We start from the raw sequence: 62,880 nt of genomic DNA on the forward strand, positions 1-62,880 counted from the left end.
AATTGCCATAAAGGAGAAGAAAAAGTGTTGAATTTTAAGAAATTCGGTTTTTCGAATTTTTCATAATTTTTGAAAATTTAAATTTTTTATCAAAGGGTTGAGATTATTAAATAAGTAAAGTATTTTTGAAGAGCACAAAAATAGTGAAGCTAAATGCCATAAAATAGAAGAAAAAGTGTTGAATTTTAAGAAATTCGGGTTTTTGAATTTTTCATAATTTTTGAAAATTTAAAATATTTAACTAAATGGTTGAGATTATTTAATAAGTAAAGTATTTTTAAAGAGCACAAAAATAGTGAAGCTAAATGCCATAAAGGAGAAGAAAAAGTGTTGAATTTTAAGAAATTTGGTTTTTCGATTTTTTCGAATTTTCGAAAATTAAAAATTTAACTAAAGGGTGGAGACTATTAAATAAGTAAAGTGTTTTTGAAGAGCACAAAAATAGTGAAGCTATTTGCCATAAAATAGAAGAAAAAGTGTTGAATTTTAAAAAATTCGGTTTTTCGAATTTTTCATAATTTTTGAAAATTTAAAATTTTTAACCAAAGGGTTGAGATTATTTAATAAGTAAATTAGTTTTGAAGAGCACAAAAATAATGAAGCTAATTGCCATAAAGGAGAAGAAAAAGTGTTGAATTTTAAGAAATTCGGTTTTTCGAATTTTTCATAATTTTTGAAATTTTTAAATTTTTTACCATATGGTGGAGACTAATTAATAAGTAAAGTGTTTTTGAAGAACCCAAGAATAATGAAGCTATAAATGCCATAAAAGAGAAAAAAAATGTTGAAAGTATTTTTTAAAGAATTTTTTCATTTTGCAATTTTTCCAGTCCATTCCAGTAAAATCTATTAGAATTTTTTTAATAATTAAACTTAAATAAATTGCATTAACACTTCTACTTGATAGTTTTAAGGGACCCAATAAAGAACCACCTTTAGAAAACAGTCAGGAATTTTTTAATTTAGGATTATCGTATACTGAAGAAGGAATAAAGTAAGTATTAAAACAAATTGACGTCAATTTGATGAAAATCAAAATTGATCAGTGTAATGATAGAATATGATAGAAAAAGTGTATAAATTAATAATATATTCTAATATTTGTTGGAACAAACAATTTTTACTTAAAATTAAACTACATAAACTGACAAATTTTATATTTTTATAAATTAATATTAATTATTTTCTTTCCTAGACATTACAAGCAATTGGATAACTGCTCATATACAATAATTGAAAAGGAATGTAATAAAAATGCAGCGAAGAAATATAAGAGAATAGTTACAAAACTATACAAAATTTTAGAAGTAAATCTTATAAAGTCGAAAGTGTAGAAATATTCACACACATTTTTCAATTTAATAGTTTTCTTCAGACTGCGAATATAAACTTGAAAATCAATAAGAATATTGACTGGGACCCAAAACTAAATTAATAATGAACATTTTTTGAAAAGAATAATTTCAATTTTATTTTTAAAATATTTGTTTGTGAAAACCATATAATTATTGAATAAATAATTTTGATTAATGGGTTTATGGTTCAGAATAATATAAATTTAATATCATTTAACTTTGAAACGTTTTATGTTGTTTTAATAACTGAAAGTTTATTATTTTAAACACAATTCTTAAATAAAAATTTGAACAAAACTCATAAAATAAATTTTCTGTGCAAGATAATATTTATATTATGTTGATATATAATTATCTGCAAAACTACAATCATTGAAAAGAAAAATTAAAAGAATCTTATAGGTTTAAATTTCTAATGTTTAAAAATTAAGCTTAAGAAATTATTTTTAAGTAAATACATTTTTAAATATTGAAATATCTAAAAAATTTTGTTAATCAGTTTAATTATTGTTAAATTTGACATTTTTTGAACACTTTTTGAAATTTTGCGTTTTTCACGAGTTAAACGCAGAAAACCTTAATTTTATGATTTTCGCCATTAAATTAAAATTTACGCCAATTTTTACTATGATTTTCGTAATCAGTGCATAAAAATAAATGAGTATACCAAATTTCATTAAAATTGGTTGGGGTTTTTTTTGGAAGTACATCCAGAAATTGTTTCACTTTCATACAATGTGTATAGCAAATTATCTAGATTTATTATTAAAGGTCAAACCATTGTCAAAATAGAATTTTATAATATATTTCATTATAATTGAGTAGCTAAAACTGTTTTATTTATTTGTATCTAAAATTCTAAATACATACACATAAATTTATACCTATTGAATTTGATTACTCTAGTGCAAATTACATCATATTTATCATCATTGCTCACTTTTATTAAAATTTATCGATTTTCCATAATAATCCTAAAATAATCGAGACCAATTGTAATAAATATATTTTTTGTAAATCGCAGGAATAATAAAAATAAATTTTTTTATAGTTTGCAGCTGTTTATCTTATTTTTAAAAAATAATAATACTAAATATTTTCGAAAAGTTTCTAAGGTAATAAAAGTTTACAACTTGGTCACAATTTCTTGATATAATTTTACTATTTTTGTATGAAAATGTATTAATACTAGGATGGGTTTTCAAAAGACGCATATTTTACAGTAGTTGACTTTTTGTTATTAGAAGAAGCAGAATAAAGTGTCCGAAGGTAAGAAATTAATTTCTTTAATAATATAACCAAAAGTATCATGTAAAATTATATTTATATTTAATATAAATATAATTTTTTGTTGATTAAATAATTTCTTCTGTACATGTCACTATAATTTGTGAAACAACATAAAAGTTTCATGAAACTTCGATATCTAATACAATTCTTCACAAAAGTTCAATTGCTGCATGAAACATTTAAAAGATATAGGGACTAACTTCACCAACTCTGATTGAAAGTTAATCAACGATTAAAGCGATTACAACTTTTAAAATTAACAAAATTGAACTGCCCTCATTCCATCGTATGCCCGTGTTATTTCTATTTATCAAAGAGTCTTATTTATATATTTATTTGTCGCTTAATTATATTAGTTTGTATTATATTCTATATTGTACTATGTATATTAAATTATTTTATAGTATATTATCAATTTCCAGTTAGTCGCAACAGAAAAATAAAATCAAATAAAAGAAGAAGTTCATGAATATGGAGACATTTATTTCTTCAGTATCCCACTATCATTTTCTTTCTGCCTGCCACTACATTACGAGTATAGGGATCATTTTAAATAACAATAACTTAATTCCAAAGTCAGTTAAGAACGAAACGGTCCCCGTTTTAAATGCCTTTTTCCAATATCTAAATAAATCTGAAAATGATTTCGCTCCTAAAATTAATCTTCTTGAGCAAATAAACAGAAGAACTAATATTTACCAGTATATAAGTAAGATGACTTCATTAACTGATGATCACGAAAACATTGGAAGTTATGTGAAAAACATTTTGAAGAAAAACAACAAAAAATCGTTTTCAACTTTGAAGGGAATTTTGTTTAAACATTTCTTTAAGTATCATATTATTAAGAATGTTTGCTCATTTAGAAAGGAACCTACAAAACTCAGTTCACTAGCAATTCAACGAATCTTTAAGGGCTATGTTTCGCCTATTTTTACTGGAATATGGAAAGCACAGATGAAAAAATAAATGGATGTACAGATGAAGAAATTATTTTACATAGACATATTTTAAAACAAAGGATGAGAAAGAAAAGAGGATACGTCCTCGTCTTTTGAAAGATTTCTTCATTGTAGAACATCCTTATAGTCAGCACTGTGCGGTTTAAGATTAATAAAAATAATTAAGTATACTTCATATGGATTATTATAATTTTTTGTTGCCCATGTATTGTCCTAAAGGACGCGCGATTTTGCGTAATAAATAAATAAACTAGAGATGCTAAAAAATTAGACTTGTTTCTTAAGTTATTATCCTTTTTCTCTTCTGCTGTGTAAGATCAAGCAAAAATTCCAGTTGTCATCTATATTCTGACGTAAGTTCTTTTTATTCAATTTTGACTTGTTGTTTCTTGTTAAGGGGGCACTTCATGTGCAGAATCTTGCAGTAATTTTTTCGAAAGTCACTACAACTTTAGATGATGTGGGGAAACACAATGGTAAAAAAATTAGTGTTAAAAGCCAGAAATTTTAAATGAAAGAATACTTTATAAGATCTCTTTTTATTAAAATTTTTTATAAACAAGTAAAATCCATTGCAATCCATTTGTATACAATCAATGTGCATCTATAGGATTCGGATATATAAATAAGATTTTATTATGTTCAACTATATCTATACTATTGAAAATGATTTAAATAATTACTAATTTACACATAATTTATAAGTTTACGATTGACGAGAGAAGAAATATATTATTTTGAACAATAATACTAACTTATGTGGTAAATACATTTAAAGAAATTTTATTTTAATACAACAATCTGACTGACTGACTGACTGACTTAAATATTAAGTTGTAGAAAAGTGTAAAGTGCATGAAGTGTTTATCAAAATTTTTCATTAAATATGCTGCACGAATTCCGGATTTAAAAATGAAAATCCCATAAATTCTGTTTGATCTAGATTCATCATGAAGAGCTTATCGGTAGGCGTGAGATCTGTTTTTTCTGACGTGAACTGCTTATCAAAATTACTTACATCTTTCCTGTGTTTCTGAAAAATTAAAAGCAGAAAATTAAAAAATTGTCTTTTTCTATTCGTTTAGGAAAATGTTCATCCATTGTTTTAAATAATTCTTCTTTTTCAAACTTACAATCTTTGGCTTGAATGGCGGTTGAACCTCCCGATATTCAATTTTTTCCCAGTCAATGCGGCGGAAAAATGCATGACTACGCACATCATCTTCTCCTCTCAATCCACAGCCTAATCGTTTATTTGGATTTTTCGTAAGGAACTGAAATAAATAGAAATATTAATAAAATTTAACATTTAAAACGAAAATAGTGGGAAGTATTTGAAAATTTAATTCCTACCCCTTTGCAAACTTCCTTTGCTTCTTTCGTCAAATTTTTCGGATAGCTAACATTATGATCAGTAATTGCAGCAAATAATTCTTCTTCATCCTCTCCATCGAAAGGTGGTTGTCCAACAAGCATTTCATACAACAAAACTCCATATGCCCACCAGTCTACAGATTTTCCATAAGGTTGATATAATATGATCTAAAAAGTTAGTTTTTATTAAGAAATCTTTAAAATGTTAAACATTTCATAACATTAATTATTATTATTATTACCTCTGGAGCTATGTAGTCTGGAGTACCACAAAATGTTTTTGTCGTTTTATCCCCTGTTATGCCTTCTTTGCACATTCCAAAATCAGCTATTTTTATATGTCCATCATGATCCAAAAGTACATTATCCAATTTCAAATCACGATAAACAATTCCTCGAGAATGTAAATAAAATAATCCAATTGCAGTTTCCGCAGCGTAAAATCTGTGCACAGAATTGTCAGTCCACTTACAAAATTCGCATTAAAAGCATAATACCTCTCATCTTTTGATAATATTTCAGTTAAAAATAAGTCTAGAGAACTTAAAAAAACATAGGAAAGCTAAAGTTCAAAACTATTCGTTAAATAGAAACTGACCCACACAGCATCGAAAATTTCCTGAAAGTTGAAATTAACTTGACTCCAACCTTCGGAATCTTTAATTGTGAAGCTCATGAAACTTGAAGTTTTTTTTTAAATACCCGATGTTATTCAATGTTTGACGCAAAAGTTGATTGAACATTGCATGAGAGTTGAAGAAATTTTAAACTTTCATACAATTGTTCAGTCAACTTTCGCGTCAAACATTGAAAAACAGTCGGAATTTAAAGAATTACTTCAACTGTACAGAGCCTCGCCTCGTTACTAAAGATTTCGAACATTGCAGTCTAGGTAATTTCAACTTTTAGAAAATAATTATGTTTAACTTAATTAGTGTCATAGTTTATTATCCCTTCTGAATTTATTTTTTGTTAGTCAAGAGAACTGTCATTATATGTTTTGTTTAACTATCTTAGGGACGGTTCCACAACTGTATTAACCAGAGTTTAAGAAAAGTTGTAGAACTACGGTTCTAAGAGCCAGTTCAACAACTTTTCGGTAAATTCTGGTTAACACAGTTGTGGAACCAGCCCATGAATATTTACGCGATGATTATAAATTTAAAAAAATTTAAATTTACTTACACTGCAACAGGTTCTTTAAATTTTCCACATTGTTGTATTTGGAACATCAAATCACCACCATTAACATATTCCATCACGAAATAAAGTCGATCCTGTAATGCAGAAATCATTAAATTCATTATTCTTTAAGCTTGCCTTTATTTGTTTAAAGCTATGTACTTAAAGCACTTTTTAGACATCAGCGTCCGATTGAAGACGTCCTAAAGACATCTTATATGCAAGAGACATTTTTTGGACACAAGATGTATTTAGGACGTCCTTCTAAGAGACATAGACATCCTAAGAACGACCTGAAGTCATTCAACATCATTGTGCACAACAGTTTCTCAAAATTTACATAATCTATTTCTCTAAAATTTTTTAGTTAAATAGATTATGTATATTTTGAGAAACTGTTAAATAGTTTCAAACACAGTATGAACGTAGTCTACAAGGGCTTTCCTGTAAAATGAGGTAACTATATGCATACAGCTTACCATAGTTTGAAAACATGAATGTAGCTGCACAAGAAACGGTGGTTTACTGGAAAGGGCCAAAACTCGCTTTTCAACCATTGTGCATTCTACATCATCGTCTTGAATAATAATGTCCTTTTTAAGTATTTTGATTGCATAAAGTTCATCTGTTCCTTTCCTTTCTGCCAGTAAGACCTTGAAGATGAAAAAATGAACTCGAAAATGAAGACCCATCAAAAACGTTCTGTAAGTGTTACATAACAAAAAGGTCACATTGTTATACCACACTGTTCCAATAATGTTACGTATTAAGTAAATAACAAAAACTTACGCTTCGCAGTAGCTTTACCACATTTTAGGAATGTAACATTTACGATAATTATTTAAATATCAAGTATATACAACATTTATGTTCATTAAGTCAATTTTTATGTATTGTACATTATACTTCCCACCTCGTACACTATTTTCCAGGAAGTTTGCATCAAACCAACAAATACCTTATTTGCTACTAAACAATAAAATTATTGTTAACTTCTGGTTTAGTAGCAACTTTAAGCAAAAAGCATTTATAAATTTTATTATAAATCGTTTCTTTCTTGATAGCTTGTTGCATAAAGAAAATATTTTTCTAGAATTCCAAAATTTTAAACTTCCTGTAAAATAGTGTACTATATTGGTAGTTAATATTTCTTTCATGATTTCTATGCAACTGTTCAGAAACCTAAAACATAACAGTTGTTCTGCTATGCAATAAGTCAGTTACAATATTACAAATTTGTATAATTTGTTACGTAACAGTTTTTTTAATTTATTACGTAACTGCTTCTAAACAGTGTGACAACAATTGTATAACCTTGTGATGTACCAGTTACATTATAAAGTATTAAGATCTGTCACGTAACAATTTTTTATGTTTTTAATAACAGGGTTGCCACAAAAATTTCATTTTATTTTTCCTTGACCCTAAAGAATATTCAGATTCACCCTAAAAATTATTAGATACTCAAAAAAATGTTCTATTACATGAACATGTATTTACGACTTTCTTTAATTGTAAAATTATTCAAAAACGTCAATAACTTCCTTTATTTAATAAATATTTCATCATTATTATTTTTTCGTAGGAATGAAAATTTTTAAAAAATTCAAATTTAAACCTTTTAATTTTACAAAAAAAAATTAAATTATTTATAATTAAATTTTAATAAAATCTTTCGCAAAAATTCAATTAATTTTATAAGTAATACTATTATTCACATCAATTCAATTATTTAAAAAAATGTAATGAAATTCGTTGTAAAAATATTCAATTATTATCATAAATAATAATAATAATCTTCACAGGATTTCAATTATTTAAAAACATTCGTTGCAAGACTTCAATTATTTCCCTAAATAATAAAATTCTTCACAAGATTTCAATTATTTTTAATACAATTTTAAGTAAATTCTTCGAAAAATGTAATTCATTTCAAAAATTTTATTAAAATTCTTCGAAAGAAATAAATGAACAATTATTCAATTATTTTTAATAATTTTTGCAAAAGTTCCTAGAGAATTTTCAAATCCATTTTGTTTACAATAAAATTTTACAAAATTTTGATTATTCGGAAATTCTTCCTATTAAATATTTAGAAAAAAAACCTTGAAATAATTTTTTAAAAAAACCAATTAAACTTTTTAAAAAAAATTAATTCTACAGAATTGTCAATTAAAAGTATGAAAAATTCAGATTATCAAAGATTTAAATTTGAAACTTTTAAAAATTCAATTATTTCTCAAAATTCATACTATAATGCTTTTAATGTTTTAATATTCAATTATTACCTAAAATTTTAACCAAAATTCATTTTTAAATTAATTTTTATTAGAAAATTATACGAGAATTCAATTATTTGATTTAAAAAATAAATAATTTAATTGAATGTTTCTTAAAATTTAATTTTTAAAAAGAATTTTATTCACAACTTTTGAAAATATTTAATTTCTTTTAAGGAATTTAATTAAAATTTTATTGAAATTTTTTATATTAAATAATTTTATAACAAGTTTTGAAAATAATTGAAATTTTTTTGACGAATTTTATTAACATTTTTAAAAATAATTGAGTTCCTCAGAAGAATTTAAATAATAATTTATGAAAATATTTGAATTCATGCGAAGGATTTTATTAAATTTAGTTTAAATAACTGAAATTTTGCCAAGAATTTTTTAATTAAATTTTTGACAATATTTTAATTCTTGAGAACAATTTCGCTATCTATTTATAAAAATAATTTAATTCTTGACTAGAATTTTTAAAAATGCAATTATTTCTAAAAATTCACGCTATAATGCCTATAATATTCAAATATTATCTAAAATTTTTACTAAAATTTATTTTTAAAACAATTTTTATTAGCAAATTTTACGAGAGCAAAAATGAAAAAATTATTGAAGAAATGAATCTTTTTCAAAATTGAATTCTTATAAAGAATTTTATCAACAAATTTTTAAGTAATTAAACTTTTTCAACGAATTTAATAAAATTTTTAAGAATAATTACATTTTTCGAGGAATTCGGTTAAAATTATATTGAAAATAATTAAAATTTTGCAATGAGTTTTATTATTCATGAAAATAATTGAATCCTTAAGAAGAATTTTATTTATTTTATTATTTTAGATAATTGAAATTTTGAAGAGAAATTTTTTAAATTTTTGAACACAATTGAATTTCTGCAAGCATTTGTAACTTCTCTAAAATTGAATTTGTTTTAGTGTTTTTAATTAAAATTCTTCTACATATAAATCTATGATTTTTAATAATTAATTAAATATATATTAAAAAATTAAATAATACCAATTATGAATTCTACAAATTTAATTTTTTCCAGTACTTTAATAAAAATCACTGACTTTTCCCTGATTTCCTTGACCAATTCTACTTTCCCTGAGTTTTTCCTGAATTCCCTGATTTCCCTGACCTGTGGCAACCCTGAATAAATATAGTGACAAAGGTCTTGAAAGCAATGCTAGTGTTATTTTTCTCAAAGCTTTCATAAATATTTTGCATGAATGGTATTTTTAGAATTATATAGGTTCCTATACTTTTCTCCGCTCTAGATTATGAACAGTGACCTTAGAGACTTTTTACTCATTATATTCAATTTAAATGATATCCTATTTTGTTATTTGAAAATTTCTCATTTGTATAAGGTGTTGAAATTTTATTTGCGTTCTTTTGCATTTTGTGCAATACTACAATAAAAGCATTTTTTTTGTTTCTAAAATAATAGTGACATTATACTTTTGGTGATTATTTTTAAAGATAATTTGTAAATAATATAATTATAATTGCTTAGACGATAGATTCGGTTTGTTTTATAATCGTAAGCAGGCTTAGACTTTTAAGCCTAGAAATGATTTTACAAACATAAACGAGAAGAATGCGCCAGAGAAAGTCACAAATATTTGTTCATTTCTAAAGCATAATTACTGTTTCCGTTCAGTAAAGTTGTTGTCAACAGTTGCTAACGGTTTATGCTAACAAATATTCAGATTTGCGATTGAATCAGTTACACATTAACTTTCTTAAAACTTTGAAGCGAACGAGTGTCGAAAATATTGTAGAAAGATCAACAACCTGTTCTAGTCTAATTTTGTTCATGCAAGCTATTAATTTACTAGTGAATATTAATTATGCTGTGCAATGCTTTTATAAGCAACATTGCCTTAAGCTTGCGTAACAAAGTTACTTCCAGGCAGAAATAATCAATATTACCTAAATAATCCAAATCTTGCACGGTAATACTAACGCGATATTGCAGCACTTCACTTGTGCTGATTTAGTAAAATTGGGAGAGTGGACCTTTTGATTGAAAAAATAGAAAAACGGTTATCGTGATATAATCATTGTGGTTTAACATGAAATTGTTTCTTAAGTCTTTCGCACTAATTCTAAAACTCCTTTTTGGTAGAATTTTTAAATAATTCCTATTTCTACAATTGACCAAATAATGTGTACTGTTGTGTAACATTATAATTTTATAAATTAAATTTGATATTCTTATACCTTTCCAAAACTGCCTTTTCCAAGGACCATCAAAAAATTAAAATCACTTGATCTTATCAAGTCGCTTTTTCCCATATTGTGAGGTACATCTTTATCTGCAGTCACTGTTGATTTCTTTGTTACTGATGTCTTCTACATTAAACATAATCATTTTTTATTACGAATATCTCTATACTAGTAATATTTGTACTAAAAATTGCAATACCTAACAAGAATCGTAGTATTCAAATCGTTAAGTTACAAAAGGGCAGTTGTTACTTATTTACTAACCCGCATTTTTGATTTTAGCTCCATAAGATCTACTCCTTCTTCCGGCACTGGAACATTGTAAAACTCCCCTTCCTCTTGTGTTAGAAGTTTGAACCATCCTGTTGCTGGAGCCTTGATAAGTTCTGAGATGCCAAATGATAGGCAACCCATAAAATCATTACGTGATGTTCTATCCCAATCCCAAACTTCAATTAACAGTCTTCTGTCTTTATCTTCTGATCGAAGCTCACTAAAATTGACCAGTTTATGTTATAAACATTAATTTCTCAATCAAATTGTAAAAATTAACATAAATTCGGGAAAATACTTACAAGCTGATTGTCTCATTCCATTCTGGGTTTAATGAAGCTTTTACAGTTTTGGTTTTCTTTTTCACACTGTCTGAATCTGGAATAAGTTTTAGTTTAACGTATGGATCTGACAATCCGTTTGGATCCATTGGAATGAGGTTTCTTCCTTGAATAACTGCAAAGAAAAGTTAATGGGACTTTTATAATTAAAACACCTAGAAAGGTTGATTTTATAAGTAATTTACGCATTTTGACTAGAAAGTAAACAGTAACAATAAAATATTAGTTCCCATGGGTAAATAGTTACCTCCTACTGTGAGTTTGTTTCCAACACAAGTGATATGTAATTGTATTCTGCCTCGCCGTTCGGTATGATCACAACCACAGAGATTAGGTACACTCTCCTGACATTTTTTGTGTACATTCATATCACATGCTGATTAAAAAGGAAATAAAAATTATACACAAGTTTGCTTATGCCTTTCCATGAGTAATATATATATATATATGATTAAACAATAAGATGGTTGCAGAATGGATAATCAAATGACTATTTTTTATTACCTGAACATTTGAATCCTTGATGTGCAATGCCATGAAGCATTGACCCACAGTGGTCACAAAAAGTTGGGGTAAGGTATGTAATAACATCCCATTTGTGAGGAGCACTGACAGCCTATAACACATTGTTAACGGATTAGAAATAACAAAATTCATAAGTAGGATTATAATTCTGAGAATGTAAGTTTATAGTATAAAAAAAATAACTTGACAAAATTAAGTACCACATAGCTCGAAATCTTTCATTTAGTTTACCTGAAGCTTAAGAAAACTTAAACGAAGTTATTCTAAATATTACAGCATAAATTACTTACATCAGAATCTGCACCTTTGTCAACTCCGGGACATGTAAACGTAACATATTCGTGACAACGTTTGTGAACCACAAAACTGCAAACTAAGAAATAATATATATCAGTTATTTGTTAGATTATCATAAGGTAGATAATTTTCAAATCAACTATCTTCATGTATACATCTTCATGTATACAACTAAGAGGTATTAAAAAACGTTGCAGCTTAAATTAACACCAAAAAAGATTAAATTAATCCATTTTTTGATTAACTTTTTCCGTGAAAAAAATATCTTAATCAAAACCAAATCATTTTTAAAAAATTTTGAAGAAATAACCCTTCGATGGATTATTTTAATTCTTGATGAATTAAAGCCTTGCCGCTTACTCCTCAATTATTAATTTCGCAATAACAAATTAGCCTGTTCAAATGTTGCCCTATTGAATGGGAAATGGTTGAATGAAGTAGCACTCTTTGTGCACTGGTCCGCCCTCATAATAAACGAGAACGTGCTTGCACTTAAATTCTTCTATTAATAAAATAATTGATAATAAGAGTTTTAAATTTGTTATTTATATGTTTCTGACAATTTTACATAATTTCCTAAAAAGAAATTGTGATTGAATTAAGAATATTAGAATTGAGTTAGTTTTAATTCCTTTAGTAGAAATACGATTGTGGAAAAGCTAATCACATTAAGTTTAGCTGCACTGAAAAAAAAATGATGTATGTGTTTCGCTTTGTAACATAAGACATATGGGCAAATCTACGGAATCGGTCGATTTCACGTTACTTCTCATTTATACTGCTTTAATAATACTATTTAACTCTCGTTTTCGCATGTTCGGAATATCATTTTGATGACTTTTGAAACCAAAAAAGTTTATAAAGTTATAATTTTTTTACTCGAAATTATTCATGAACTTAAACGTCAAATTTCGCAAATTTCATTTGTTACTCTGGGTCTTTTTTTAATTTTAATGTGTATAATATTTTCAGCAAAATACTGAAGAATGCATTACATGTGCTTTTAAAAATGAATATATTTTTCACTTTGTGTTGAAACGTGAGCGACTTTAAATTTTGAGTATTTTTAACGCTAAAAGTATTCTAAACGCTAAAAATTTACTCCAAATGAAACATTTAAAGACGTTAAATATACAATTTTTTAACAACTTTTATTATTAAAATAATCGACCAGAATTTATCTAAAGCTTCAGGAGTCGTCATTTATTTTGTCGTTTTAAATAATGAATTTTTTGACAAAATTATTTTCGTTAGAAGTTTTTAAATATAATTCTTTTAGCATTAAAGAAAAATGAGTCAATTCATTCTTAACATTAAATGCAATAGATAAAATGTGTGCTTGTAACTTAAGAATCTTTATATTTACGACGTTAAATCTTGCAGTTCCGTAGATTCATTTTTATGAAATCTAAAATCCTCAAGAGGCTATTGTGAGATATTATATAATGGGGTATAAAATAATTTTGAAATGTTGTTCAGAATGGAAGAAGATTATAAAACTTCTAAAGGCAGTTTGTCTTCAAATAAGGACCCCACAATAATAAGGTACATATTTTTTTACATTCAATTCAATTCACAATGAAGGTTGAAATCTCAAAAAATAGTTTTCTTGATGTAACATTGTTAGTGTAAAACAGTAAAATTATAACCAATTGCTTCAGGAAACTCACATGGACAGGAAGATAATATCTCAAATTATCACTCTAACACTTGTATCAAATTCAAAATTAGCACAGTTAATAATTTAGTTGATTGCAGTATATAAAGTTATCTGACAAAAGATTTTATCAACAAAATATCAAAATAATTAAAAAATCTTCAAAGTTAAATGATTAACAAACATGTAAATGAGGCATTCTATAATTTTATTTCAAACCGCATATCACCTGCAAATGACTATCGTAGGTAAAGCACTTTTCATGTATAATTTATTTAAAAACAACTGTAAATATAACATGTAAATAATTCCAAAATAATCGTTGGATGGTATAGATACTAGAGAATCTAATCTTTTTTTAACACTCAAAGTTTTTAAATGTAAATTAAACGAAGAAATAATTTTTTAAAAAGAAGTTCTCTATACCATCTTAAAGATTGAGAAATCCTCTATTAAAAGCATTATTTAAATTTTATATTTAAAGCTTTTTAAATAAAATAAATTATATATGAAAAGTGCTCTATCCGCGATAATCAGCATGTGATACGGTTTGAAATAGAATAACGTCTCAAATATAAGATTGAGTAAATTCTTAAAAATTGGTGTTTTTCCGCATGATGAAGTTAGTAGTATGTCATATGTGCTATCAGTATAAATTCAATAATAACAATATTTTATATGTTATAAACAATGCTCTTGGCCTGATTCCGGTTCTATAGCCAAACCAGACTTGATCTAGACCAGAAGTGCGTCGTTTTTTCAATAATGACATCGACTAATTTTACAAAACTGGGTCAATCTTGGTGTCTTGGTCTGAATATATTTCATATATTTCATATATTTCAAATAAATCCAAATATGGTTTAACAGAAAACTTAAAGAAAAAGAAAGATAAACATTAATCTAAACATAAAATATTTCTTTTATTTATGTTATTTATGATAATATGGAACGGCTAATGATAATCACATACGTGTATAAATATAATGATTATTCCTTCATATTTAAGATTTAAGAAAAGAATAACTAAAAAACTTTATTTCATAAAAAATTTGTTTATTTATTATATACAAAAAATCCATTAAACGAAATTGGTTTATGGGGAGTACGTCATAAATCTTGTGATGTATAGAAATTCCTACCTCTCAGCTCCATTAAAAGAAAAATGGCATTGTTAGGTCTATCATTAAGATTGGAAGAAAGGGAGCGAACTTTTATTCTCTCCCTCCTCCAAACGTAAAAAGGCATGTATTTATCTTTTTGTAACTATTGAATTTACTAAAAACAATGGAGGGTAATTTGATCCACAAGGGCTTAGATTTGTACAGAATCTAATAAATTCCTATTAGTATATTTCCATCAATCTAATATATGTAAACTTATTTCTATAAATATTTAAGACTCACCTTGACATTGATAACCTTGTTTTCCGAATCCCCTGAAACAAAAAAGGTGGACAAGTAAAAATTTGTATAAAAAGCAATTCAAGCGAATTTTTTAAATATTAAGATTTTGTGACGTAAATGAATTATAGAAATTAGAGAAAAACATAAAAATTCTAACTTTATGGTGAAAATCTGACCATTTGTCAATTGGCATATTTAAATATTTTTTTGTAAAATAAATATTTAAATTTAGGATGATTTTAAAAATAATAGAACTTAATATCATTCACAACAAATATTTATTATTTATTTATTCATTTACAGGCATTGAGCTCCATTCGTACCTAAAGTACTAAAAGTATTTAACAGTTGTAAAAATAAACTATTCATTTAATTTAATAAAATATTTTATTTAATTACTTAAATTAGTTTCATATAGTTTATTCAATAATTTTTCACATTATATGATTACCTCGAACATTTTTATATTTGTGAACATTTCAAAAAACTATAATTTTTAAATTAGACAGGCAATTTTCCAAATAGTATTAAAAATAATTAATAACCTTATAATTATATATATTTGATACCTAATTTTATAATTTATAAATTAAGGTGGTAAATGAAATTGATAAATAGGAGTAGAAACTTCACACGCACTTTAGCGTGCGTTCTAATTATACACTTAGAGAAAAATTATGTTTCAATCAAATACTCCATTGCTTCCTCATGGAGGAAGTATTATTGTTATACCAAAATTTTTCAAATTCGATTTTTTGACATATCTTTATGTTACTTGATCTCAGAAATTTAAAAATAACATTTTTAAAAAAGTCATTCCGTACGTGTGTGTAAAAATGACATTTTCTTAAATATCTCGAGATTATGAAGAGCTCTAGGGATGAATTAATTTTAAATTGTAGGTCTCATGTGCGGACATAAAATGAGAGTACTTTGAGATAGATTAGTAAAGTTTAACTTATATTTGTTTTTGTATTTTTAATTTCAGTAAAAAACGTAATTCGCCCATAATTTGAAACTTGTTACTAAGGGTTTTTTGGGGTCGCTGATTACGAATCTGAAGTCAGATTTTGAAAATTTTGAAAATTCAAAATGGCGGATCCAATATGGCGGCAGTTTTTTCAAAATTGTTCAAATTTGCATAAAACTTGTTACTTAGGGGTTTTCGGGGTCGCTGCTTACAAATCTGAAGGCAGATTTAAAAAATTCAAAATGGTGACCACGAAAACCCCTGAATAACAAATTTCAAGCGAATTTGAGCAGATTTTTAAAAAATGTTCACTATTTTGAATTTTGAAAATTTTGAAAATCTGACTTTAGATTCGCAATCAGCATAACTCAATTATTTTTTTAAAAATGAATTTAGAAAAACAAAACTTTTCTCAGTTTTCGGGCAAATATTGAAAGGATCAGTCCATTATATTTCACCTGAAGTTGTTGCAGTCTATTTTTAGAAAAATTTTAATGGATAGAATTTGGATAGTATATAAATTTTTGATTATTTGTTCAAAATGACCCAATTTACTTATATTATAATAAATAAAAATTTAATGTAAAAAATTGATTTTAAAACATCTATAAAATTTCGAAACTCAAAAGTTACCTCAAATCCTCTCAATTACATTTTTCTGAGAAGTTTTAAAAGATAAAGATAGATAAAATTTTGAATTTTGTTTTAATGGAAACGTAGAATATATAATTTTCAACAATTTAAACAAATTAAAAGTTGCATTTGAATAAAAACTACAATTTTCTGTCATTAAGAAATATTTTTTATGTTATTTTATCAAAATCGTTTCCTGACAAAAAATTGTAATTATTCAAATGCAACTTTTAATTGTTCAAGATGTTGAAAATAAAATTCTTTAAAGCTTCCATTAAATAGAATTAAATTTAAAATCTAATTTAACTTTTCTATATAAAATAATACGAAATTATGACATTGGACTAACTTTTGTTCCGATTCTTTGTCGGATATACTTCCTTAAGTAGTTTTAATATTTTTTTACATGTTCTGCTGGGACTTTTTAATTTTATAATGCAGAAATATGAGAAATTCTACCTTTAATATTAAACTTCTTAGTATTTTCTGTATTATTTTAATCATCTTTATAACTTTTCAGACGTTACATGAGAAAATTCAAAGTTTGGTTTTAATTTTTAAGTTAGACCTTCTTTTCCGTTTTGTATCAAATTTTGTCGATATGGAGAACGAGATACTTTTTAGTTGAATTCAGTTTAAAAAATCTGCTTTCGAAATGAACTTGAGAAAAAGGTAAGTAGGTTTAAAAAAAACTGAAGCTGGAAAACAAATAAGTCGATATATGAAAGCCAACTACACTTTTATAAAACTACTAAGATTTTAAGTCACAAGTTTTGTTTGAAGGCAAATTTTTCAAATTGAATAAAAAGTAACTCCTTCTCCATCGTTAAAATGGGATAGAAAAGAGAAAAAAGTTTTTTCTTTTTAAAAGTTGATACAAAAGCTTAAATATTAATATGAAATGTAGAATTTTTCATATATTTCATATCTAAAATATCATCAGATCATATAAAAATACATCGAAAGTAATAAATTTTTAAATATTTACAAACTTATTTTTAGAAAAATAATAATTAAAATCTAATTGCTTTTGCACATATATTTAAAATCATTTTTTTTATTTATTTTATTTTGGGCATCTACATCAAATGTTTTAAAAAAATAAGCCGCAACCACTTTATAGGTGAAATAAATAATGGACTGATCCTAAAAAATTTATTTTCTTATATTTGCGCTAAAATTATTATAAAATTTGTTTCGTTCAGTGGTAAAAAATTTTGTCGTTTCGAACTTCAGATACAAATTTTTAAAAATAAATTAAACTTTTATTATTATTATTATAATTAATTTTTTTTAATTATATAATTATTAAATAGTTTCAAATATTATTAAAAGATTCTAAATCAAGAAATTTTATTCCTTTTTTTAAATCTGGATTTTTACAAAAGTTTTGCTCCTGAAAGTATGGCAACCATGCATTGCAATACGGATCTGAAAGTCTACTTTTTATTTTATAATTTCAGATACACCTACAGCAAGACATTTATCAAAATTGAGAAATTTTCTTTCTTGATTGGCTTTCTTCCAAAGAATTAAAATATTACACTTAACGCAATTTCGAACCTAAGTCACTATAAAACACATTAATTTAATATTTTTAGAAAGAATCTAAAAAGTTATGTAATTTCAAAATTACATTAAATTGATTTCAAAGTATTATTAGAAAATATGTTTAAAATCAACTTTTTAAAAATGTATTACATTATATGTAGCATTTTGGTTTAAAATATTTTTTTTTTAATTTTTGGAGCCAATTAATATCTATTAATGAAGCGAAAACTGGCACCCAATTATCAACACCCAATTAATTTTGTAAATTAAATCTTAAATTTAATTATTTTTTACAAAGCTGTAACTCAGTTATCAGCACCTAATTTTTTAAAATTTGATATCGTTTTAAATAAAGAATAACCTTAAATTTCTAAAATTAGGTAGGTGCTGATAACTGGGTGCCAGTTTCCTTCATTATTTATTAAATAAATATAAATTAATTGTGCAACGAAATTATATTAATGACTTTATAGTCTAAAATGTCGAAATATTCTGTTTTTAGTAAATCTCCAAATTTTCTCATGTCTATGATTAGTTTACATTAAAATAAATTTTGTAGGTCAAGAATTAGTAAACATTTGAGCATTAACTATTTAATAAAACATAAAAGTTTTTATGTTTACAATTGAATTTTGTCACTTGACTTTATCTATTAAGTTACGACGAGGAGACTGTTTGATCCCATGTACAATAATAATTAACATAAGATAAAACGAGAAATAGATCGTACGTTTTTTATAGGAGAATCGAGTGAAGTTGAGCGTGTCTAACGATTTTCTCTGGGATTAAATGCAACACGTCATCTAATAGATAAAACTTAATTCTTAAAGAAACCGATTTTTGAAGAAAATTTTTTTTTCTTGATAAAACCGGTTTTTAGATAAAAGTTTGAAGGCCGCACGCAAGAAGCTTATTCTTATAGTGTACATCTTAAATATTCTAAACTGCACCTACTTTTTTACCTATAGCATAAATTTCCGTTATCAATAGGTTAAAATGATGAAAGTTAAAATTTTTAATACTTTTTTTAAGTCACAATAATTTTGATATCAGTTTGGCAAAAATTTCAAATGGAGCACTCAATATGTCAGGAAAGAGTTCAACATCGCAATTAAGATTTTTCGGAAGCGATAAACAATTAAAATTTTCTGATATAAAAATAAGATCTCTTTTATATTCAGAACAAAAATTTTGAAACACTATTTTACATTCGATGGTTTTATTTTATAAAGAAGTGCTTAAAGATCTTTTATGTATTTAATTTTTCCGAACATATCGATGATCTAAAATTAACTTAATTCTTTGCTATATATAGATAATTAAATATTTTTTTAAGGGGAGGAACTAATGGAATTTTAAACCACCGAAAAGGTTTGCATAGGAGTGTTAATCTATTTTCTAATATTGTCAAGGATATAAAATTATTCTATCATAAACATAATGAAACAGAGTTGCCACAAAAATTTAATTTTGTTTTTCCCTGATTTCCAGACAAAATTTTGACTTTTTCCCTGACCCTAAAAAATATTCTGATTTATTCTAAAAATTATTAGATACTCAAAAAAATATTCTGTTACGTTTATTTAAGAATTTTTTTAATAAATAAATACATTTTTTTAATTGTAAAATTATTCGAAAACCAATATGACTTCTATTTTTAAATAAATTTTTAATCATTATTATTTTTCCATAAGAATTAAGATTTTCAAGAATTTCTAATTCAAACCTTCTTGAATTTCAATAACTTCTAATAATATATTAATATATTATAATAAAACATGGAGATATCGATCACTTCGAGTCTTTGTCTCGAAGTGCTCGATTTCTTCATTTTTTATAATAATTAAAGATGACCGAGTGATAAAATAATTATTTTATATTATAAGAATATTCTTACTCTCATTTCTTCAAAACTATTTTTATCATTTCTTTTCAATTATTACTTTCTCGAATTCTCAACTAAAATTCTTATTTAAATCGCAATTTTAAAAAAAAAAATTTTTTGAAAAAGTTCTTTGGGAATTTTTAAATCCAGTTGTTTACAATTCAATTTTATGAAATTTCATCAATTATTCAGAAATTCTTCAATTTAAAAGTAGAAAATAAAAACTTGAAAAAATTTTAAAATAAATTTTAAAAAAATTTAATGAAACTTTTTAAAAAAAATTAATTCTATATACAGAAATCATGAAAAATTCATATTTTCAAAGATTTAAATTTGAAACCTTTTCAAAATTCAATTATTTCTAAAAATTCACGCTTTTGATGCTTTTTATTATTCAATTATTATCTAAAATTTAAATTGAAATTCATTTTTAAATCAATTTTTATTAGAAAATTCTACGAGAATTCAATTATTTAAATACAAATAAAATGCAAATAAATAATTTATTGAATAATTAAATGTTTCTCAAAATTGAATTCTCATAAAGAATTTTATCGACAAATTTTTAAATAATTGAATTCTTCCGATAAATTTTAATAAAATTTGTAAATTCAATTAAAACTGTATTAAAAATAATTGAAATTCTATGATGAGTTTTATTACTTATGGAAATAATTGAAATTCTGCTATGAGTTTTATTATTTATGAAAATAATTGAATTTCTAAGAATAATTTTAATGTTTATGAAAATAATGAAATTATTGCGAAGAAGTTTGTAAAAAAATTTGTAAATAATTGAATTTCTTTTTTTTAATTTTTATTATTTATCATTTTTTTAAATAATTGAATTCTTTTGGAAATTTTTTTAAATAATTGAATTATAATAAAATAAATTTACAAAAAATTTGTAAATAATTGAAATACTATGAAATTTTTATTATTTATAAAAATAATTGAATGTTCGTGTAGAATATTATTAACATTTTTTTTTGTTGAAATAATTGAAGTTTTGTTGGAAAATTTTATTAAAATAGTAGATATTGAAAGTCCTTGAATTGAGGAAAATTTTAGAAAATAATTGAATTTCGGTGAAGAATTCTATTTTTTTTAAAGATAATTGAAATTTTGATGAGAATTTAAAAAAATTTTTGAACATAATTGAATTTTGGAGAAGAATTATATTTTTTTTAAATAATTGAAATTTTAACGAGAATTTAAAAAAAATTGAATTTCTGCAATAATTATTTGTAACTTTTCAAAAATTCAATTTTTTCTAATGTTTTTAAAAAATGTAAAATATCTTATTATTTATGAAAATAATTGAATTATTGCAAATTATAAAAAATTTGTAAATAATTGAATTGCTGCGGAATTTTTATTATTTATGAAAATAATTGAATGTTCGCGTAGAACATTATCAAATATTTTTTTAAATAATTGAATTCTTTTAGAAAATTTGATTAAAATAGTAGATAATAAAAGTTATTGAATTGAGGAAAATTTTTGAAAATTAATGAAATTAGGAAAAGAATCCCATTTTCTTATAAAGATAATTGAAATTTTGAAGAGAATTTTTTTTTGAATTTTTGAATATAATTGAATTTCTTAAATCATTTGTAACTTCTCAAAAATTCAATTTTTTCAGTGTTTTTTTTAATTAAAATTCTTTTATAAATCCATTATTTCTAATAATTAATTAAATATATATAATAAAAAATTGAACTAATTTCAGAAGAATTTGAATTATTAAAATTTTTCATAAATTCAAGTTCTTTAAAATCTTTAATTAAATTCATTAAAAATTGAAATTTTCTAAAATTTCAAATTGAAACCCTTTGAAGTTCATCTATTTATGAAAATTGTAAACGCAACTCTTTTAGGGTTATTCAAGGTTTACTCGAACCCGAAAGTTGAAGAATTCAATTTTTAACTTCTTTTACAATTTTTGTTCTATTTCTCATCAACAATATTTTTTTCAGGTTTTGTCATGGATCTAAAACTAGTCAAAAATTTTGAAAATATTCAAGTTCCAAATAATTTCATGATGGAATATAAATGATATAAATTCCAAAGAATGCAGAACAAATTGACATAGATTTTGATTGGTTGAGATGACGAAAGATGGAGATTTACATATTTAAAATTCAACTTCTTCCATAATTTTTTTTATTGCTGTTCCTCTTTCCTGTTTCTAAATAATCAATCCTATGGATGTTGGAAAATTTTTATGTTTTTCCAAAGAATAAAAATGGCACTTTTGAAAATTGCCATTTTTCATCCACTTTTGTAATAAAATCAGGATAAAATTGTGTGATCACTCCTAAGTATTTCATTGTGGTAACAAATTATGTTCATAGAAATAAAATATTATCTCAAATTAAGTTACCTTCTTTGCTATATATATGTATATAGAGGTATATATTGTTCAGTTCAGCGGTAAATGAATTAGAAATTGATTTGACTTTAGCCAACCTTCAATAGGGATTTATAATATTTATAAAAAATGAAAAATGAAACTCACCAAATAAAATCCTTACAGTGGCTGCAAAATGTTGGCTGCTTGAAAAATCGGGGCATAAAACTGTGGTTTTTGACGACGTAAACATTCTTTTTCTTTAGAGCACCCTTGCGACCCCTTAATTTTTTGGCGAAGGCCGTGCTCGTGTCCGTGGGACCCAAAGAATCTTCGCACGTGTTACTGCTTTCTTCTTCCGCCATTGTGGTTGTCAGATTGGGATTTTTTGAAAAAAAAGAATTCTTCCTAATTTCTAACTGCTCAATACATTCTCGAAGAAGATGTCGTGTTTCTTCTTCCACAAAGATTAACTCATTTAATGCGGATCATTATTTCTCACATACTAACACTGTGTTCGTCATTGCGATTAGGAGTTTCAAATGGAAAGACATCACTTCCCCGCAAGATTTACGTAACAAGATTTTCATTTACAAGTTCTTCATGCTTTTACCCACTTTTTCCCCGTGTGCCACTGACTACTGCATAACCCCTATACAGAATTAGCTGTCACTTTACCACTCCATGCTGTCTCACAGAACGCGACCGATAAAATTAGATTCAAAGCGCAGTAGCTCAGCAGCGCCATTGCTCAACTCTTACCGCGCACTTGGGTATCGACATTTAAAAGGAACATTGCGTTCTTTACGGTACCACATTTTTTCTACATCATGAGAGACCTGAGAGACTTTCTTCTCCGAACAATAAATAATCAAATTCAAATAAAATATTCATTTCAAATGCATTCACTATTTTCATTATTACTATCTGACAATATTCACGAATATTGTCAGACATTCCGCGGGAACATTATTTTCATATTTAGTGTCATTCATATGATTCGAACCATCTCTTTTATATTCCAGCTTTCTAATCATGTCAAACTTTGAAGAAAATTATTTATTAAATATCTCATCTGCCATATTTTTTCCAACTAAAACATGAAGAGACGATACATTTTGTGTGAAAATGTTTTCTTAAATGAAAAAATACAGAGTTTTATCATTAATACTTTGATTCAGTATACCTCTGAAAGAGGAATATTTTCAGTTGTAAAAGATGCACCTGCGAATTGCTTAAATCGCTTGGTTTTCTAGCACACACACTTCCCGCCATTTTAAGTCGTCATGTGACATACTAGTGCTATTTTTTATTTCCAAAATTTGCAATTTTTAAGCCATTATTTTTACTACTTAAAATCAGAACTAATTTTTTTTCAAAGTAAAATTTTCTCAACTGTTCAGTTATATTGTCAATACACTAAATTAAGATCATTAAAATTCGAACAAATTTATCTAGGCACAAATAACTGTTAGTGCCTATATATAGAACAATTCTGCAAATTTATAAAGGAGTTATTTTTTACTATGACTGAAATTTTACTTCAAATAAAAAACAATTCAACGATTCCTAACTAACTAATTAACTTAGTTACGAACTAACTAACATAGTTACTAACTTAATAATTACCATAATAATTACCTTAATAACTAACTTACTAACTAACAATCTAACAAACTTAATTACTAATTAACTTACTAACTAACTTACTTTAATCAGTTACTAACTAGTTACCTTAGTTACGAACTAATATACTAACATTTACTACCTTACTAAGTTAGTAATTAAATAAGTTAGTTAGTTAGCAAGTTAGTTATTAAATTAATAAGTTAGTTAATAAATAAAGTTATTAGTTATTAAGTTTGTAAGATAGTTAGAAAGTTAGTTAGCAAGTTTGTAAGTTAGTTATTTAGTAAGTTAGTTAGTAAGTTCGTTAGTTAGTAACTAAGTTAAGTAAGTAAATTAGTAATTAAGTTTGTAACCCAGTTAGCTAGTTAGTTAGTAAGTTAGTAACTAAGTTAAGTAAGTTAGTCAGTAACTAAATTAAGTAAGTTAGTCAGTAAGTTAGTTAATAAGGTAGTTAGTTAGTAAGTTAGTAAATTAGTTAGTAAGTTTGTGAGTTAGTTAGTAAGGGGCCATCCACATATTACGTCACACTATTTTTGGCCATTTTTAACCCTCCCTTCCCCCATGTCACACTCTATTACATACATTAATGCCATTTTCTCTGCAAGGTGTCACAAATTGTTTGACCTCCCCCTCCCCCTTAAAGTGTGACGTAATATGTGGAGGGCCCCTAATTTAGTTTGTAACTAAGTTAAGTAAGTAAGTTAATTAGTAATTAAGTTTGTAACTTAGTTAGTAAGTTAGTTAATAAATTAGTTAGTAAGTTGGTAAGTTAGTAAGTTCGTCAGTAACTAAGTTAAGTAAGTGAGTTAGATAGTAAGTTAGTTAGTAAGTTAGTTAGTATTAGAGCTTTAGTTAGTATTAGAGCTGTGCAAAATTTGATTTGATTTTGATTTTTGAACTAGGCGATTGAAATGTCGAATTTTGGAAATTCGATCAAGGCGAAAAAATTCGAACAGTTCTGTTCAAATTATTTCGTCCAGCTCTATATAGTATGTTTGTAACCCAATGAGAAATGACTCATGAAATTGACCTTAATTTGAAAGTCAAAATTTCATCAAATTGACGACTTGAATTGACGAAAGTAATGTCCCACATTTTGACCATTTTTTGATAAATTTTAAAATTGAAGAAATTTTGACGACTTATAGATTTAGATTAGTTTTTAATCAAATTTAAAATTGACTGAATTTTTACGATTTAACAATTTAATTTGATAGTAAAATTATATTAATTCTTTTAATTTCAATTTATATACAACTCATCGTTTGTAATAAATAAAAAACGTTTCAAAATATTACATCCATTATTATATCATTGTAATAATATAAAAATATAAGTGTTTCACTTACGAAAGATTATTTAAGATCAAATTTTTTAACGCAATCAAATAACGCAGATGCAAGCAATCCAACCTTTAAATAATTATTATTATAGTTATAATATGCGAACTATTAATTTAATAAGCTGAAAGTTCATTTTTTTAAAATAAATATTTTATTTTTTAAATCAAAAGTTATTAAAAAGTTAAACTTTTTCTAAAAATAACTAATATATAGTTACACTTATTTTATAGTTAGACCTGAATATTAATTTTTTTATTTCCTTATTTCCTAAGTACACGTTTTGATATCAATGTCAATTTGACATCATTTTGACGTCATCTTGCCTTTTGTATGATTTTTAACATAGTTCATAATTTATAAATATTTAGCAAATATTAGCATATAGTTAGTAGATATATAGTTTTTACAAAAAATTTTTAATCGTCAAAATTTCGTCAAAATTTTTTTTTAATTTGATCATTGACAATAATAATAGAAATTGACGTCATTTTGATTGACGATTTCTCACTGGGAAGTTACTTAGTAACTATAAGTTAAGTAAGTAAGTAAGTAAGTAAGTAAGTTAATTAATAATTAAGTTTGTAACTTTGTTAGCTAGTTAGTTAATAAATTAGTAAGTAAGTTAGTTAGTTAGTAAGTTAGAAAGTTAATTAGCTCGTTAGTTAGTAAGTTTGTTTGTCAGTAAGTTAATTCTTCACTAACTGTTGTCCCTGGTGAAGCTAAATTCATCGAATTGTTGACTTGGTGTTTGATTTAAAGTAAAATTTCATTCATAGCAGAAATAACACCAAAATTAATTATTTTAATCCTTTCTGATGTTATTTTAGCACTGTTTGGCAATACCCAAAACCGTTTTTCAATTTGACATTTAATTCATAAAAAAAGTTTCTTAATTAACAATTAGATTATTGCAACCCTATTAATTCGATCAGGTCCAAATTTTGTACACTTACTAAGGGTCCTAAGAGTAGTTAATTCACAGAGTTTTAGAGAATGATTAAATAAAAATTATAATTAGGGACCGTTCATAAATTGAACCCCTTGATGCAAGAACCAGACGCAGCCCATTTAATTTCAATAGTCTATGTCTGGTTCTTGCATCCAGGGGTTCAATTACGTAAGACATTTAGGGGGGAAGGGGGGGTCAGCAAGATCTTACGAAGAATAGGAAAAATGGCGCTAATGTATGTAAAATATCTTACGAGGGGAGAGGGGTCAAATTTTCCAAAAAAAAATGTCTTACGTAATTTATGGACAACCCCTTAAATTATTAAATATTGAAAAATCGTTTGATTTTAATCGTTTTAATTTAATAACTCGTAAACAAATTATTAAAAAAAAGTCGTTCAACCTCTAGTATTCTTAGCTCTTTGTAAGCCCTACAACTTTTAATAATAACTTTTATGTCTAAAATTTTACTAGAAACAGCAATATTGAAAAACGTGAAAAAACTTGTTTTTGTGGACTTAAAAATTTTATATGTAACATACAACGCGCTTGGTCTAAGTTGGTGCAAATTTTTGGGCATTATTTCTAAACCATTAATTTATCAAATGGCGCTATTCCCAATTGGATAGGATTTATGTCACATACTTTCGACAAGGGCGCCTGGACTAATAATAATAATAATAATAATAATAATAATAATAAGCCGATTTTATCGTAGCTCAATAAAACGGCCCTTATTAAAACTCATCTTTTCATTATTATTCATTCACTATTGTAGGAAATATAGTAGAAAAACTAAGATTGACACATGAATGTAACTTTTTAAAATTTTATTTTTTTTTGTAAAACTTCTAATTTTTGTAATAAGGTTGTTAAAACCTTTGAAAACGTTATTAATATTTAAATAACGCTGCTTTTCAGTTTTAAACTTTAATAAAAACTTAACACCTTGTAATAAAAAAGCGAGGAATACGTTTCTTAAATGTAAAGCTGTGGTTTTTATTTTACTTCAATTTTCTATAATGAAACTATATATATTTTTATACTAAATTTAACATACAAACTTTACTATAATTATACTTCAATATAATAATAAGATCTTCTGAACTTATAAATAATGATTTTCACTCAATATTCATGGTAAATTTATAAAAAAAAATTTTTATTTTTACGAAATTTTGGCATTTTTAATTTTAAGTAAAAATTGTTTGTTCTAACGATTATTAGAATTTATTATTAATTTCAACGTAATTTTACATTGACAAAGAAGTGTAATTGTGAAATAAAGCCAAATTAATTGTTAATTAAAAAATTGAAGTGAACGATCGCTTCGAATCAAGGTGATCGTTAACTTCAATTTTTTAATTATTTGACGACTGAGTGATAGAATCATCATTATTATATTAATTGTTAATTGGTTGAAATTTTTAAGAGTTATCCCATTTTATAAGTGGTATTATGAACCATAGGCATGAAAGGGTTAAAAACTTAAAAAATTTGAATGAAACTTGTAACTCGGGTATTTTTTTTGAGATTATTATTAACCCCTTAAGGAGGTTCTATCGCTTGACGAAGCTAGTCAAAACAGTGACAAATATTTAATGATTTGACTCACTTGGTAACGTAAAACGTTTGGCAACGCCGAATTATTTCTAACCTGTGATGAAAATTATCATTTAAATTTCGCGGTCAAATTTAATGTGTATAGTGCATGCAACGTTGCCAAACGTTATAAGTGTTGTTTATATTATCAGATGAAACGTAAATTTTGTTTACAAATTGATTTATTGTAAATCTCACAGGTACCTATTGACAATTGTTTTTACAGATATATAATTATTGCATATCGGTTTAGTATTTAAAAAATTTAGAACAATATCTGTTCATTTAATACTTTGCAGTATGTAAATATATATGACAAATTACTCAATTTCCATAAGACTCAATGTTAAATGTTGAAAACCAAAAATGTTTATAACTTTTTTCATAGGTACCTAGAGGTCACAAAAATTTAACTACGCCTTTATATTAACTTTATCTAGCTGCTCATCAAGTTTTATCAAAATCTGTTCATTAAATCAATTATCGATAGAACCTCCTTAACTGCCATGCAAAGATTTTGGCTGATAAATCTTTGCCATGGGGTTAAGGGGAAATAGGTGAAATAGGTAAACAAACAGAGATTTAAAAATGATTTAATAATTTAAAAAAATTGTCTCTTTTAAATTAGGAAATATATTTATTCTTACAAAAGATGTAAATTTTTTCTGATTAATTATAAACTTACATTATATATAAACTTAACCTATAAATACAATGTTTACAACTTTCGACTTGAAAAAGTCATCGTCAAAATAATTCCAATAAGTCTCATAATTGTTTTAAATGTCATTAAGAAATCTTTGTCGTGGTATTAAGAAATCATGACATAAAGGAACTTTATATATTAAAATATTGTTTAGACTTTAAAGTCGAAATTTTGCTGTATCTTTAAGGCAGATAAACAAAAATTCAACTATTTATTGGACACTTTAAAGTTGTTAGTTTTAAAAAAATATATTATAATACTAATACAAGTTTGTTTAATTGCACTTTAGAAGTCGGCTGTTAGAGTGAAATTACTTTTCTCTTGCATAACACCCCATTTTTGATATTCGCCAACTTTCTTTTCAAAGAAATTAGTTTTTCCTTCTAATGAAATATGTTCCATAAAGTCAAATGGATTTTCAGATTTGTAAACCTGGAATCAGATATATAGTGTGTTAAAAATGTCTATTGTAATTTTCGCTATATATTTATTTAGTAGTAGCGCCTCGTTCGACTTTGTTGCTTCCACCTTTTTCCATTTAACATGTCTCTTTTATTTAATTTTGTATTGTTTATTATAATTCATCTAAAGTTACTTAAATTATTATTTAGTTGTTCTAAAACTAAATTAATTGAAATTAAATAAAATTTGCAAGTCCAATGATATTGTAAGGAGCGACTATAGCTCCATCTTCTAAGTGTATGTGAGTTTTTAAGGTACTATATTTAATTTGATGAGTTCGCCCTTCTATTCACTTTTCACATTATCAATGCTCATTTTCTATTTCGATATTTTTCGATATATTCGATCTTTCCTTGCAATGTCTTTTTTAAGAAAAAAAAAGAGAGAGAGAAAGACTAGCGACATAATTATTCAACATTTAAAGTAGAAATGTGTGCAGAGTTGCAAAAAATTTTTAATTAAAAACTTTTGAAATTCAATAACTTATCAGAATATTATTATAAAACAAGAAGAAATCGAGTCTTCGACTCGGAGTGATCGATTTCTTCATGTTTTATAATTAGAAACGACCCTTAATTTTTAATTAAAATTCCTCTTTAAATCAATTATTTTTAATAATGACTTTTAGATCAAGAATAATGTAAATGTACTACCTATGTAATTAATGTAAAATAAAATAGAATTTTGTACTTACTTTTGGACATCCCAATTCAAGAAGTAGTCTATCGGCAACAAATTCAATGTACTGGCACATCAACTTGCAATTCATGCCGATCATTTCCACCGGTAAAGCATCTGTTAAGAACTCTTGTTCAATAGATACCGCATCCTTAATTATTGATATAACTCGTTCTTTGCTTGGTTTTTGAACAATATGTTTGAACATTAGACATGCAAAATCACAATGTAATCCCTGGAATCAATAAAAATAAAAAATATGTAGAATCATAATCATTCAATTGTCATAAAAAAAATTCGGTATCAATTCCAAAAGTTAAAATTCAATTTTACAAAGTAAATAAAATCTTTATTTAAAATAATTTTTGTCTAGTAATAGAATTAAAAAAAATAATTTTAAATAATTTCAATTTTTTAAGAAAAACAAAATTATTTATCACACCTCATTAGTCAGTATTGATCTAGAGATTTATAGGTAAAATTGAAAAAAATTAGTCAAGATGATAAAGTGTAATTTAATCAGAGAATGGGAATTTGAATAATTGTACTGACCTCATCGCGAGAAATAAGTTCATTACTAAAAGTAAGACCAGGCATTAATCCTCTCTTTTTTAACCAGAAAATTGATGCAAAGCTGCCGCTGAAGAAGATTCCTTCCACTGCCGCGAATGCAATGACGCGTTCGGCAAATGTTGCAGAATCGTGGGCTATCCAGTTTAAGGCCCATTGTGCTTTTTTAGCAACGCAAGGTAAAGTTTCAATAGCATTGAAAAGGAAATCTCTGCAAATACAGAATTTATTTTTTTAAAACAGAAATATTAGATTTTCCAAGTCGAACTTTAAGACCCGCTTACATCATTAACGTTTCCATATAATTTTTTAAAGTTTTATCCAAAAGTCTTCTTTAAATCAATTCTTATAAGAATTCAATTACTTAAATACAAAAATAAACAATTCGAAAATAGTTATTTCTAAATGTCTCTCTTTATTCAGTTTTTGAAATTTGGGTTAAATTCTTCTTATTTTAGATATAATATAGCAAAAGAAAAATACCTCTGATGTATGTCAGCAATGTATGTGTCGATCAGTAGCGAATACATTTCTGAATGAACATTTTCCATGGCCACTTGGAATCCATAGAAACAACGAGCCTCAGTTACTTGAACTTCTTGACTGAAGCGTTCCACCAAATTTTCGTTAACGATACCATCAGATGCGGCGAAAAAGGCCAAAATATGTGAAATGAACTTGCGCTCATCGTCTGTCAATTTACTCCAATCTGACAGATCCTAAAACATATTTTAAATTCTATGTTGTATTGTATTTTTCCTTTTTTGAGTTCAAATTTTTTAACTCAAACATTTTTTTGTCTCTTACCTTGGATAAATCAACTTCTTCAACTGTCCAAAATGAAGCCTCTGCTTTTTTATACATCTGCCAAATATCCGGCCATTGAATAGGAAATACAACAAATCTACGAGGATTTTCTCTAAGTAGGGGTTCCAATTCTATATTGAAGGAATTGTCTTTTAGATTGAGATTCTTCACAGCTTTTGTTGCATCGATCTAAAAGATAATTAAATAAACAAAAATTTTAATATGAGATTTTATGAAATCAATTTTTAAAATTGAAATACAAAAACATATTTATTTCATGATTACTGCTTCGAATTCTTTATAAAATATAACAAAATTGTAGATTTACTTACTTCTGATTTTTTTCCATTTTCTTGAGTGATCCTCGGAGAAATGCAACGTTTCTTTGGGGATAACTGTAAAATGAAAAATATTTTCCTCATGATTTTAATGATTAAACAGTATTAAGTATATGAGCTTTTAAATTTTTTATATAAATTTAACAGAAATAGTAATAATGTTAATTAACCCTTTAACGTCCCCGGAAAGGAAGGAGGTTTTTGGGGTTACTGATTACTAATCTGATGTTACTTTTTCAAAATTCAAAAAGGCGGATTCAATATGGAGGACCACTTTTTATACACAGGAAAAAAAGTCTGACTCCGTATACACCTTAAATTTAGCCTCGAAAATAGGCTGAAAGTAAGACTATTTTTAGTGTGTAAAATTGATGCAATTCGCTTGTTATCAGCGACTTTAAAAACCCCTGACAGGGTGTTTAACAAGGATTCAGAAAATAATTCCCTGACTTTTTACTAATTTTATTTCTGCTTTCTTGGGACAAAAATATGGTAACTGACATATTTAACAATAAATTAATATCTAATGATAGAAACAAACGATAATAAAAATCTTCTAAGTTCTGTTAAATTAAAAAAAATTTTTATTCACAGAAATTTTAATTTTTGTTTACATTTTTAGAAATTTCCCTGACTTTCAATGAAATTCTCTGACATTCCCTGACTTTTCCATGACTTTTTCCTGACTTCTCTAACCGTTCGACACCCTGCCTGAGTAACGAGTTTCATGAAAATCCAAATTGTTTTAAATATTCGTAAATTTTAAAACAATTCCTTATAATTTTGTTAAATAATAGCAAATTTTAGATACGTTCTGATATATTTTGAAAGCCATCTTTTAGGCTATGTTTGCAATGTTTTAAGTGAAAATGCACAAAGCGGATTAACTCCCGATACAAACTTATTATATTTAAATCTTTATTACATTAAAAATATTGAATACAAATTATGTTTAATTTTATTGAACAAACTTCATTTCATTTTATAAAATTAAAAAAGAATCTTTTATTTAAGGTTATAAGATAACAGACATAACCTATAAGACTTAGCTTCTTAAATTCAAATTTTCAAAAACCTTCTTTGATGTTAGGGAATTTTAATTTTTGCGTTAGGTTGAGGCATTAGATCCCCATAAGCGGTAGGGATTTTTCAGATTTTTCTAAAATTGCGTTTTAATATAAGAATATGAAATATTATAAATAAATTAATTAAAAAAATGTAATTATTTTTTCTGTACGTCTCCTATAGAAATAGCCGCAAATATTATTCCATTAATGTCTGCCGATTTTCGGCCACCTACATCTAACCGTAGTAAACACCCCGCCATTGTTGTCTGCCAAGAATCGGTGCCAACTTCGACAGTACTGGGCCAGTTTTCGACCGTTTTTATTTTCACACTTGGGAACTTGAAAAATTTTAAATCTAATTTTAATTTAATAAAATTTGATTCGATTAAAATTTAGATAAATTAAAATTTAAATATATTACCATTCTAATCAACGCTTTACAATTTTGAATTGATAAAAGTTTGAAAAGATAAAAGATTAATTCTAAAATTAATTCTAATCAACGCTTTAAAAATTTTGAATTGATAAAAGTTTGAATCAATAAAAGATGTTTATAAATTAATGAGCCTGAATCAATTGTGGGTTCTGATCAAATAACACAACCGACACTCGACACTCGGACGCACTCTCTAATACTAGTCGTAGCCAGGTAGCAGTAAGCAGTAAGCGGTAGTTGCCGATTTGCGTAGTTTAGGACAGGGACCTAAGCAACACTCTGCATTCGATTCTAAATATATACTTATAACGCTTGTTTATTAGAAATCCCCCCTTTCCCCCTCTCTACAATGTAACGCAATATTACATAAATTATATTCCTTAAAAATAGAGGTTCCAAAATTTATTTTTAAAATTCATTTTAAATTCAAAACTATAATTTATTCATATATCGTGTTAAAAAAATTAAGGCGTACATGGCTGAAGTAATTCAGTGTTACAATTTCGTTAGAAAATCTATAAAAAAAACAATATAAAATATGAATTTATACGTAACGAAATTTATTGTTTAAATTAAATTTTTTGTACGGAAAGAAGAAAGTAGTCAATCATACTCAGCACTGAGTCATAGTTACTAAACAATATGGTGACATTTTCGTTCAACAAAACAAAAAGTAAACTTCACTAAACGGACGTTTAGTTATTAAGACTATCAACTTGATCAGTATCGTCTACGATATGAAATGTCATATCTACGATTCTGCTTACAATTTACCAATGAAAAAATTAACCTCTTTTTTAATAGATATAATATAGTTAAACCTTTCTAAATAATAATTTTGTCAAATGTGATATTAATTATTTTTCTGATAATTTGTTACATATATTATAATTTCTATAATTATTTAGTTTAATAGAGAATATTATAAACTCTATATTTCTTTACAAAATATATTTGTTGCATAATTGAATAAACAGTTAAAAAAAATTTTACAACTATGATAGCAATTACCTATTATTTGTTGTAATAACAAGCATAGATAATAAGTATCATAGCAAATAAAGTTTTGAAAAATAATATTTTATCTCGATTTCCTTTAATTTTTTAATAGGTAGCTTTTTAATTAATTAAATATTTTTTATAGTTAAATTAATAAAATTATAATATAATAATCGTAAACATCCTTATGGTATTTCAAAAAATATTTGAAAACATTTGAGAAATTTAAAATTTTAGAAATAGTTTCAAATTTTATAAAAAAGACCTAGAAAATGTAAAATTGGTTTTGATAGTTTTTAAAAATGCAAATAATCGGCACCAATATGGCTGATACTATTTTGAAAACATAAACTTTAACTAATCTAAAACTTGATTTTTGGGTCGCTGATTACAGATATGAAGTCATCTTTTTAAAACTCAAAATGGCGGATCCAATATGGCGGATAGTTTTTGAAAATTTTAATAAAATTGCTTAAAACTTGATACTCATGATAATGATCATTTTTATTTGAAATATAAAATTAATAATATTAAACAGTTTAAAATTAAAATTTTATTCAGCTTGATTTTTTAAGATTAACAAAAACTTTTAAAGAATGTATATATTTTTGTACTTTGCAAGGTGTCCAATAAAATCACGTTTACTTAAAAAATCATAAATATCCGTAAATTTCAAGCAAATATTGAAACTTGAAATGAAAACTCAATCAATTTATATGTTTGAAGAAAATTTTTCAATTTTTAATTAAAATTCTTCAAAAAATTAATAAGTATTTTTTAAATTAAATACAAAAATACTTTTATGAAATTCAATTATTTTTGAAAAATTGCATTAAAATATTAAAAAAAAACTAATTCTTACAATTGTTTTATCATAATTTTTAAAAATTTTAATTATCTTCGAACAAAGTATATTAAATTTTTTAAAATTTTACTTTTTTAAACAATATTATTATTAAAATTTTTGGGAAATCGTGTTGAAATTCTTCAAAAATATGATTATTTTTATATTTTTCAAAAATTCAATTAATTTTAAAAAATGTTACCACATTTTAATTGTTTAGAAATTATTCAATTGTCAATTAAATAATCCTACCTACATAAATAAATAAATGAAATTTAAATTATGCAGAATTAATTAAGGTTGAATTAAACGGCGTAGAATTATTATTTCTTGACTTTAAAAAAAATCTGATTTTAATTTCTGTAGAATTTTGAATTGTAGTACATATTTAATTGCGTAGAATTTAAAAAAAAATTATTTTACAATTTTTTTTTAAATTTAGTAATTTATTATTTAATTCATTAATTAATTAAATATTTTAATTAAATGAAATATTTTACGATTACTATCTGCAGATGTTTTTTTCGTAGAATTATAATTGTAGAATTTTCTTGTGTAGAGTTTAATTTTCTAAAAATTTATATAAAAAATATCCAATCCAAAGAATTTAGTTGAGTAGAATTTTAAAAAAATCTATTTTTAATCAACTGTTAGATTTAAAAAAAATTTCGTTCTATTTGAACATCGAAAATAGGAAGATAGTAATGAAATTCGAAAAAATAAGATTTTATTATTCAATCAAACATATTTTTTTGTGTTACCAATCAACATAATTTTGTCCCACTACTATTATTATAAGCCATTTAAAAATTTAATTTTATCACATTTTCAAGGTAAACAGGAAAGGAAAATAAAATACTGAATTTATTAGGTAGTATTTCTAATACCGATTTGAGAAATAAATATAATTGAAATTGTTAATTTTAGATCAATTATTTTTATTTTTACAAAATTGTCAATTTCAATTATTCAGTAAATTTATTCTCGGAATTTTGTATATTAACAAATATTTGCTGAAAGAGAAGTATTTTGGATTAGTATTCTGACGCAATAATAGGCGAGAAGTGTTTATTTAGAAAAATTGAATTCAGTGGAAGAGTTAATTTGTTTTCCAGATTAACATAATGTTTTTATCCCCAATGTTTGAAACATATGAATAATTTTTTCTTTCTTAATTGTCCCAATCAAAAATGATAATTTTTCTATTTTCTTTGTGTTAACATTTCTGTGAAATTCAATAAAAATTGTTTTTTTTTATTATTTTATTTATCGAATACTGATTAAAAAATACCGAAATTATTTTATTTATAAAATCCATTTAAAAATAATTTTCATATGATGTTTATTAATTTTAAAGAAATTTTGAACATAAAATTCAATTTTCTTTAAATGGGCTTCATTTTCAATTAATTCTCTTATTTCAGGTAAAATGTGGAAAAAATAGACTAAAAAATAGAATCGAGAACAATTTATGAAAAAATATTCTTTTCGTAAATTTTTCTTTATATATTATTTTCTACTATGACATATTTCAATGAAAATATTCCTTACTATTTTATTTTTTCTTTTTTGAAAAAGTAGACAAAAGAATATTTTTACATAATATAATTAAATATTTTTTTCAATTCTTATTCCTAAAAAAAATTGCTTTATTAATTTTCCATAAATTATAACAAGAAATCTTATAGTCTTGTTATAAAAAATTTATCAGAAAATAAAATGAATGATAATCGAAAAATGCACAAGAGTAACGTGTTACATCCTGCACATTGTCGAAACCAAAATGAATGCAAATACTTGGAGGTAAAACTTACATTTTCTTTGGTAGACATTAAGAGAGCCATTGTAAATGAAAATTCTTTTTTAACTTATATAAATTGAAATAAAAGATTAGTAGTAACTAATACTAACACACAACTTTGCACTTTTCAAGATATTGAAACAAATACTAAAAGGCAGAAACGAAAGTCAATCGAGTGGAAGAGTAAACAAATGGTATTAAAAAAAGAGGTAAATACGACCACATCCGAATTTCCATTGGCAAAAATAAATTACAAGAGTGAGGGAAAGAATTTAACCAATCAACTAGTATGTTTCTGCCGCTAAAATTTACCACGTGTTTGTCACATTTACAATAATATTATTAAAGAGATTATTAATCAAAAGACGCTGAGAAAAATGTGTAGTAAAATAATAAAAAAAATTTTGGAATGAGTTTCTCTCATTTTTATTAATCTACTTACAAGAAAATGTTAATAAATAAATGAAAAACATTATAGTTTTTCCCGCTTACTGATCAGGGATTGGAAAATATATTTATTTAGGTCAAATCATTGGCAGGGTTCAGAAAGATACAGAAGAATGGAAACGCCTACGACAACTGGGACTGCATTCCTCAAGGCGCTCTTGAATAGATGCACCTCTGAAGTGCACCAACGGTTAGCCAATAAGAACTCTCTATTCAAAATATTTCTATTTAAAAGTGTGTTTTTATTGGTTAAACGTTTTCCGCTTTCACGTTTTGACACTTTAAGTCCAATGCACAAAAAAAACTCATGCTTTGCGTTCGCCAACGCAAAGTATGAGTTAGAAAGAGACAGATATATATTTGTTTCCTTTTTTATCACATTTATCACGTTATCACTTTTGTCAAGAAATTAGCGAACAGCGTTTACGTTGTTCGCTAATTTCTTGACAAAAGAATCGAAGGTGTATAAATACTTCCAATATTTTTGTCAAGAAATTCAATTTTGTAAATTTTCATGGCCCTATCACAAAATTTTGTTGATTGTGGAGTAAGAGAGACAGATAAATAAGTCTGTCTCTCTTACTCCAATATAGATTTTCCATTCTGGACTATTTTTACCAAAGGTGTGAATGCTCCATTAACGTAAAAAAAAGTTACTGTAGAAGCACCTGAAAGTTTAACAAGGAACATTTTGTTTCCCATCTATGTGAATTGATCTATGCTCTTTTCAAAAGTTTCACGATATTCCAAAGTTCTTTAAAATGTAAATAAAGGAGGACTTTAAAAACATAAAGAAAAGAAGGAAAACAATTCCTTCTCAAGTTTCTATTTATTTTCTTGATAGAAAAGAAAGAGCATATGGCAATTTTGTTTAATTTATATAGAATCCTTTTAGGAACAGCAGTTGGATTTGCATTTAAACCTTGTATTTTGGACACATTCGGCACAATCGTTCGGGTAGATGGAAAGTCCATGCAACCAACATTAAATCCAGACACAAATAATGTTGATTTCATATTTTTAAATCGCTGGGCAATACGCAATTATGATATTAATCGCGGGGATATTATTACATTCGTATCGCCCAATGCACCAGATAGGCATATAATTAAACGTGTCGTTGGTTTGGCTGGAGATGTTATTAGTACTATAGGTTATAAAACAGAAGTTGTCAAGGTATTGTATTCAATTCTATCTATATTTCGTTTTTACTTTTATTAAACTACTGTCATTGAAAATAAATACCTACCGTAATTATTACTTAGTTATTAGAATAATATTTACTTATTTATTACAATTTTATCTGACAAAATATTTACTTATGTTCCATAATACAATTTCATAAAACATTTTTCTTTTGAAGAAGATATAAACACCCAAAATAAAAACAAATTTTGCAAAATTAAAATTATTCCTAAAATAATAAAAATTTCTTATTGTTCTTGATTTTAATTAAAAGGTGGTTTTACACTGAATAAGAATATTTTACTACCACTAACTAATGTTCATAATAATTTTTTCACGAAACTCCTATTTTTTTTAAGTTTAAAAAATATTTAACAATTTATTGAAATATTTTTTTAGCATACAATTTTTTAAAAGTAGGTATACGATAGTACTTTTTATAAAAATAAAAGGGATCACAGTCCCCTTTTTTACCTTTTATTAAGTTAATTAAAATTCACTAAAACACTTAAAATCATACATTTTCTTTATTTTTCTCCATATTTTTTTTTAAGAAAAACTTGTTATAATTATCATTTTTTGTAAGTTAGAAAAATTATTAGTTTTGCTTGAAGAAAAAAATGTCTACTTTTCACAAAACTTGGAAAAATTTTAATATTTTGAAACATAAAAATCTTTTTATATTATTTCTCAGTCTTTAAACTTAGAAATTTTTTCAAAATAACTTTTACTTCTAAGAAAAATCCAAATTGTTTGGAATTTTTGACCGAATCTATTAATTTCAGAATAAATTTTACAATAAAATTTACTACTATTATAAAATATACTCTGAAAGATTTTTAATAGCAAAATTTACTATGTATTTTCAATTTTTCTTTTTATAAAAATTATTCAAATTTTCCTCGAACATTACAATTAGCTGTTAAATATTCTTATTTTTAGAGTAAATTTTACTATATTTGCAAAAAAAATTCTACTTTTTAGAAAAAAATTGTTTTTAAAAATAGTAGGTAAAAGTTGTTCTGGAAATAACAATTTTTAATTTCAATTGTTTTTTATACAACTAGCAACAATTCGCGCGCTAAAGTGCGCGGCTAACTTCTTACTACCTTTTTTTTAAATAAAATTAGCAATTTTGAGAAATTTATTTATTTATAAATAACAAAATTCTTCTTCAAAGTTCAATTATTTTTATATAAATGTCAAAAAAATTCTTGTCCTAATTTCAATTATTTTCAAAAATAAAATGCTTTTTTCTAATTTCAATGATTTTCAATATCTACTATTTTAATATAAAATTTCCCAAAAATAATTCAATTATTAAAAAAAAAATTTTAATAAAATTGTATGCAAACATTTCATTATTTTCATAAATAATAAAAATTTCACATGAATTCAATTATTTTCATAAAAAATAATTTGAACATTTAGAAAATAATAATTGAATTAAAATGATGAAAATAATTTTAATAAGTTACAGTAACAATATTCTTATAATATAAAATAATGATTTTATTACTTGGTTTAATTTAAAAAAATTGTTTAATTTGAAAAAGGTTTGAATTTGTAATTTTTGAATGTCTTAATTCCTGCGGAAAATCCTGTTCCAGAAATAAGATTAAAAATAGGAATTGTGCAAATATTTTTCTTCTTTTTCAAAAACAAAATATAATAATTTTGTTAAAAAAAATTGTGATTCATAAACAAAAATAATGCAAAATAAATAAATTTTCTATGTCTTAATCACAGTTGTTTAACAATTTGCTAATTTCGTTTAGAAGTAAAGAACAAAAATCTGCATAATTTTAATTTGACAAAATATAATATTTAACAAAATTTTAGTCTTTTAATGAAAAGAAGTAAAAAAAATTCTGATGATACACTCTATCTAAATCTATCTAAAGATAACAAAAAATAAAAATATAAACAAAAGACAACTTCAGGGTGTGAGGGACAGAAAAAGTGAATGAATGAATGAAAGAACATTCAAATTATTATAGTTAATTAATTTATGAATTTTTCGAAAAATGCAATTATTCTTGAAAATTGTATTAAAAATTTTCGAATTAATTCAATTATTTAAGAAAATTTTGATAAATTTGTTCATAAGAATTCAATTTTCAAAAATATTTTATTATTCAATAATTTATTTATTTTTTTATTTAAATAATTGAATTCTCGAAGAACTTTCTAATAAAAATTGATTTATAGTAGAATTTCAGTTAAAATTTTAGATAATTGAATATTAGAAGCTTCGTCAGAAAAATCACAATTTGCATGGGGTCTTCGAATTAATCTGTAATTTGATGAAATTTTTATGTTTGATAAGAAAAATAAATGTACCAAAGAATTTTTGAAAATTTTCAGTATTGTAAAAGTTACGCCATATTGCATTTTTTGTTAAAATTTTTTTTAAATGTTAATATTTCGGTTTGTCTTAAGCATAAAATATTGTTTTTATCTTTGATGCGAAATTTTAATTTATAGAATTAAATGAATTAACCTGACTCGGGGTGATCGATAATTTCAACTTTATTAAATGAATTAAAATTTGTGAAATTTTATCGTAGGTTCCAAATGGCTACTGCTGGGTAGAAGGAGATCATACTGGATTTTCCTTGGACTCCAATTCTTTTGGACCTATTGCCCTTAGTTTACTAATTGGAAAAGCCACTTATATTGTCTGGCCACCAAGTCGATGGCAGCATCTTATTTCTGTCTTGCCATCTCATAGAACTCCTTTAAATTTAACCTGTACAGAAGTGGCCTAAATGAATTACAAAATGAGGGCTGTGTGTTTTGTTAATAAACTATGTTGGGAGCTTCCTGGTACGGTGTTCAGGCACGGATTGACGATTGGTGATGTCGACAATGATGGAGAGAATGAATTAGTCGTCGGTACAGCTGAAGGTTGTCTTTACATTTTTAAGGTAACGTGGTACTTTCAGTTTTTTATTACATATTTAAAGAAACAAATGGTACCTCTAATTCTATTCCTGTGAGAACTATTTAAAAATGTTTTAAAAAATCGTGTTTTCATTCAAATCTGTACATTTTTGAAAGGCACTACTGCAAAAAATTAACATGGAACAATTAGTTACCGTAAAAAGTACTGAGTTATCGGTTTTAAACGAGTCTGTTCAATTTAAAAAAAATTGTCCTCCACATTGGATCGGCCATTTTGAATTTCGAAAAACTAACAATGGATTCGTAGTCAGTGACCTCGAAAACCCCCCGAGTTTTTGGAAACTTATATTATAAAAAGATTAATAAATCTCATCTTCCAATGTTTGACATTGCAGAGAACAGAATTATGGCAAAAGATATCCGGGCTTGGTGTAATATCTTGCTTAACAATTGGCGACATTTTTAATTCTGGAAAGAATGCTCTTGTTGTTATTTGCGATGACGGTTGGGTTCACATTTACTATAATGACCAACCATTAATTCATTCCCTTTTTACTTCTCATTCAAGTTCTTTTGGTGATAATAAATTTGAGACGAGAAAGTCAAGTGGTAAGACATTTTATTTATTTAGTTTCTTTGTAATAAATATTATATATAATGTTCTTGTAAATTGAAAATTCTCGACACTTTTATCACGAATATTTCACATCCATTTGTATATTTTATCTATACCAGTGCTTCATAATATTGACAAATCGATGAGCATATAAATAATTCCATACTTACTGTAGATCCAAATAATAGATGTCGAAAGGAGAAAAATACAGAAAATGAGGAAAAAAGTGGAACGCCGCAGGAAGTTTTTGATTTATCGGAAAAACTATCCTGTGTGCATGTGCAGAGAATTCCGACTAATACAAAAGTAGTGCTCGTAGCGGATATTGATAAAGATGGTCTAAATGAAATGATAATTGGTCTGACCGATCGAGTAGTGCGGTCTTACAGGTGGTCGTGCAGATTAGACTTTGGACCGGGAAATCTTGTAGGTCTTAATAAATGGGAATGTGCTAATCAAATTGGTACGGTGACAATGCAAGTGAGTATCGACAGGGAATTTTGATCGAAATCATGGAAAATTGTTGTTTTCTAAAGTAATTGTGTTTATTCATGAAGTCTAATTTCACTTAAATATTTCAAAATTAATTCAATTTTAAAAGAATTGCGTTTACAATTTTCATAAGTAAATAAGTAGATAAACTTTCAAAGATTTTGATTTAAAATTTTGTAAAATTTCAATTTTAAATGTATTTAATTAGAAATATAAAAGAACTTAGATTTAAAAAAAATTTAAAAACTAAAATTCTTCTGAAATTAGTTACATTTTTTAATATACATTCAACTAGTTTTATTAAAAATAATGGATTTATAGAAGAATTTCAGTTAAAAACACCAAAACAAATTGAATTTTGAAGCAAAATTACAAATAATTGCCGAAATTCAATTATTTCCAAAAATAGCAAAATTCTTTCTCAGAAATTCAATTATTTTCAAAGATTTTAATAAAATTCTTTGCCAAATTTTAATTTTTTTTCAAAAACTTTTCTCAATTAAATGACTTTTTAATATCTAGTACTTAAATAAAAATTCCTAAAAGAATTCAATTAGTTAAAAAATTTAATAAAATTCTACGCAAACATTTAATTATTTTCATAAATAATAAAAATTTCATAGGAATTCAATTATTCGCAAATTATTTTCATATATTATTCAATTATTTTCATAGATAATAACATTTTTTACAGGGATTCAATTATTTTTAATACCTACAATTTTAATGAAATTCATTGAAAAAAGTTATAATTATTAAAAAATTTATTAAAATTTATCAAAGGAATTTAATTATTTCAATAATCTTTGCTACAATTTATTTATTAGAATTTAAGTATTATTTTCAATACATTTTTAATTAAAATTCTTTAAAGAATAAAATTATTTTCAAAAATTTTAATGAAATTCTTTTTGCGTAACAATTTAATTTTTTCAAAATAATTTTAATAAAATTCTTCGCAGAAATCCAATTATGTTTAAAAATTTACAAAAATTCTCGTCAAAATTTCAATTATCTTTATAAATATTAAAAATTTTTCTTCGAAATTCAATTATTTTTACAACTATTAGGGGCCGTCCATAAATTACGTAAGACATTTAGGGGGGAGGGGGGGTCAGCAAGATCTTACGAACAATAGGAAAAATGGCGCTAATGTATGTAAAATATCTTACGAGGGGGGAGGGGGGGGTCAAATTTACCCAAAAAATGTCTTACGTAATTTATGGACAGCCCCTTAATAAAATTTTTGGCAGAATTTCAATTATTTTTAATACAATTATTTTCATGAAATTTGTCGAAAAATGCAATTATTCTTAAAAATTTGATTAAAATTTGTCAAGAGAATTCAAATAATAATGTTTATTTTTATAGTTAAATAATTGAATTCTCGTAAAATTTCCTAATAAATATTGATTTAAAAATGAATTTCAAATTAAAATCTTTGAAAATTTGAACTTTTTATACTTTTAATTAAAAATTAAATATTAGAATTAATTTTTCTCAATAAGTTTAATTTAATTTTTTTTAATTATTTGAAGTTTTTAATTTCTAATATATTTAAATGAAGAATTTCAGAATAATCGAAATTTCGTAAAATTAAATTGTAAACAAAGGAATTTGAAAATTCACAAGGACTTATTACTTATTACTTATAAATTATTTTAAAAAATTGACTTAAAGAAGAATTTTAGTTGAAAATTTTTAGAAATGAATAATCGTAATGATGAAAATAATTTTTGAAGAAGTGACAGTAACAAAGTAGCAAGTTTTAATTATTATAAAACATGAAGAAAGCGATCACTCTGAGTCGAAGACTCGGAGAGATCGATATCTTCATGTTTTATAATAATATTCTTGTTATTGAATTTAAAATTTTCGAATATCTTAATTTCTATAAAAAAAAATAATGATTTTATTTAAAAATCAAGTTATTGATGTTTTCGAAAAATTTTCATTTTAAAAATCTGGAAAAATTCCGTTTTTTAACCTGGAAAACCTGGAAAGTCAGGGAATTTGAAAAGGGCAAAAGCGTGGCAACCCTGTGAATGCAATTTATTTATTAACAAATTATAATTGACTGAGGGAAATGCTATCTTTTAAAGACATAACGATTTTAATGGAATTATTGCAAGTAATCTTGTAATTCTTACCAGTAGTATTGTTTTAAAATCTGCCTCTAAACGAAGAAGATAATAATTTTACCCGTAAAACTTTAAAAATGCGGATTATTAGTTGACAAATGAGAAATAAATGCTGAGTGATTTAATTAAATTTTTAGCACGCAAAAGATGGAACCCCCACGTTGTTGGTTGCTCAACCAGGAGGAACATTTATGCGTATCAACTGTAACCAAGATAATTGTCATGTTGGAGATGAATTGTCTGATTCCAGTAACGAAGCTGCAGCCAGTTGTATTGACTATCAAACTCTTGGCATTCATCGAATGCGCAATGCAAATATATCTACAGAAATACTAGGAGATTTAGAACCAGGTTCGAGTATTCTTCATTTTACTTGACGCTAGGTTTCCTCATCAGTTAAAATTGAATTATATTTTCAATGACTACCTCATGTACCTTTTCTCATGGAAAGTCACATATAATAAAATGAATTAAATAAAATGAAATATAGGTCGAATTGAAATTAAATTTCCAGGAAAAGATGCATTGTCCTTAAAAAAAGATTCTCCATGGCTTCGGTATAAAAGAAAAGTTCAAGGAATTGATCAAATAGATGGAAATACTGTTGGTGGGAACGTGATTCTAGGAGAATATATTTCAATTGGCAATGAGGAACCAATGCATTCAATTTGCGATGACGCACATAATTACTCGAGTAGTACTATTCTAAATAATAATAACATAATAAGCGCAAAAAAGCCTTATCAAGAACCTGACAAGTCTGAGGACGTAAATCAAATGGAAAATTTAAGTGGAAAATCTTATGCTCTGGCAACGTTAGATGGTACAATAATGCTTGTTCGCAATGAGATCATCTTATGGTGCGTATAATATTTATTATTAAGATAAATTTGATGTTTTAAATATATTTTAAAATCTTACTTAGAAAAACGGATTTAACTTTGTTGAAAATATTTTATGGAAAGACGAAGATATTCTTAGGCACTTGTAATTGTGTAGAAAAAGATAAACAATGTTGAACGGAGAAGTAATTAATGAAGTTGTATTTTAAGGTCAATGCAAGTCGATCACCATATCTTTGCCTTATGTCAGTTAGACGTTACAAGAGATGGTGCTGATGAAATTATAGCATGCACATGGGATGGACAGACATATATTCTTGACCAACAAAGAAACAGTGTGCGTTTTCAGTTTGAACAAACTGTAAGAGCATTTTGTACAGGAATGTACCATGTTTCTTCAAAGAGCCCCACACCATCTTTTGTATTCAACACGTTCAACAATAAGGTTTGTTAACATTTCACCAAAGCTATTAAAACCTTTTTGAATGAAGTCAAAATTCCGCCTGCACATTGCATAAAAGTTAAAAATTCACAAATATTTTTTCTTCTTAAGTAGCAAGAATCCAAACAAATAATACAAAGTGTAAACTTTATTTAAAACACAAACAAGTGTTGGTTTACTGAAAGTAAAATGTAATCATAATTTAAAGCGTGTAAGCTTGCTGCAAACTTGATCAAGTTTTTTTATTTTTATTATTTATTCATTTTTTGCAAGTTTTCTGAAAACTTAAATAAAAGGTCAAAGAAGCAAAAGAAAGAAAGAAAAAAAAAGAAAAAACCCTGCCAAAGAAGCAGGGTACAACATGCAAAATAGAATATCTAAAAAAATTTAATATTAAATTTCAGATTTTTCTTTATTATGACATTATTATACCAAGTATGATACTGCAATCTATGAGCCCTTTAGATCAATGGAGCTCAAATGAAAAATATAAAATAGAAAAAATTGTGAATGCTAATGACGATATAAACCAAGAAAAAAACTTAAGGACACTTACAAATTGGCTTTTATATGGAACTCATTAAGCACTGTGGAATATATAGTCAAGAGTCACTAAGATAAAAATTATATCTAAGGGGCCGTCCATAAATTACGTAAGACATTTTTTTGGAAATATTGACCCCTCACCACCATAAGATATTTTACATACTTTAGCGCCATTTATTGAATTGATCGTAAGAAATAGCTAGAACCTCCTCTCCCCTGTCAAAGTCTTAAATAATTTAAGGACGATCCCTGAAACGCAGTGTAATCTCGAGTCATTAAATAAATAAATTTTATTATATTTATATATTATATTTATTATATTTGAAATTATTATTTCTATTATCAAGAAATTTTATTATTCCTGAACAGGCCCAACTTTTTTTGTAAAATATCACACAGATGAATTTGAATATTTAATATAATTTTGAAAATTCATGTTTAACTGTATTAAAAATATGCAATCAAAGTTAACTAGACAAATTCTAAATACTCATTTCATTTTTATTTTCTCACGAATTTTAATTTATTTATGACAAATTTTAAGTTCTGACTGTTACTAAATTGACTCTCTGAAGAGGAAATCCATGGATTTCGAAACGTTGGAGTAACATTAAATGAATCTTTCTCTGCACGGAGAAAACTGGAGTATTCAAGTATCGATCTAACAAGTATTTCTTTTTGAAAAAGAATTAACGCAGTTCTTATTAATGTTAATAGTCGAATAATAAAAAAATTCTTTAGCTTATTTTTAAAAAACAAATAAAATCAGTAGGCAGGTCCATGATACATACACATTAAGAATCGACTATTTTTTACGGTCGGAATAGTTTTATTTTTAAATTTTAAGTCCTGGAACAAATAAAAAATTTTTATAATTAATTTTTATAATTTTTTATAATTAATTAATTTTTTTTTACATACTGTAAACTTTCGAAGTACATTTATGGATTTTTTAATTGGATGTAAACTTTATTTTTTATAAACAATTTACTGTTTATTTTTTAGCAAAAAAAATCGATTAATTTACTCAAAAAGTGCGCCATTTTTACAAAAATGAATATAAAAAAAACCACATGTACTTCCAAAGTTTATATTATATAGATCATGAAATTTCTTTGTTTTCTGTTCCAGGACTTAAACTTTTCAAAAAAAAAAAATTATCCGGCCGTTTTGGTCACAAATAAAATAATATGATTACCAATTTCAAGATTGGTAGTCAGATAATTTGTAAAAATTCAATAATAGTGAATGTAGAACAACTCTTTATAAATATTTTATTTAGTAAAGGAGTCAAAATATTGTCGGTAGGTTGAATCAATAAATTGTATTCGAAAATATTTAGAGCATACCATGTCCATTTTGGGGCCCTTTCCGCTACTAAATTGTCATTTAATAAACTATTTTTTAAATTAAAGCCTATTAAATTGCGCATCGATTCCTTGAGGCCAATTTTTAATACATAATATCTGCAAACTTTTTATTTGTTGGTAAAAATCATAAAAAATATTTTTTTTATACAAGAGATAATTCTTGTAAAATGCACAATATTTATTGGTAAACCAATGTAATTAGTTAAGAAACTTGCCCCAAATATTTTCCTGCAATAGAAAATTAATTACAAAATGTTTCTTATTTGTTATGAACAAATTTAACAAAGAATAAATTTTTTATTCAAATCTTTTATTTTTTGTTTTTGAGTAATGTTTATTTCTTAGAAAATATATTTAATAAGAAAACTTATTAAAATACTAAAAATTAATACCTATAAATTTCATATTTTTTAATAATTTTTTTATTTTTAGTAATGAAAATAATAAATAAATGTAAAATATATGATTTTTTTGGGATGAATTAAAGCTTCTGTTATTAAATAGCATTATAATTAGTTAGCTTTTAGTCTATTTTAAAGTAAAATAATTAAAAACCCATAATCTTATTGTTTAAATAATCTAAATCAACAAATGGATAACTTTGTTAATGTCTCACAATAAGTGTTCATTCTTTTAACAAAATACATCTAGAAAAATCCATTTGAAGTTAAAGTTTCGTAAAACAACTTAATATTATTAAAAAATATAAAATTGATATTAATTTTTAGTATTGTAATTAGTATTCTTATTAAATATATTTTCTAAGAAATAAACATTACTCGGAAACAAAAAATAAAAGATTTGAATCAAAAATTTTTTGTGTTAAATTGTTTATAATAAATAAGAATCATTTTTTAAGTAATTTTTTATTTATTTTTATTTTATTTTTTTATTAAAACATTAGAAAATCTTTTATCTATTATTTATTAAAAATCGGTCTCAAGGAATCGATTAGCAATTTAATAGGCTTTAATTTAAAAAATATGCAATATACTGACTTTTTTTTTTTTAAAATACTTGTAATAAAAAAGGGAATCATAATTGACCAGAAAAAATACGAAATTAGGCGGAGAAGTTTATTTTATTTCTATTTGTTTATAACAATTATTGCTATTTTAAACAAATCATGATCAAAATGTAACAAACGTTTTTTGTTTGTATATTGCTCATACCAAATTTTATAAAAATCTATCAAATAAAACAATAGGGAATTGTTTTTAATAATTTGATGCTTAAAAGTTGTATAAACAATATTTGATACAAAAATACTATAAAATTATTGACATGACATATAAAAATCTCTCCATCGAAAAATTAGTGTCACACTTCAGAAATTTCGAGTCTTCTAAAAAACTGGATGGCATTTTTACTCACGTAACTGATATAAATGTCAAAAACTTACAAGCAAACAACTGGTTATATAGTGAGAGTTATAAGTATAATGAAAATTTAGAACGTTCATATAATATTGACGAATTTAATTTGCAATCTTGTCTATTTTATATCCGTTTTAGTAAAAATTAATATTTAAAAAATTAGTCATTCTAAAGGTACAACAATATGAAAAGTCGTTCAAAAATGGCATCGTTAGGACGGTAATCTTATATTTATTCTACTAGACGACTTTTTATTCTCACGTGACCTATAACTAGTGTTTTAAGAATTTTTCAACAGTATGAGTTTTGAAAAAATCGTAAGTAAAAAAAGCGTATGTAGAATTTACATCTATAGAGTAAGTAGTCTCTATGTATGGATTTTTTAATCAGTCCTTTTCTGATTAAAGTCATAAATGTATTCAAAAGAGATTTTTCAATACAATTTTTAAAGCTTTGTAAATTATAAATATAATGCACATAGTTAAGAAATATTCACAAAATTCTGAAGTTTAATATAAAAGAATTAACACGCTATGATAGATATTAATCTTAATAATGCTGAAAATGCTAAAAGTTCATTTAAAATTGCGATAATTTTGGTTCTATCCGTTCTATCTTGTTGTAGTATATGCAGATTCTTAATTGAAACATTTATCTGAAATTTTAGGATGCATTTGATATTCGAGATTGTTTACTAATGGAAATGAGTTTGAGATAGTTACAAGTTAAATTGATTATAAAGTCTATTGAATTTACTTATTATATTGAGAATTGTAAACAAGGAAATATCTGGGTGAGTAGGGTGGCGCACGCGTTGCAGCAACCCCGCCCTATCGGAGTATATGCCAAGAAAGGTAAATCAGTGAGGACAGTCGCATTTTAACTCGGGAATCGTGTGAAAGGCTGGATGGTTTTGAATTTTCAAAAAGCGGTTTTCATATTTACCGCAATGCTTTTCATTAATAGTAGAAATAATAATTTTCAAGGAGCAATAAGTGGCACTAATGTTCTTAATTTTTTCACAATGTAACTTGATGGAAAATAGAAGAGGAAAGTTGACTATAATCGGAAAATTCGACAAATTCCATTTACATTAATTTTGACATCATATATTATTATATAATACCATATTATAGAAATTCAATCAATATTTCTAAATTGAAGGGAAGAATCAATCGATTTCATGTATTTGATATACTATATAGGAAACGATCTCAGAAGTGGACAACTAAGGACCTACAAATATAAAATAGATTGCTTGATAAAAGTACTCGAGTGTCAATGTGTTACTGCTAAAGTATTGACAGCAAGAATGTTTGTTTCAAAAAAGAAGTGGTGTAAATCTAGTTATCCTTTGGAACCGTCTATTAGTAAACACTATGTAAATTATTAGTGATACTTTTATCATTAATCGAGGTATATTTACCTCTGTAATTTGTAACAATTTTTTAATGCTGAATGCTTTATAATCAAAATAAAAAGAATTGACGAGAGGAATTAACGTTTTAGAAGAAAAATAATCAAAGGAATTCATTTCTATTCTACGAGTTTTTTACACCTTTATATTAAAGATATTAAAGATAAAGATATTAAAGAAAATGTTTATGAATTGAAGAGTATGCTTAGAAACTAGTTTGCAGTAATTGAAAGACAATACAAATAAAAATAAAAAATATTAAGTATTCACTGCCTTCTAATGCTCGTCCATCAAAAATATACACATAAAAAGTATGTAGAAATAAAAAAAAGAAAAAGCATATAAAATATGAAGAATTTATGCATACACGGAATATTTTCAAATGCCATGGTGAATTTATTAAATTTATTAAACGGAGAATTTAATTCCATAAACGATTTAAGTAATTGGAGATGATAACTATGTTCTTTTGAAATATAGTGCCGTTTACACAATGTTACATGTTATAAACATTTAATCGATAAATTTTGAATTTGCTGCAATATAAAATTGTATCCAGTCTGCCAGTAAGAATGCACGGGAGTAGTTCTGAACTTCTATTGGATGCTAGTTGTAGCCAGTGCCAAAATACATTAGATAATTGCCATTTAAAGGACCAAGAACAACGACGTCATAAACTATTAGAATTTGGATTTAATAAATCGAGTCGAAGTCCACCACTGCGTACATTTCGTCAGCGATTTAATTTTTATGCCACCTCTGCTTTGGCTTTGGTTGCAACATCAGGTGGAGCTGCGTTGCTCTTCTTGGTGCCATTATATGTTGATCCGGCAATAAGTACATTAGCTGCTGATTTTTCCCCCGAACCAGTCACGTGCACCACCATTCGAAGAGAGGATCTCGCTGGTTTGTTCAATTGTACCTGGAGTTCATGTAGAGAGGGTTGCACCAGTGATGTGTACAAGTGTACTCATATATACGTAACTTATGATCCATGGTCGAATTCAAGTGTCGCAAACGAGACCGTGACAAACGCGACTTCTTTAATTTCAACTCTATCCACTAGCTCAATGATGAGTATGTAAAACAACACGGTTTCCAAGAGTGGCTGTGAATGTGTGTGAGAGTGTGATGTAGCATGTTTTTTTTGCATGTGTGTATGAACTTAATTAAGGGATACAGGTAGCCGAATACAGAAGGTTTTGCAGGAAAAAATTCAATTTAAACTCTTGCTGATGTTGAATAGCAAAAAGGACAACTTTGTTACTAGGGGGACAGTTCACCATTTCAGGCTTCGCACTCATCTACTAAAACCTACTGTTTACTACTTTTTTTACGTTATGCTATTATTTCGGAACTTTTTTTAGATTTCAGCCACTAAAAGCAACTATTTCTGTTCTTTTTTGAGAATTTCCACTACTTTAAATTCGCTAATACTAGAAATTAAAAAACTATTCTCAAAAATTATAATCCAACAAATTCTTTAAAACGATTCAAATATTTTCAAAGAATATTCAAAATTCAATTATTTTCAATATCAATATAAATACTATAGTATTTTCATCAAATTTTGCAAAAGAATTCAATTATTTAAAAAACAAATTGATAAAATTCAATTATTTTCATAAATAATAAAATTTCTACAGGAATTCAATTAATTTAGAAAAGCATTTTCAAAAAAATCAATTATTTAACCAAATTTGTATACAATTCTTCACAATAAATCAATTACTTTCCCCAAAAATAACATTTTTCATGAAAATTCAATTTTTTAAAAATATTTTTGATAAAATTCCAAGGGGGTCGTCCATATACCACGTGGACAGTTTTTCAAAGATTTTTACCCCCCCCCCCCTCCCCCTTGTGGACACAAAAATACATGGGATCGTGGACATTTTCAAACTTTTTTTACCCCCTCCCTCCCCCTAAAAGTGTCCACGTGGTATATGGACGACCCCAAGCAAGAATTCAATTATTTTCACAAATAAAATTTTTCAGAAGAATTCAATTATTTATAATAAATTTTCCATAATATTTATTATATTTCGAAAAAATTAATTATTTAAAACAATGTTTATAAAATTCTTATGAAGAATTCAATTATTTTTGAAAAATAATAAAATTTTTCAAAGAAATTCAATTCTTGTTGAATATTTTAATAAAATTTTTCGCAATAATTCAATTATTTTAATAAAATTCTTCTCGGAAATTCAAATATTTTTGATAATTTTAATAAAATTCTTTGCAACTATTCAATTATTTTCATAAATATTAAAATTCATCAACGGATTTCAATTATTTTTAATACAATTTTACAGAAATTGCTCAAAAAATATAATTATTCTTAAAAATTTTATTTCAATTCCTCAAAAAAATAAATTATTTGAAAAAAATGTTCTTTTAAAATTTTTTCCAAGAATTCAATTATTTACATAAATAATTCTTCAAAAAAATTCAATTATGTCGATAAATATATTTAACAAAATTTTTCTTGAAAATTCAATTTTTTCACAAATAAAGTTCTCCACAAGAATTCAATAATTTAAATTTTTTTAATAATACCTATTTATTATATTTCGTAAAAATCAATTGTTTAAATCAATGTTTATAAAATTCTTATAAAGAATTCAATTATTTTAAAAAATAACAAAATTCTGAAAAGAAATTCAATTTATTTTAAACATTTCAATTAACATGTTCGCAATAATTCAATTATCTTCAAAAATAACAAAATTCTTCATAGAAATTCAATTTTGTTTAAACATTTTAATAACATTTTTCGCAATAATTCAATTATTTTTATAAATAATAAAATTCTTTCGAGGAATTCAATTATTTTTGAAAATTTCAATAAAATTCTTTGCAATTATTAAACTATTTTTATAAATAATAAATTTCATCGCAAGATTTCAATTATTTTTAATAAAATTTTACAGGAATTGCTCAAAAAATGTAATTATTCTTAAAAATTTTATTTCAATCATTCGAAAAAATCAATTATTTAGAAAAATATTTTTTATAATTTTTTTGAAGAATTCAATTAAGTATTTACAAAAATATTAGAATTTTTCACAGGAATTTAATTATTTTCAAACATTTTAATAAAATTATTCCCGAAAATTCAATTATTTTGAGTCATTTTAATAAAATTCTTTGCAAAATTCAATTATCTTAATATATAACAATATTCATCACAAGACTTCAATTATTCTTAAAAGTAATAAATTTCTTGTTGGAAATTTAATTATAAATTAAATTCTAATAAAATCCTTTGCAAGAATTCAATTATTTTCATAAATGATAAAATACTTTTTAGAAATTCAATTATTTTCAAAAAAACTTTATTAAAATACCACACAAACACTCAATTATTGTCAAAAATTTTAATAGAATTCTTTGTAAAATTTAATTATTTTTAAAAACTTTTCACAATTCAATGATTTTCAATATCTACTATTTTCATAAAATTTCCAAACAGAATTCAATTATTTAAAAAATTTTTGTAAAAATCTTTGCAGGAATTCAATTTGTTTGATGAATAATAAAAATTTCGCAGGAATTCAATGATTTAAATTAGATTTTACATAAAATTAGTCGAAGGAATTCGATTATTTAAAATTTTTTATAAAATTCTTCGCAAAAATTAAATTATATTTTTAAAAATATTAAAATTCTTTCATGAATAATAAAATTCGTTGCAGGAATTGAATTTATTTGCAGGATAAGAAAGAAGTAAATAGTTTTGATGAAAATTAGGAAAAAGTCAAGAAAATAAAATATTGAATAGAAATTTTGTCAGTTTTGTGAAGTTTCTAAAACAAGTTTTTTTGGTCGGCAAGTTTAATTTTTCGATACTTTTTTACTACTCTTTTTTAATTTGAAATCTACTTTTTACTACTTTTTTTCTTCCTCATAGAGGAAGTATTTTAAAATTAATTATCGAGTGCGAAGTCTGTCATTTACAAACCAAATGATGAACAATTTGGTTTGTACCAAGTGGTAAACTGCCCCCCTAGTAACAAATTTCTGCAAACTTTCTCAAAAGTTATTTTGCTATCTGGGATTTGATCCATTTATGTGGTTTATTAATAGATTTCTTTTTTCTCAAAACAACAGACTACTCAATTAAATTACGATGCTAGCAACACGTTAAACTGTTGCTTCCGTTCGTCCGCATCTCTTTTCTTCCTCTAATGCATGCTGGCAACTATTTCGCAACAAATTCTGTAGGGAGATATTTCTTCCCTTGGACTCACATCCTGCACTTTTCTGTGTTTTCTTCTTCTGCCGGATTTTGCTTCTGTACTCGAACACTACATTCTCTTTTATAGGTATATGCACAGTCATTAGTATTCCACTACAAGTCATCACTTGGCATGTCTCTCAACAATAATACACGGAGAACATTCATTCCTCATATTTTACCGATTTTTTCAATAAAGTTGGGATATAGTGGCATAATCATAGGTTTTAATCATTTTTAAATTGCTTTTTTAGTAATAGTGGTTAAAATGTAATGTGATATCTTTATTTCATATTTTTTTCAAGTTTTATCGAACTATTCAGTAAATATAAATATAGCAAACACTTACCTTACGTTTCACCGAACTGTCAGTGAAATTTTTAAGACTAAGTTGAAGTTTTAATTTCGTACTTGAAGCATTGATACAAGTATTGTATAAATCTTATATTTATAAAAATTATAAACCTTCTACATATTTAATGAAATTTCTTTTATAATCTAGATCTTGAAAAATTTCTATTTTTGTCATTTCATCCCAGTTTTATCGAACTAAATTCAGTAAAATCTCAGGAATAAATTTTCTCCCTGTATGAGAACAAACACGAATAATTTTTCAATAAGATACGTTTCTTCAGTGCATGTTTTCAATAATGTTGAAATTGAAGTAAATTGTTTTATAATTTGGAAGAATGACTTTAGAGTGGTTTTTGGAAACTGTGTTAATGAAATATTAAATTTCGCAGCAAATACTTTTGGAATAGAAGCTGTTCTTTTGGTGAACATCAAAGGTTGTGGATATCCACCGTCAGTAGATTGTGAAAATTTCACACGAGAACTGGGTTTTGAGGGTATAAAATTTCCTTGTTATTATAGTCGAGTTAACTTAAGTATAGTAATGGCAGACTACAGTCGTGAAACGCAAGTCGCGACAATTATGCATTTCTTCGCTGCACCTTTCGTTGTGACTTTGGCAACTAGTGTGGCGCTCTGTGTTATGCACTGTGACTGCAGATGCTCCGTACCTTCTCCAAGACAGCCTCCAAGAGATTTAAGGAAACATAAGCTTAATGATCTAAGGTAATATTTTCTTTATTCTTTGTGGAATATAATATTTCAAAACTTATTGAACCTTTTAATTTCCAAAATAGTAATCATGGGTCCCGATAAAAGAATGTTATAATTTTTTTATGATTTGACCACTGAAGAAAAGAAAGGTTTAAAATTAAACCTCTTAATAAAAAAGTAGAATTTCAATTTCTTGTAAGCATTTCATACTTGAGAGAAGATTATGAGTAAATATCCTAATAAATTGTGATATAAAACTTATTAACTTTTGGGCCAATGATTTTTAACTTAGAAAAATTGTAACCGCTTTTTTGATCCAGACTCAAGTAATAAATATATTTACCATTTAAATATCAATGAACAAGAAATGTATTTAATTTTCTGTTTCTAAACATTTTTAGGATACTTTAACTATATGGACGCGCTCCGAAAAAAGTTACCTAAGAAGCAAAAAGTTGTAGGTTATGTTTGAATTTTTTGAAATGAAAATGCCAAAGAAGATCAACTCTCAAAAATTCACTGTTTCAGTCTTCATTGCACCTAAAATAGTTTATAAAACTAGTTTTTAATTTTCCACAATTAAACAAAATCTTCTAATCAAAGTACAAATAACACAAAAATAACCTTAGAATTCTTTGCTTCTTAGGTACCTTTCTTCAGTGCGCGTCACATATTATATAATGTATTAGGTTAATTAATAATTAATTAATAATACATTACTTAATTTAAATTGATTATTGATGGTTTTAAGTTATAAAAAGCCAGATAAAGAAAAATCTATTTTATGTTACAGTGAGCACTCGATAAGCAATCAGGTGGATCGTAAAGAGTTACATTCAGCACTTTGCGAGTGTGGAGAATTTTCCAAGCCCTTGTGACGTCGGGAAGAATTAATTGAAATTACTACAATTACTTTGCAATCCGATCTTTAAAAACAAACCTATCTACTTGCTTTATGCTCACTTTATTTTAGGTTATGTTTACTTTTATAGAAATCTTATAATGCCTTGCGCTATATGCAATCTTAAGGGATTGAATTTGTACTAACAATTTTTAAATATTTTTTACTTTGTGAAAGAAATTCTTTATTATGTACATTAAAAAAAAATGTAATGTATTTACTGTATAAATTAAAAGCATTTTATTTCTTATAGTTAAATGATTTTATAGTATTTTTAAAACTCTGTAATAGGCCATAAATTTTTTAAAAAAGTATTTTTAAATAATTTCATCCTCAATAAAGAAAAATTATCATTTTAATATGGACATAAAACGAAAATAAACTTTATAAAAATAATAAGAAATATGAATTTTTTAACTTATTGTTAGTTTGTAGACACCTATATTTTTACAATATTCAATGGATTTTAACCCTTCATTACAAAAGCAGAAAGAAATTTTAGACTGTTTTGTAAAGAGCGATTTTTTACATTATTCGAAATTGATATTTTTTAAAATTAAATGTTTAGTTGGAAATTTCTGTTGGTGAAGCACGTAAGAATAATTTTATTGTATTTACTGAATTTAGTACAACTCAAGATTCAATTAATTATAATTCGGATATTGATAAGATTAAAGGATTTTTAAGGATTTGAACCTGGATGGAATTATTTTCATTCGTTTGGGAATTAATAATTAAATCACAGACGTTCAAATTCGTCCTGTGAAAATAATATAAGTAATAAAAATAATATTGAAACTAATTAAATCATATTAAAACTAATAAAATCATATTTATGAAATAGACCTAATCTAGTACAATATAATGGATATATTTCAGAACCTTTTTTCCTGTCATCTGGTGTTCCTCAAGAATCCAATTTGGGTCCTCTTTTGTTTTAAATTTATATGAATAATGTATCAATGCACTTAGGCTGCTCTCACCTTCTTTATGCAGATGATGTTAAATTATATACACCTATTTCCTATTTTTAATTTAAACTCTTGTTTATCTCTTCAAGATATAACCTGAACATTTTTAATAATTAGTGTTTTAATAATAAAAATTTTATCTAAATGACACTAAGTGTAAGGTTTTATCTTTTACCAGAAGTTCATCAATTTTGGAATACCAGTATAAAATTAATGATGCTGTGCTTGAGAGGGGATCTTGGAGTTACATTCCTACCAAATTTGTCTTTTAAGGACCACCCCACACTGCACCGAAACTTTCCTAAAAATTTATTAAAGATTTACTTGCAAACTTCGAAGTATTTACTTGCAAAATTTAGTGAAAATTGTGTAAAGATTTAAATGTTCCACTTCAATAAATGTTTATCGTCAAATTTTCCTAAAAATTTAGCTTAAAATTTTTAATTTAAAAAAAAAAAATTTTTCCTCAAAACATCATTTAAAGGAGAAAATAAAAAAATTGGAAAAAATCTATTAGAGAAAAAAAATTGAAAATAAAAAAGTAACTAGGATTTACTTGGATGATAGCAAATAAAAAGGTATTTATATTTAAATAATAAACAATAATTTAACTTTTTACAATTATTGAAATACATTAAGGCGTATAAAATTTAATTTCGCAGTTTTTTTTTAAATAACTGTGTTGTATATTTTCGCTTTTAAATAAATCACATTTTTTGCCAACTAAATTGTTTAATTTTTTTTTTCTTTCAGTCTACGTTCACAAAAACATCGTGATATTTTTTTTTCTATACAAAAATTGGCTTTTCATCGCAAAAATTATTATTATTTTAAAATGTCATTTACACGTCTAGTACGCCGAAGAAATGTAAATATATTAAATTATGCATAACTTTCCTCACGAGATCAAGCAATGACAAAATGAATGAACGCTCATCCTGTCAATGTTTCAATGGTGCTTTTTTTTGAAATTTGTGTACATCATCAAATCATAATATTTTTTTTTCTTCTTAATATGGAACATTGGTCCCTTGTGAAATTTAGAGATTACATACGTTTGCTAAATTATTCAAAGTAGATGTGCTGGATCAAGTTGATAAATGAATTTATACACTTTAAATCATAAAATTTTTTTTCAACGACTATGCTTTTTGGAAATTTTCAATTTACATTTCTTTATTGAAAATTATAATCAACGCTGAAAATATAATAAGAAATATAAAGTATTGCAACTAGAATATTGTTATTACACTATTGACTTTATAATGCTTTACTTGCAGTTTACGAACTTGCTTTTGTGAATAAAACCTCATTCAAAATCGAAACTTTGTGAAAACAGTTCAAGCAACTGATAAGTAAAGTTAGAACAGGGTTGCCACAAAAATTTTATTTTGTTTTTGTTTTACAAAATTTTATTTTTTCCCTGACCCTGAAGAATATTCTGATTCACTCAAAAAATTATTACATACTGAAAAAAATTTTCTATTACATTTCTTTACGAATTTCTTTAATTGTAAAATTATTCGATTTCATCAATAACATTTTTTTGAAATAAATATTTAATCCTTAAAATTTTTTCTATAGGATTTACGATTTTCAAAATGTTTAAATTCAAACCTTTTGAAATTCAACAACTTGTAAGAATATTTTTTTTTTCGATCGATATCTTCATGTTTTATAATAATACTTAAAAAAAAATCTTTACTCAATAATAATCAAAGATGAACGAGAGATAAAATTATTATTTTCTAGAATTGTTAACTAAAATTCTTTTCGAAATCGATTATTTTAAATATTTTTTAAAAAAATTCTTTGACAATTTTCAAATCCATATGTTTACAATTCAATTTTACGAAATTTAGATTATTTGGAAATTTTTCAATTAAATATGTAGATATTGAAAATTATTGAATTGAGGAAGATTTTTGAAAATAATTGAAATTGTGTCAAGAATTTTATGAAAATTTTTTTAAATACATAATTGAATTTCAAAAAATAATTTTATTATTTATAAAGATAATTGAAATTTTGACGAGAATTTTTAAAAAAATTTTTAACATAATTGAATTTCTGCAAACATTTGTAACTTCTCCAAAATTCAATTTTTTAAAATGGTTTTAACTAAAATTCTTCTATAAATCCATTATTTTTAATAATTTAAAAAATTTAACCGATTTCAGAAGAATTTGAATTATTAAAATTTTTCAAAAATCTAAGTTGTTTAACATTTGTAATTAAATTCATTAAAAATTGAAATTTTCTAAAATTTTTAATTAAATTCATTAAAAACATTTCAAATTAAAATCTTTTGTAGTTCATCTATTTATGAAAATTGTAAACGCAACTCTTTTAAAATTCAATTAATTTTTAAATTTTTCAGTAAAATTGTTCATAAAATAATTTTTAAAACATAATTTTATGATGATTCTTGAAGAATTAAGTTATTTAAAAAGAAATTATTGTCAGAAATAGAGAAAATTGAATCAAATTTTTTTCAGTACTTCTAATAAAAATCCCTGACATTTTCCTGATTTGTGGCAACCCTGTAGAAATGACAATCCAAGAATTCCGTGTGTTTTTCGAGGTTTTTCTAAAAAACTGTATTTTATGATTTAAAACTTTTCAAAAAATCGTCGAACAATCAAAATTTTGTAATTTTTCACAATTTCATTTGATAATATTAGCGACAAAAAACACTAAATGAAATCAAAGAAACTTCCACCTACGAAAAAATCGATAACACATACAGAAAAGTTATCGAATTGAACACCAAAAAAAGGCAAAGGAAATACATAAATTTTTGTATATTAAAACACAAGCTTTCTGTTCATAGTCTCGGAATTCTAATTTTTAAGAGGCATATTAATAAATGTCTCTGCTTGTACAAACTAAACTTAAATAATTGTCAATAAAAACTAATAAAATAAGTTTACAAAAATTTACAAAAAAAAAAAATTATTTTAAAAATTCTAAATAGTCCTATTACACTTGTTTCAAATCAACTATAATAGCTTGAGTTAATTTGAAATCCGCACACATAAATTCTTAATTATGTACGGAAAAGGTTACTTAAGATAGTAAATTCGACTATAGTTATTCATTTTAAGTCATTTCTATATGTATATATCGTGAAAGTAAATCATTTTCTAAAATCAATGCCAAAAGCTTTGAAAAATCATGTTACTTAAATAGTAGGGAATTTTAAAATAAAAGGAATTTTTAAAAATTAAATTTCACGTTTCTAAATTAATATTTAATAATTATTTTCTAGAATATCACAATAATTTGCAGTGAAATTGAAAATGTTTGATTTGTAGCGAGTTTGTACCTTTAAAATATAATGAATTTCAGTAGCAGAAAATTGAAGTTCAGCAAAATTATCACTTTGGGTTCTTACTAATTTTTTTCAATAGAAAAATTAAAATTTATATTATATTTTCAAAATTTAGGGCGGCTTAAGAAATAAACTCATAATATCAGGAGTATTTTTACTATATGTTCTTTTTGTAGCCTTAAAATTAAAAAAACTTTACGAGTCATGTTCAATAGAATTCACTAATAATTCTTAAAACTATAAATATTTTTAGGCTTCATCAGTCTCTTTTTTTCTTCCTTGCAGACTTGGATTTTTTCGAAAATTATTATTATCTACTGAGATACAGAATTTAGTTTCAGTTATTATAAATTTTAAATGGCAGATCGATAGAATTTGCTCGATATTTTCTAACTGAAATAACACAGCGTGAGTTTATTTTAAATAAGTCAAAAGTTCCTTCCACCCATGTGGAAGGATTTCCGGTAAATTATTCGTAATTGACTTCCGGAGAGCAAAACATTCGAAAGTCACTTACGAATAATTTTCCAGAAATCTCTTCACACGGGACTTCAAAATTTAAAGTTAAATCACTTGTTAAATACTAAAAATTTTAAACTAACTTTTTTTTTAAACTTAAATTTCTAATTAAAAGCAAAATTTTTCTAAGTCTCCAAATTTAAAAAATCAGATGGCATCATATCTTTCGAGTACTATATCTAATTTTATTTAATATTTGACTTTTTGTAAAAAATTTCATTTTTTAAATATGCGATCAAAAAAAAATTCAAACTAAAACATTTTTTTAATAAAAAATGGAATTAATAAACAATTGGAAAAATAATCCAACAAAAAAAGTTATAAATTATCATAGAAACATCATATGGGGTTTAAAATGCCAGATATATAAAATTGAGTATTTTTTTAGTCGTTACGGATTTAAAAAAATAACTTTTTCTTTTTGATTCATTAATCTTCAATTTTATTTTTGACACCCTCCGACGAAAAGTTATCCTAAAAATCACTTTAAGGTTATGTTTGTACTAATTTTTGCTTAATTAAAAATTTCTGTGCTTAATTTAAAAATGAAATCAATTTCTATCAATTATTTTAGTTTTAAGAAAGATTTAAATATTAGTAGTTCATGTTAAAAGTAAACCCACTTTATGTATTTTGACTTCAAAAATTACAAACATAACCTTAAATTTTTTGTACTTTTCTACGGAGCGCATCACAATTTTATTTTAATTTTACTATTATTTTCCGTTAGAGGTTTGAAAACCTCAACTTCAATTTAAAAGTTTCCTATAAATATGAATTATACAATTAATAATCAGTTCTCAATTTTCTCTACGTTAATCTGGCGTGATCCCAAAATAGAAATGAATTTAAACCCTTCATTAAAACTTTCTGCTAAATATTTCAATAAATTTCCACAGCATCTAATCTTGCCCTGAAAAACATTATTTCATTTTCAGGTCTAACTTCGCTAGGAAATTTCAAAACATTAAAGAATTGCAACTAAATTTCTGCAAAATATTGTGATAAATTTAAATTAACTTTACATGTTGTATTTCTTCTAAAGTAAAAAAATGGCTAATTTTTTTTCGAAATTATTTACTAGTTATCCTCTTTTTTCAAAAAAAAAAAAAGAAAAGACAAAAAAATTATCTATAAATTGCTAATATAATACGAAATAGAAGAAAATTAATTCACAAAAGGAGAATAATAGTGAATTAAATTTCACTTATTTGAACACAAAATGAAAATTAACCGCGCTATCATTAAAAAAGATAACATTT

The 62,880-nt window shown here is 25.1% G+C and overlaps 5 protein-coding genes and 1 long non-coding RNA gene across 6 annotated transcripts; 4 read left to right on the forward strand and 2 right to left on the reverse strand.

Moving 5' to 3' along the window:
• Positions 1-2,457: 2,457 nt before the first annotated feature.
• Positions 2,458-3,877, forward strand: LOC122505376. The gene is made up of 2 exons (XR_006301913.1): positions 2,458-2,624; positions 3,068-3,877. It is a non-coding gene; the product is annotated as an uncharacterized LOC122505376 (long non-coding RNA).
• Positions 3,878-4,139: 262 nt separating this feature from the next.
• Positions 4,140-23,345, reverse strand: LOC122505370 (protein kinase C, brain isozyme). Its single transcript, XM_043616921.1, has 14 exons — positions 22,743-23,345; positions 15,183-15,214; positions 12,113-12,195; positions 11,802-11,913; positions 11,545-11,673; positions 11,259-11,412; positions 10,948-11,176; positions 10,678-10,809; positions 6,643-6,816; positions 6,167-6,258; positions 5,224-5,425; positions 4,961-5,149; positions 4,741-4,881; positions 4,140-4,640 (listed from the first exon to the last, which is right to left on the reverse strand). Exons 1-14 carry the CDS (start codon positions 22,937-22,939, stop codon positions 4,488-4,490), a joined length of 2,019 nt encoding a protein of 672 aa, XP_043472856.1. The 5' UTR covers positions 22,940-23,345; the 3' UTR covers positions 4,140-4,487.
• Positions 23,346-28,713: 5,368 nt separating this feature from the next.
• LOC122506004 (ribonucleoside-diphosphate reductase subunit M2 B) lies at positions 28,714-37,017 on the reverse strand. The gene is made up of 7 exons (XM_043617956.1): positions 36,818-37,017; positions 31,652-31,714; positions 31,320-31,508; positions 30,996-31,231; positions 30,495-30,723; positions 29,959-30,177; positions 28,714-29,234 (listed from the first exon to the last, which is right to left on the reverse strand). Exons 1-7 carry the CDS (start codon positions 36,845-36,847, stop codon positions 29,088-29,090), a joined length of 1,113 nt encoding a protein of 370 aa, XP_043473891.1. The 5' UTR covers positions 36,848-37,017; the 3' UTR covers positions 28,714-29,087.
• Positions 37,018-37,975: 958 nt separating this feature from the next.
• Positions 37,976-41,209, forward strand: LOC122506019 (mitochondrial inner membrane protease subunit 2-like). Its single transcript, XM_043617983.1, has 2 exons — positions 37,976-38,427; positions 41,007-41,209. The coding sequence occupies exons 1-2, from the start codon at positions 38,110-38,112 to the stop codon at positions 41,205-41,207; spliced, it is 519 nt and encodes a 172-aa protein (XP_043473918.1). The 5' UTR covers positions 37,976-38,109; the 3' UTR covers positions 41,208-41,209.
• Positions 41,210-41,219: 10 nt separating this feature from the next.
• LOC122506013 (KICSTOR complex protein ITFG2-like) lies at positions 41,220-46,724 on the forward strand. Its single transcript, XM_043617970.1, has 7 exons — positions 41,220-41,366; positions 41,739-41,952; positions 42,135-42,439; positions 44,730-44,943; positions 45,107-45,452; positions 45,645-45,879; positions 46,281-46,724. Exons 1-7 carry the CDS (start codon positions 41,220-41,222, stop codon positions 46,458-46,460), a joined length of 1,641 nt encoding a protein of 546 aa, XP_043473905.1. The 3' UTR covers positions 46,461-46,724.
• A 3,178-nt stretch (positions 46,725-49,902) lies between these two features.
• Positions 49,903-57,031, forward strand: LOC122506026 (protein tipE). Its single transcript, XM_043617995.1, has 3 exons — positions 49,903-51,662; positions 55,572-55,905; positions 56,687-57,031. The coding sequence occupies exons 1-3, from the start codon at positions 51,158-51,160 to the stop codon at positions 56,769-56,771; spliced, it is 924 nt and encodes a 307-aa protein (XP_043473930.1). The 5' UTR covers positions 49,903-51,157; the 3' UTR covers positions 56,772-57,031.
• The last annotated feature ends 5,849 nt before the right edge of the window (positions 57,032-62,880 follow it).

This window comes from Leptopilina heterotoma, unplaced genomic scaffold (assembly GCF_015476425.1).
Source record: "Leptopilina heterotoma isolate Lh14 unplaced genomic scaffold, ASM1547642v1 Lhet_113, whole genome shotgun sequence".
Lineage (NCBI taxonomy): Eukaryota > Metazoa > Arthropoda > Insecta > Hymenoptera > Figitidae > Leptopilina > Leptopilina heterotoma.

Excerpts from the sequence above, each read along its gene's own strand:
- LOC122506019 (XM_043617983.1), top strand. The coding sequence starts at position 38,110 with ATGGCAATTTTGTTTAATTTATATAGAATCCTTTTAGGAACAGCAGTT. Across the intron at positions 38,428-41,006 it reads ATAAAACAGAAGTTGTCAAG|GTTCCAAATGGCTACTGCTG; the intron begins GTATTGTATTCA and ends ATTTTATCGTAG.
- LOC122505370 (XM_043616921.1), bottom strand. The coding sequence starts at position 22,939 with ATGGCGGAAGAAGAAAGCAGTAACACGTGCGAAGATTCTTTGGGTCCC. Across the intron at positions 10,810-10,947 it reads AGCTAAAATCAAAAATGCGG|AAGACATCAGTAACAAAGAA; the intron begins GTTAGTAAATAA and ends TGTTTAATGTAG. Across the intron at positions 6,259-6,642 it reads ATTCATGTTTTCAAACTATG|GATCGACTTTATTTCGTGAT; the intron begins GTAAGCTGTATG and ends TCTGCATTACAG.
- LOC122506026 (XM_043617995.1), top strand. The coding sequence starts at position 51,158 with ATGCACGGGAGTAGTTCTGAACTTCTATTGGATGCTAGTTGTAGCCAG. Across the intron at positions 51,663-55,571 it reads ATCCACTAGCTCAATGATGA|CAAATACTTTTGGAATAGAA; the intron begins GTATGTAAAACA and ends TAAATTTCGCAG. Across the intron at positions 55,906-56,686 it reads CATAAGCTTAATGATCTAAG|TGAGCACTCGATAAGCAATC; the intron begins GTAATATTTTCT and ends TTTATGTTACAG.
- LOC122506004 (XM_043617956.1), bottom strand. The coding sequence starts at position 36,847 with ATGGCTCTCTTAATGTCTACCAAAGAAAAT. Across the intron at positions 31,232-31,319 it reads AAGAAGTTGATTTATCCAAG|GATCTGTCAGATTGGAGTAA; the intron begins GTAAGAGACAAA and ends AATATGTTTTAG. Across the intron at positions 29,235-29,958 it reads TTGAATTGGGATGTCCAAAA|GTTTACAAATCTGAAAATCC; the intron begins GTAAGTACAAAA and ends ATCTGATTCCAG.
- LOC122506013 (XM_043617970.1), top strand. The coding sequence starts at position 41,220 with ATGAGGGCTGTGTGTTTTGTTAATAAACTATGTTGGGAGCTTCCTGGT. Across the intron at positions 41,367-41,738 it reads GTTGTCTTTACATTTTTAAG|AGAACAGAATTATGGCAAAA; the intron begins GTAACGTGGTAC and ends TTGACATTGCAG. Across the intron at positions 45,453-45,644 it reads CGCAATGAGATCATCTTATG|GTCAATGCAAGTCGATCACC; the intron begins GTGCGTATAATA and ends TTGTATTTTAAG.